General features: G+C 50.4%; 2 protein-coding genes across 2 annotated transcripts; one reads left to right on the top strand and one right to left on the bottom strand.

Annotated features, from left to right (window-relative positions):
* Window positions 1-37,693: 37,693 nt before the first annotated feature.
* Window positions 37,694-44,128, bottom strand: LOC308072965 (uncharacterized protein; the record flags this gene model as incomplete). Its single annotated transcript, XM_080410608.1, has 4 exons — window positions 37,694-37,855; window positions 41,964-42,109; window positions 42,267-42,805; window positions 44,088-44,128. The coding sequence occupies 4 exons, from the start codon at window positions 44,126-44,128 to the stop codon at window positions 37,694-37,696; spliced, it is 888 nt and encodes a 295-aa protein (XP_080266734.1).
* A 9,126-nt stretch (window positions 44,129-53,254) lies between these two features.
* LOC308072962 (MAD2L1-binding protein-like) lies at window positions 53,255-59,918 on the top strand (the record flags this gene model as incomplete). The annotated part of the gene is made up of 2 exons (XM_080410605.1): window positions 53,255-53,338; window positions 59,388-59,918. 2 exons carry the CDS (start codon window positions 53,255-53,257, stop codon window positions 59,916-59,918), a joined length of 615 nt encoding a protein of 204 aa, XP_080266731.1.
* Between the last annotated feature and the right edge of the window lie 10,115 nt (window positions 59,919-70,033).

The following is a 70,033-nucleotide window of genomic DNA, read 5'->3' as shown; positions in this document are numbered from 1 at the left end:
TTATTTCAGCTTTGTCTAACGTTTTTCAGTTATTGACATATTCACGGAGAATGGTTGATGCTCACTCAGAGGAGCTTATTGTTTTGGATAACAGTTTCTAGGAAGAGTGACTGAAATATCAGCTAGGGAAGCACAAAAAAGTGCCTTATTTGTACGCCTATACAGAATCTATAGGATAAAATTCAGAGGGCTAGAATTTCTCTGGGGCAGATGAGCAGTGACAGTGGAGATTAGGGCCGTAGGGTTTATACTTTGTGACGGAACAGAATGAGCGAATAATTAGGGCCAGGATCTTTGTGGCTTGCTTTGAAAAACTTGAGAGTCTTGTTCTTACTGAAACAGCTGGTTCCTCCATAGTCGATCTTTGCAAAAGTGATTTGTGTGGGTAGGCCACGGGGATAAACTCTCTGCCGGCTCTGAGATGGGTGTTTTCCCAGGAACACGTGCAGCTCCCTGGGAGATGAACCCAGGATTTCATTCCTGCCTGCCAGTACAATGTTGCAGTTATTTTGAAATAAACTACGAATTGCGAAGGAGAGCAAGGGGATAATGAAGGGATTATCTCTCTAGCTTTGAAGCATACAGGTAAGTGAAAGGCTGCTGAGATTAATTGCTAAAGTGAAGCAGAAATGTTTAATCAATCAGTCTTTCGAGGTGTGGTGCAGAGCTTATTGCAGGAGTAGTGCAGAGCACCAGACAGCGTTCCCTGACCTCGCGCGGCGAGCCCTGGCTAATGTGTCTGGCACCACGGCAGGCTCCCTGTGACGCGCGTACAGAAAGCAGCCAGGTTGCTCTTTCGGAGCCACCAACAGAGTGTTTATTAAGAAACAGAAGTGCTAAGAGCAAAACAGCAGTTTAAGGTGTTGGGAGGCGTTTCCCTCGCTTGGCTGTGTATCGGTACTGACTTGCTCGCAGGCAGCAGTAGTTCTCAATGGATCACACCCTTCTTAGGGTGACTTACGCAGGATCAGGTGAACATTGCTTAAATTTCTGCTGAAGCTGGGTCAGATCTGTCCCTAGCATTGCTTAAGCAAGCATGGAGCTCTTCCATGTGAACAAGTCACAATTTTTCCCTTAGCGCATGATTTGGTTGATTTAAATTGTGTGTCCTTTGGGCTGGTTAGGAGCACAGGTACTGTCCCCTGGATAGACTGTGTGTGTGGTGGCAGTTCTGTTGCTACAAATTTATGGATGAGCGTGGAGAAAATGTTTGCTGCTATGAGCGTAATGATTTACAATGAAAACTTGTCCTTCAGTGCTTTACGTGCCTAAACTCCTCCTTTTCGCCTGTGTACATGCGTCTGGGTGTGAAAAATCCCAGCTCGTACTGAAATGAGGGTGACTTGGGATGTTCAGGGTTCCAGCGTATCCCTGTCCAGCACCTTAACATCAGATTATGGTACTTGAAAGGGTTTCTGAAACCTGCGTGCGAAGCACTCGTACAAGTTTGGAAAAGGTTTCAATACCACTGAAAGTCCTGTCGGTCAGCTGGCCTTTCCCAGATGACGTTCAGCCCACCCTGTGTGGACCGTGTGGATGTGGGGAAATAAGTTTATGGAGGTAAGTCCTAGTCTCAACCAAGCCAGTATTCATAAAGTTTCGATATTCTTTCAGCTGTCAAGTCCTGCTCAAGTGAGATGATGCCCAAGCTGCTTGCCCTGAGTGCTGCTGATTGTACACCAAACCCAGTCTGCTGCAGTAACAACATTTATTGCAACCTGGCAGCGTAGCACCAGCTTGGTGTGGGAAGGTGAGCTTTGCTCAGGGACACGTGGCTGAGGAGATGCATGACGGGTTTCCAGAGGTGTGCCAGAGGTGCAAAGCAAATCCACCAGTCCAATGCCATCCAGAAACAATAACGTCTACGGCAGGTGCTCCATGCAGGTGGAGAAGGCTGCCAGAGACAGGAGGTGCCGGAGAGATGCTTGGAGTTGTGGAAGGAGAATTGCTTCTCTACTCAGAGCTCCCTAAATGCTGACTCACATTAGGCTCCTGTCTCCAACGAGTACTAGTATAGTATGATGGGTGGTCTTCAAGGTGTAGGACCAGATCCTGTGCCTGTATGTGGGTGCCTCCAGTGCCCACTGGCCCTTGTGGCAAGGCGCTACAGCACGCTTCTAGCCCAGGGGATCTGTGGTGCGGTATTGAAATTCCTCTGTGCAGTTTTTCCCCATCGGTTGCTGCATCCCTTGGCATCTCTTTGTCAGCACAGAAAACTTCAGTAATTAGCAAAGCACCACTGAGCTTGTGCATGGCTGAGAGGCGCTATATATTGAGATGCTTTTATTGCTGTCAGTAATAAAAGTAACGATGCAGATGGCTCTCTTTCAGTAGCTCTGTGAGCCTAACGCAGAAGCAAAAGCCTGGGGGCAGGATCTCACCCTCTTTGAGGGGAGGATCAGAACCCATACCCATAGGAGTATTTTAGGAGACAGCATACCCAAGAGGAGGCAGCCCTCAAGCAGAACTGCCTATTCCATTACTCTTCTCTCTCCCCTTGGTTCGGAGCCCCAAAAAGAAGTTTCCCCAGAAGAGAGGTAACGTGTGTGGCTCAGGAGTAGTTCTCGGTGGTTTTAGTCCTGCTGGAAGCCTCCAGCCTTGTGCTAAAAGCCTGGTGAGGAACCATCTAGGTGTTTGGCAGATGAATACCCTGTTTTCCCTCAACTTCCCACACAGCTTGCAGGAGGGCTGACAGCTTCTGAGCAGGAGCTGTGCTAAAGCAAATCTTGGCTTGTTTGCTGTGGATGGCAGACCCAGGCTCAGAGCATCCTTTGTGGTTCTGCACGCCCAGGGCACAGTTGGGGGAGTTCAGCCTTGGCTCCTCAATTGCTTACTTCAAGGGCAGGTAGAAGGTGCGAGCAGGGTCTGATTCTGGCTCCGTGGTTGTTAATCAGGGTGAGTTTTCCTGCGCTGGCTCAGTTCCTGTCCCCATAGGAAGTGGGTGAAGTCATGTCTCCCCTCCTGAGCCCTGGGCGGCAAGACTTGCTCTGTGCCAGATTCAGGTTATTCCTGTATGGCAGGAGAGAGCAGCTAAATAGGCTTCTTCAGTGCAGCACGCTGGGAGCTGGAGATGATGTGGAGCAGAGCTTGCCTTGCCCTGGGTCAGGGAGGGCTCTGGCTGCCTTGTTCCCCCGCCGCTGAGCTTTGCTGCCTGGCCCTGGAAGCAGGGGGTCCGCAGCACCGTTTCCTCCCCATTGCTGCTTGCTAGGCGTGGGGCAAATGCCATCAGCCTCGTAGAATCATAGAATGATGGAGGTTGGAAAAGACCTTGAAGATGACCAAGTCCAACTTAACCCCGGATTGCCAAGCCCACCACTAAACCGTGTCCCGAAGCACCGCATCTGTGTGTTTGTCGAACACGTCAGGGGTGGTGATTCCAGCCTGCAGCGTGGAGAAGCAAGCCCTGCCGGAGCCGTCTCCTCCCTGGCAGGGTCCCGCCAGCCCCCCAGTCCCAAAGGCTGGCCGGCAGCTACTGCTTAGGCTGCCCGCACGCGGGGGGCTGCTTCAGGGGGGTTTGGTACTGAGCACCGGAGAGCTACTGGGATGTGTGGTTTGGGTTGGTCAGTAAGCGTGATGAGCTGGCCTCAGATCTTCCCCTTCCTCTAAGCCAGCACCAACACTTGCACGATAGACAAGATCTCCTTAGGGCAACGTAAGCATAAAAAATAACAACAAAAGAATTTCTTGGGTAGATCTGGGAGAACTGGCTGGGGATCACTGTATTTAGTGCGGCAGCAGTGCTCAGGGTGGCAGGAGATGTCAGAATAGGATCTGGGTCTTCTGCCCTACGCAGGATGGCCTGAGCCACTGCCCTGAGGTGCCTCTGCCCTTCTCGGTCTAACCACAGGCAGCTTCTCTGTGCTGCAGCAGCCTCTGGAGCTGTGAGTGATAACCGCCAGCTTGAGAAAACACCGAGGTTTCATCACAAATGGGGGAAAAGGAGGCATGAGATCACAGGAAAAATCAAGGCATATGAAACACGATGAATTAGGGAGCTGATGTGGAGCTCTTCAGTCACCTGTGGCACGACAGAGAGTTTGATGTGGTGTGTTAGAGCCATTTGGGTTTGGTGAAGATGACGGTAACTACAGAACCAGGTGTGCTCGGCTGGCAGCAGGGCAAGCGCAGCCTCTGCATCTCGGCCGCGGTGGGAAACTGTGGTAGGGGCTGCATCGCGTTGCGTATGGGCCGAGGGGAATTGTCAGGGGCGTTACTGACTGCTCAGCTCCTGCACAGAGCAGCATGGGGTTCCCAGCCGGGAATGTCGATGTGTTGGGGTGCTGAATCCCTTTCTTCAGCTGAAATTGATGCTGGGCTTAGCTGAATCGGCTTACTTTGGTAAATGAGGCCACCTCTGCAAGGGCTTGGCGGTGTGTTAGTGGCCACTGTACACATGCAGGAAGCTCATTAAATCCCAGCCCTACGTGTTTGTTGATGTTTGAGGTGAACAAGTAACGGCAGCACGGGTGTGCCATCACCTCTGGGCATCTCAGCTACTCGCAAGAGTAAAACAGTACCTCGCTGTGATATTAGTCTGTGGTTTTGTGCAGACTTTGGAGAAGACAACCACCTCTGCATGCCTCTCTTCTCTTTCCTTTAAGAGCCCCCTTTCTACCGAAGGTCCTGTCTTCTTGCCAGGCTGGCACTGCCATCGGTAGCTTCCAGGAACTTGTTTGAAAACAAAATGAAAATCCTATTGACTTAGCCTCTAGATCAAGCCTTTTTCTTTGTCTTTTTTCTCTGCAAACCCACTGATGGATGTGGATAGGCAGCAGGGTTTAACTGAGGTTCAGCCCTCGCTGTGTTGTGTTTCACATTCCTGAGATCACTCAGGTTGCTGAGCCCTCGCGGTTTGTACTGACTCCAGCCGGAGCGGAGGAGGCTCAGGACTTGCCTGAGCAAACCCTCTGCCTCGCTGCATCTTGACCTGAGCTGTGCCTGTGTCGTGCGGGATACCAGGGTGGGAATGCCAAAACCATTTCTGGTTTTAACCTTAGTCTGGTGTGAGCGTTCACAGGGGCTCTGATGTCGCAATGTGTTCGGTTGCTATCGCGCTATATTCACGGCAACAGCCCCATAGCTTCTGGTGGCCACCGCTGTGTGCCACTGCTGGTCAGGTCTGTAGCTCTTCATCGCCGCGCAATTCTCCGACCCTTCAACACCAGGCAGGCTGGTAGTGGCTTCTTACCAGTGCTGAGAGGTGGGGAAACCTTCTGCTTCCCTAAGCAGCAGCCTCTCTTGGCTCCAGAGCTTTACTGTAGTGCGTGAACTGATGTAATTATTTCCGTTTGTGTTTAGTGCTAGCAGATGCAGACAAACTTGTTTTGTTTGGTGAGTTTTTAAAGATCTTGTTTCCCGTGTTATCCAAAGGTGTAAGCCAGGCTCTGACGCCGTGGTTATTACAAGAGGCTGCTCTAGCTTTTCCTTGGACAGCCAGGCATTTAAGAACTTTGCAAAGGGATTTTCCTTTCTGCTTGCCTCAGGTCATGAGTGCATGTTGTGCTTTTCTTCCTTCACTTGTGAGAATTCCCAGCAGGATTGGCTAGTTTCTGTTGGACTTTTATGTTCTTGTACGTCTGCTTCAAAGCGAGTGCAGGGTGGCATATACTGTAGGCAAAAAGAGGCGTAAATAGGAGTTTGTGCGATTATATGTTGACTTTGCATCTGAATCGTAGCAGCGCTGCAACGGACTGAGGATTGGTAACTAAGACTTTATACAAATAATTGGTTATATAGGCTTTTATAGTTCAAATCAATTAGATTGATGGGTGAGTATAATTGGTCTCCAAAGTGTTCCTTTATGTCAGATCAGCTAACAGTTAACAACCGTTTCCTGTCTTTGTTCCCCTTTTCCACAACTGCTTGTAACAATGATTTTTCTTTATATATGCTGTTTTAGATAAGGTTGTTAAATTTCTTGCAAACAGAGTATGGCCTTCGCCCCTCTCTAGGGCCTTGTGTTTCAAAGCCGATGGTCTGTCGCTTTGAGGGTAGAAGAAAAGAAATTAAGTTTGTGCTTCATTTGCTTGATCTTTTTTTTTTTGTTATTCATGGCTTTATATCTCCAAAACTATGTGACACCCCTTCTGACAAAAATGCTGCTAAAGCAACTCGTGGAGTTGACTGCATGAGCATGGCTGGGGGGTGGGTGCTAGGAGGGTTATTTGGAGTTAAAAGTCTCCTTTTGGCTGTTTTGTTCACCCCCAGAAGCAGACTTCCATGTGATGCCGCCTATCCCGTTCTTAGCCTGTGAAGGATTTCTGGCAGAATGTAGTTTTCAGCTCTTTGCAGGGCATCCTGGACTGCAGCTTGTCTCTTCTATCATCAGTGGAAATCACTAGTATGTTCTTAGGTGCCATGAACCCTGGATGCATTTCGGGGCAGAACTGACCATTCATTAGTCTCCTTTCCTCGTGGATCAATCAACGTTTGCTGAGAAGCAGAGGAGTAGCTTGAAGGGTGATTGATTTATGAAGTGGCGTATTGAGCATGCCTTTGCCAGGCAATCAGAATGAAGGTTCCTGCCCTGTTTTTCCCCGTGGGCCAAAAGCAGTGTTTCAGCTGATCAGGGACCGCAGCGTATCATGGCTGTAGTGGCAATAATGATTAAAAATAGCCCACGGCATCCTGGATATGCGGCAGCGCTGTCTTGCATTATCCAACAGTTTCATTGTCCTTTCAATCCATTCTGCGAGGGTCCTTCACGCTGGGCAGCACAAAGCCTCTGTGCTGGCTGCCAGATATTCCTGCGCTGGAGTATTTCATCCTGTAACAAAGCCAACAGCCCTTCCTAAGCACGGTGCGGAGGAGGTAATGGGGAATACTTTGGGTGCTCCATTACAGGAGGATGCACAGCAAGGAGCCTGGTGGAAAGCAAGGTGACTCCTAAGTGCAGGAGAGCCGTCTGAAGAGCCTGCGACCTGTCCCGTAGACGCTGTGGCTGGTCATTGCTCTCCATCTCCCTTTTCCTGCCCATCTGTTGTCTCACGGTGGCTTGCAGTGCTCTGGGGTAGCAGATCCTTTCCTTGTGATGGGCTGCATGGGCTCAGAGGGGGCTTTGCTGGGGACTTTAGCTGTTGACAGCATCAGCTGTGGCAGCAGTGATGATTAGGGTGCCCTGAGCTTTGTTGTAGCCTGGGCAATGGTCCTGTAGAAACCCCTGTGTTGGCAGCAGTTATTTAATGGTGAGGTTTATAAACAAGCTGCTCCTAGGGCTGGAGTAACCAGCACGATGGTTTTAATGATGTCTGAAGGTAGCTCATGAACACTGCCTCAGAGAAACACTTAAAAATGACTGTCACTGCCCTGCGTTTTGCTCTAGTGCTGGAAATACGAGCGTGGGGACTGACAGGTGGCCTTTGTCAGAGACCCAGCACACTTTGTAGGTGATGCCATTAGCTTCCTGACAGCAAAACAGCTCAGAGCAGCGCTCCTGACTCTGACCGAGGTAGCTCTGTGGGAGGCGCAGCAAAAAGCATATGGTGGGGAGGGCTGGATCCAGCCGCAGGGGACTCCTCTTGCTTTCCAGAGATCGTTAGCCTGGTGAAGTGACTCCCTTCTCCGGTGGTGAAGTGGTGCCAGCAGACCTTTGCACGCTGTTTGAAAAACCAGAATATGCTGGTGATGGTGAGGCAGTTGGGTATCGTGATAGCAGCAGGAGCAAAAGAACTGCTCAGAGGATCGATGTGGAGGTACAATGACACTCTTCTGAGTGAAGAGCTCGGCTTTCGTTGCTTGCTTGTATTTTCAGTGAAAAAGCAGCAGGACCTGTCTCTTTTAGAAGAGGTGAGAGCCAGGCACAGTTTTCTGACAAACTGGGCAAATTAATTTAAACTTGCTTTCCCTGTTACCCAAATATTCTGAACCGGACTGTCATGCAGTCCTAAAAAGGTTTAAAATCCAAATGCAGCGAGGCGGGAGTTACAGGGATAGAGGGAGAATATTACGGTGAGGACGAAAGGCAGCAGAGTGCTGTTTTGTTTCTCTTCAGTCTAATCCATCTGGCTACCAGCTTCCTAATATTTAGAGCAGTAATCGATGGAGGAAGGTACTGGCTGTTGAATGCTGGGAACGCATTCTTCATAAAACCTGAAATTGTTTTGAAATCTTGTTCAAGGGCTTGCTTAATATTCGGAAAGATATTTTAGCTCTTCTGTAAATTCCCTCTCCTCCTGCACAACAGGCCCCACAGAGGATGGCCCAGTGCTGGGTTTCTTACTTTCAGATAGTTAAAAGTTACCGTGATGTGCTAAGATACCGGTGGCCATAGCCATGCAGATGGATGCTGGAATAAAACACGGTGGTGTTCCTGTTGTCTCAGAGAGCATCGTTCAGGAGTGCACAGCCCAAAGCATCTGCTCTACTGCTGTATAAGAAGCCTCTCTTTTAATTTCAAGTTCAGGTGTTGCTTTGTTCAGGTTGCAGAGTGAGCTGTGTCCTGCTGTCTCTGGGAAATACGTCAAAAGCATGTAAGAATGAGAGAGCTGACAGCCTGTAATAAGGTCATCGTGTTGTGTAAGTAACGATAGGGCAGGTACGTCTGGATTCAGTAAATGTGCTTTCATGGCAGCAAAGCGTCCCAAAGCACAGACCCACGGACATCACCCCATCAAGTGAAATACCTAGGGCTACATTGCTGTTACAGTACAGAGATTGTTTTGTGGTTGGGTTGGTTTTTTTTCCTCCAGACTTATATATTAAATAACCAAGAGTCTTAAATAAATGTCACATCTAATTTGGCACGCAGGCATGAAGCCTGCAGCTGCCCTGGGCCAACCCTGACAGCTCTGCTCTGTGCCAGTTTATCTGCCTGGCAGAAAGACCTGCTGCTCCCTCCTGACTCGCTGGCATCCGCACGCTCTCGTCTGTACCGGGAGGTTTGTGGGTTTACACAGTCAGCAGGATGCCAGATCCTTCTCTCTGTGGTAGAAGGTGCTCCGGCAAAGCCCTCCAGCCTTCAGAAGCGTCCTCGGTGCCTGCAGCCGGGAGTGTTAAGTGCTCTCCAGGAGAGCAGCAGTAGGGGATGCTCAGCAAAGCGTGTAGAAGCAGGCAGTGCATATGCTTTCTCCCTCGTGGGCCTTGGAGGCAGCATTTTTCTGTGCTGGAGGCTTTATTCACGTCTTTGTTTAGTCGCTTCTGATGGTTTTACCTGCCAAGCCTTTGTCCAGTTGCTTTGTGGATTTATAGCGATGAGCGTCTGTAGGCACCTATGGCAGTACGTTCCAAAGGAAGGAATATTCCTTGGAAAAGTACTAGTACTACTTTTCTCTAATTTGGCTAATACTATTTCAGGCCCTCGGGTTCCTGTTTTACAACAAATTGTGACATTTTTTTCCGCGTTAAGTTTTTCCCAGGCCATTCATATTTCTACAAACCTACCTATCTCCTATGTGGTTTCTAGGTTGAGGAATCCTGTTCAGTCTTCGTATAGAAGCTGCTCTGTACTTCGGAGAAGGGCAGAAAGAAAGATTAAATTTCAAAGGCTTCAGCTTGGTTTTTAAGATCAGAAGTATACCCATTATTTCAAGACCCACCTGGCCATGGGTTTAGACAGCGAGATCATGATAGTTTTCGTGGAGTTTATTTTGCAGTAGTTTGTTGTCTCGCAGAGCATTTTTCATGTCATGTTTCCATGAACCGGAGTTGTACATGCTCAAAGCACTGTGCATGTCTCCCATTTCTTGGGTCCTGCTTCCTCTGCTTGCCAACGTACGCCGAGGATTCAGCGGAGGGGGAAGGCAGTGCTTATAAAGCACGCCTGCCTCTGTAACGCTTCTGAACCTCAGTTATTTTTCTACGCTAAGTTGTCCATTCCAGAAAGCAGGCTGTCCAGTCATTGGAGACGTTGCTGTTTCTCTCGCAACATAACTCATCTCTGGCCACGAATCCCTCTCGCTCCTCCTGGGATCCCTTAAGAGCAGAGAGGTTGAGGTTATACAGGCACGAAGGCCGAACTCTCCACGTGTGGAGGTGAGGCAATGGCTGCAGAGATCTGTTTGAAGGGTGATTCATTCCCAACCTCCCTCCAAGAGAGGGGCTCTCTTTCTCCTGGCACGGCTGTGATTCGCCGCATTGTGTCCGGCTTAGGGTTTAAGGAGTCCGTGCAGGACACCGCCAGCTCTCCCCCGTGCTGTTGTGTGGCAGCCTTGGAAAGGCAGGTCCATCCCCTGCTGCCTTGCTGTAACCCGTGCAGCGAGGAGAAGGCTCTGCCTCGGCAGGGGGATGCTCTCCAGGGATGGCCGGGTCGCTGCCCTTCTCAGCTGGGGCTGGCTCTGAGGCTTTAAACACGCTCCACAGAAGTGCCATTTCGACGGAGAATGTCTCGTGTTTGTGGTTTGCTTCTCACCTGGAAACTCTCACCTGCAACAGGCATGTAGGCTCAGTGCTCAAGTTTGAGATGGTTGACTCCCAGGAGTTGCTTGGTTGGGAAGAATGAAAGTTTGGAAGCTCTGGCAGTGAGGGACGCTTTGGTGGGGGTCTCTTCTGGAGGGTGAAGGGCTGGCAGGTGCTCCAGCAAGACTCCAGGCGTTCATCGGCTGCTGTGCGCAGCCAGGGGCTCTCTCCTCTTCGGTCTGAGGTGGAAGGCAAAGGTGTGCTCGCTCGGGTTGTGGGACAGCTTGGGAATGCTCGGTGCAGGCTTGCACGCTCGGGCACAGGCACCGACAGGCTCCAGGCAGAAGAAATGGGCTTGCAGGGCTGTGATGGGCCGGTTGGCGTGGGCCGTGCCCCACCAGTCTCGTTCCGACCTGTCTGCACAGACACACAGCAAGTGAGGGCCCTGCTGCTCCAACACGGTGAAGTTCTCATCTGTGTCCCATCCTGCCGGGGGCTGTCACTTTGCTTGCCTCCCTCTTCTGCCTGCATGCCCCAGGCACCTTCGCTTGTTGGCAACAAGGGATCAGGAGAGACACAACCCCGGTGGCGTGCTTGCAGGAGACTCTGGGCGAGCCGTGACCGAGGTGCGACTCCTGAGAGTCACCTGAACGACTCAGATGCAGAATTCCCTGTGACCCGAGTGGGATGGCAACCCAAAGGCCACCTGGGCACATCTGAAAAAGTCCCCCTGTAGACAGGGTCACCTTGGGGTTAAATCTTTACAAGCCCACCCAGAAATAAGGTGCTTAAGGTGGTGTCCAGGACATCCTCGTGCTGTACACATGCAGCTATCAGGATGTGACAAAGGTATTGATCTGTGGAACTGCTAATACAGCTAAAGGCTGTGACACTTCTGTTCCCTGTGGCTTCCTCCATTCCTTGTACTCCCATCAGCAAGGGCAATGAGCAAAGTCTCCCTTTTGCTTTGTTCCAGGTGAAGATATTCACACAAGACTTCATGGAGCCGCTGAAGATGTCAACATCAGGCTAGGCAGGAACTCCTTGACAGCTGGGAAGACCTACATCACGCTGTCAAACCACAGATCCATCGTCATCCACAATCGGAGTAAAGTCATAGCCCACTCCAGTGGAAGGCTTTTGTTAGTCAAGAAGAGGAGGATCAGGAGAAGCTGAGGTTCACTGGGAAGAATCATTTCAGTAAGATACGCTGCCCAAGGGTAAAACTAATGTACGGCCTCAGAGGGATGTTGGTGCTTTTTTGAGTGGCATAGGACAAGTAAACCATCCACGACACCAGGGTGTCCCCCCCTGGGCTTCAGGGTAATGGAGCTCAGTGCTTCCCATTCCGGTTCCATCCATGTTCCAGCTGATGTTTTGGGGGGGAAAGCTTGCATTTCCCCGGAGAGCATTTCCCATCTGTGGGAGCCCTAAGTCAGTGAGGCCAGGTCCCTGGGCTCGCAGAGGGTCTGTGAGGCTGAGGAAGGTGTCGGCACTCCTTACCTGGGACGGCGTTGAGCGGTAGCACCTAACAGCTGCAGGCAGCGTACCTGCTGTGATATTCACTGCAGTTACTTCCACTCCACCTTTGATAAGACGGCAACCTTCTTCAGCCTTCCTGTCCAGTAGTGCACAGGGCAGGGTGCTTTGCTGGCCCCGAACGTTGAGGCCATCTGTGCAAGATCAGTGTGTTAACAGAAAAAGTCTCATGACCTTCTCTTAGTACGTCCCTGCACCATTCTTTTAGCATCTCTTCCCACCTGCCTATCTCAGATGGGACCCTGAGTGATCCTCTCTCCCCTCAGAAGCAACCAGGTTTCCCCACAGTTAACTTCAACCCAATTTTTTTCCAATGGCTCTTGATCTTATGCCAGCTCGTGTTCTATACTCTGAGCAGAGTGCTTTGTTCTTCCTTACTTGCAGTCTTAGAGGTGGTCATAGCTCCGAGGCCACTGTGCTGCTGTAGCAGAAGCTTTTGAGATGTCAGAGCAGAGAGGACCTTTCCAATGGGAGGAGGCAGTTCAGCACCCTGCGCTTGGCTGTCACCCCAAAAGACCTGGATCATCACAAGGTCTACCCAGGGGTTTGCTCTGTCTCCCTCCTGCAGGACTTTCTGGGATTCAACAATGGAATTATTGTCTGTTGATGAAGGCTTAGTTGAGGGTTGCTCATCTCGGTGCCTGGAAGCCCCCCTCATGCACAACGCTGTAGGTCAGCCGTGGAAAAACATTTCTCATGACACTCCACAGGGAGCAAGCCAAAGAAAGTATTTTTGGCACTGGTGACAGCATTTGCCCGAGGCTCTGTCTGCGTGCTGCTAGTAATGCCCATGGCTGTGTTTCCTTTCTAAATGTATTGGAATTTAGCTGGGTGGTGATTGCGGTCCTGTTTATACCACGTTGCCCTGATGTGCCGTGTATGGAGCCTTCCCCTCATCCCCCTCGAGTAGTCACCTGCTGGTCCTTGCTGGCCAGGGGACTGGAGCGTGAAGGGGGCACATCCACGTGCCAGCTGGGAAGCAAGTGCTCTGCAGCAGTGCTCCCTTCTCACCTCTCGGTTGCGAGCAGCTTTAAACACTAGAATGATTGCTGCTACAACTACCGAGCAAGGGAGAGGTGACCTGTGTCAAAGCTCTGTGGAGAAGGCCAAAAAGAGAAAAATGTTGAAGTGGTTCAAGGCTGGATGTAAGGGTTGGGATTCAGAGATGCTGGTCCTGCCTTCGTTATTGGGTGATGCTAGGCAAAGTCCCTTCACCTCTCGGGGCCTCTGTCTTCATGCATATAAACCCGTTAATTTCACTGAAGTGATGCAATGCCTGAAAGTCCGTGAGTTTGCTTATCAAATGCTCTGGGATCCTCTGCTGGATGGCAGTGTAGGCAGTGGAGCAGATCTAGTTTGCTTATCCCTGCCAGTCCAAAAGGGAAGGTAAAAAAGAGTGGTGCTGGTAACCTGCAGCTGAATCCCAGCTGCTCTCCCCTTGCCAGCGAAGCACTGCAGTGTGTGCTCCTTCATCTTCATCCATCTCCCCCGAGCACCTCTACGGGAGGAAAAGCCATCTGAGGGTGTTGGTGGGTTGTCCATTAGTCGTGGCAGTAGCTTTGAGCCAGGAGGCTCTCCGGAGGGCTGCTAGCTTTCAAAAACCTCCTCTTAGCTCGTGAGTGTGGCGTAAAACTACCTGCCATGCCAGCGAACAAGTGATAACCTGATCTGCTTGGGACCCCGTGGCGTGGGGTCAGCCCCTTGCTGAGCTGCTCCTGCTGTTCCTCCCCCAGGGCGTTGCTGCTCCTGCGCTTACGCAACAGTCTCTGCAAATGTTATTAAATGATCTGCTTGGTTTGTGTCTCTCCATGGCTGCAGGCGCTGTCGCAGGCTGCAGAAGCAGGAGGAGAATGAGAGGAATTCTTTTCTCAAGCAGTGTGCAATGGACCCCACGCTCCAAGAACGCCTTTCCCTTCTCTCCTGTGCCTTCCAGAACCAGAGGGCAAAGGTGCAAGAAGACTCTGTGCTTTTCTCCAGTGATATTTTTGCCGTTGAGCCGGTGGTAAGTGATAGCTGAGAACCTCTCTTCCTCCTCCTCCTCCTCCCTGGATGAGGTCACTTGGCAGATACCCGCATCAGCATCTTGATGTGCCGAGAGGGAAGACATGAGGTTTCTAGTGAGGCTGGGAGAGGTTGTTGCAAAAAAGCGTTTCTAAACAGTGAGCTCCTGGCAGGCGGCGAGAGCCTGCCTAAAGCTGAGCTCTGCTGCAAGGGCTGTAAATTAAGGGCACTTCATAAGTGTCCTTACAGTGTTCAGGGGTACTGATTATTATATATAAGGGCAGGCCTTACACGTAGCGTATGGGGATTAACCATGGGCATTAGTTCACCTATTGAAGAATGAAAAGGTCCTCTATGGAAAGGAGGCCAAGTTCAGCCCAAGTTTAATCACGGAAAGACCAATCCCTTCTTATAATCTGGATTTATACCATGTGTGACTCTCCCTCCCAGCATCGTCTGTGAGCCTGCACGCAAGGCTGGCAGGTTTAAACGGACTTTTTGAGTTTCATTGCAGACTTGGAGAAAACTTTTTGCTTTTGTGTTTGCGCAATCAAAACCTCATGTCCTTCAATGAAACAGAGCCCTGACTCTGAGTATTTGCGTGGTCTGAGATGAAGAATGCCTGCTGCCTGAGCAATGCAAAATCCCTTCTCATCTTGGAGCAAACCCTAGAATAATCCGAGCCTCTTCTTTCTTTTATAGTAGGTGAAACTATTTTTTTTTTTTTAAGGAAGGCGATCTTGTTCTCTTCTATAGCCGGAATGAGGCTGAGAGCCCCCCGTGTCAGCACAGCTGCAGTTTCACACCACTGCAGCTGAGAGCAGCATGATGGGACCAAGAGCCTGTGTCAGAGCAGCAGGGGTATTGCAGAGAGATCACCTGAGCTGTGCCAGCTGGTTTTGGAGCATGTCCCAGGGCTCCTGCTTCATTACAACTGGGCTAGGTCTCCATAACGAGCTTAACCTGCTCTTGGGCTCCTGAAGTGCATTAGGGTGAGGTCCAGCAGCCTGGCTGCCCGTTGAGTCCTGGTGCTCCGTGTGGCGCTGTACGGACCCAGAGTGTAGCCTGGCCTCAAGTCTTGAGTGGAAACCTTTCCTGAATGGCTGTGTTGATGTTACAGTTTGCTTAGGACTGGGTGTAAGTGGGATACTACAGGAGTTGTTCCCCTCCTGTCCTGTTCAGCATTATCAGTCTTTAGATTTCCATTAATTCCATGATTTATGGAACAATGGGTTTCACATTCATAGTTTTGCTGATGTCTGTCTTCCCCCCTGGCGTACGGGTGTCTTCACATCAAATGTTAGTCTTTTTTCCTATCAAATGTAAAATCTAAAAATCCACTGCTGCTGACTTCCACAACCTTCTCCCCGGTGAGAGTCCCGTAACTTCTAGCGTGGACAGAGACCCTTCTTGCAGCGCCGTGTAAATCTGCTGGAGGGGCCCCACCAGAGCTGGGACCTTGCTGCCTCGGACCTCCTGGCCAAAAGCGGCGGCTGCTCTTCCCACCTATCACCTGTGGTGCCTGGGAGCACCCTACAGAAAGAATCAAACCCTTGGAACAAGTGGCTGGAGGTTTCCAGAGGTTAGGAGGCTGCTGGAGGGATGATAGCCTTGGAAAGGCTCTCTGGGCAGGGTGGCTTTGCAGGGTTTGTGCAGCAGCTTTGCTGTGTAAGCGGGCTGTTAGCTGCCAGGTGTTGCTCTCAGTGGAAGCTGCAGCAGGCTGTTTCAGCCTGTATAAGGTTAACTTGCTGATGAAAATAATAAGAAAAAAGAGGAGGAGTGGTTTTGCAGTCAGCCTGTGACCATGAACATTTTGAGCAGCCGTCCAAGCCTGTGGGAAACAAGCTGTTTCTCTGACTTTCTGAGTGCGTCTCAGATTTGATTTATTTTTGCAAAGACGCATGGTATGTCAGCAGAAGCATCTGTGGTAGAAGCCCAGGTGGCTCTCAAAGGACAAAGTCCTTTGCTGCACCTTCCCCACCACAGCTTAGCTGTAAGTCACAGTACAGACACATGGGAGCTGACTCCTTGGAAATGGAAACCAGAGGAAAGGGAGGAAAAGGATTTGTAATCATTGCTCTTACCTTGACAAGTCATCACTGTCTTGTCATTGCCTGGTAGCGACTCCTCAGTGCCACGTGTCAGCTCTGAGCCGATGGAGGTGGTCTTCAAGATGTGCAGGTTACGCAAGTGCTACTGCTGGTGGTGCAGAGGTTGGGCCAGGAGATAACAGCGATATTTGTTCTGCAAACCTCCACCTCAGCTGAGGTGCCCAGCTGGTCCCCATCCAAATGAGAGGGGACTGCAGAGCACTTTGGGTTTTGGCAGAAGGCGCCATCTCCAGTGGGAGCAATGGTCCATCCCACCGCTCGCTGTGGGTTCGGTTATTTACGGGAAGGGGCAGATACTGGCTTTGGCGTTGCCTTTTCCCTGAGTGCCCTGAACTAACAGGATGCACTTTATTTTGGGGAGTCACTTGGGGAGTCACTTCAGTACTTGTGTTGCCAGCTCTGTCTTTGGGGGGTTTGGTGTGCTTTGAGCAGTGATTTCCTTTCCATGGATCACCTTCTCCCTCCACCAAACAAAGCAGGCCGACAGTTGGTGGTGCCCCACTTTCCAAGACCAGCTTTTTCCTTTTCAGGCTGGTGGAGATGGAGGAGATTCTCATTATTATAGGGGCTGAGGGAGGGGAAATAGGATCTGCATCTGTTTACGGTTGGTCTCCTTATTGAGATCACTTCTGTAGTGGTGAGTCATGGTGAGCCGTCCCCTCGGGTATCACGTTGCCGTATGCTGTAGCAAAGCCAGGGCGCAACAGCAGGAGTTTTTGTGCTGGATCATCATACATCCACCGTCTGTATTTTATGCCACCTGCCAGCTGCAGCCTGCCTGAGGCTGACATTAAGCCAGAAGTGTTGCAATATCGTGTTCACAGCAGTGCATAGTTGCATTTCTGTCCTGGCAAGCATCCACGGTAGTTTTCCATGATCTGACTCAACTGCCATCTTATGGAGAATATGCCAGCCGCGGCAGACCGCTGGCTCCTGCCGTGTCCCAGGGCTGGTACGCCTATGTAGCAGTAGCCCCAAGGGTGAGTAGTGAAGTGTATCCTTTTAACCAGCAATTCTTTCTTCCCATGGGGTAGCAGGAATGTGAGGAACCTTTCCAACAGCCTATTTTCATTTCCCAGGAGAAATAACTCGCAATATTTTCCAGTTGTATGGTCTGACATACAGCAGTAATGCAGGGAGAAATGACAAAGGTTTCCCAAAATAGTCATGTCCTTAACAATTTTTTTTTAGCCGCAGAATAGTAGAATAATGTGTAACTGATGATTTCTTCTTGCCCTCTCCCTTTGAGTCAGTCTGGCGTGTAGCTTCACTGACAATACAGGGAAGCTGATTGTGGATGTACTGACCAAAGTTTCTGTCCAAATACATTGAATCCTGGAGAACGGTGATTTCATGTCAGAGATCTGAGTCTATTAACTGCTGGTGCAGGTTTTCTTGGGAGCGAGGATATGAGTGCAAGGCTCCATCAATAATGCTGCGTTAGGATTGTCGCAGAGAGCTGTGCGGATGCATGTGAATGGATGGGTTGTGTTGCTCGTCCGTAGGCTCGTTTCCTCTGATGCCTTAGAGCAGTCTCCTCTGACTGTGCCTTGGGATCCAGCAGCACCCTGGATGTAGGGAGATATGTCCCTTGCCAGGATCTTATTGCATCACTGACTGGCTTCCTGGAGCATGGCAGGACATCTGGTGAATTATACAGCGTACAGAGAGACCCCAGCAACACTGCAGCAATCACCGTGGTCTCGGTGGTGTTGGGCAAATCATCCCGCTGGGGCCTCGGCCGCTGGGAATAACACCTGCCGGGACCCATCGCCACTCCCTCGCTGTTTGAAGATTTACGCTTGCAGGGTTCTCCCAGGTTCTTGCTGAAGCTGGATTTTTTTTGTGTAGTGGAAGTTCACCATTTTGGTGTTCGGTTTGGGTTATTTTGAGCCAGGATCACATTCTAGTGTCAGAGAAATGCCACGTGGGCACTGACCCAGCTCCAGTTCTGCTTCCGACAGCAGCGGTGATGCAGGAACGGGAGGAGGCCAGGGCAACTAGGGCTTTGTGTCATGGGCGATGTCTCATACCCCCTGTGGAGACCCGCAGGCAGCCGGAGCAGATTGCAAAGCCCTGATATTCCTCTTCTGCCAGTTGTTGCCTGCAAGCAGAGGGAGGCTTGGACAGTGAGCCCTGGCCGGGGTAGCCAGCTCTGACGGGACCTTGCCTTTGTTTGTGAGCTGCTTTACAGATCTCTTCTGCAATGATGAAGGCAGGCTTGGTTTTCTTTCTTTCTGTCTTTGTAACTAAGAATGGAGAAATCCATTTGACTTGCTAAATCTCTTCTGATCTGAGAAAAGGTGTTCACATGGCTGTAGTGACACAGGGGTATAAGGGAAGGTTTGGAGGGAAACCGTATCTTTTCTTTAGGTCAGCTGGCACTTCTGAAGAGAGCCTTGATATGCTGAAGCCAGCCAGTTTAGGTCCTTTATTATAGCCCTAATTAAAAAAAAAAAAACCCCAAAAAAACCCCCAAAAACCAAGCCTTTACCAGGTGCTAGTAAAGGTAAGGGACTTAATTTTTTTCACAGCTGCTTCCAAAGTCTTACACATTTTGTAAGTGTTGTTTGCTCCTTGCTCGTCATTGATGCTCTAAATAAAGGCTTACAGGGCTGTGGTTGAAAACAAGAAATGTAACGTTTGAAGATAAATGGTTTGTTGTCTCCTGTCTTAGGAGGGAGATGTCTGGCCAAATTCTTCAGTTGAAATTTACGTGATCTTCAAACCCCGAGAAGCCAGAGTGTATCAACAGTCTACTGCGACATCTCAGGTACAGCTCCTTTCTCCTCCTCCTGCTACCCACAGCGAAGGCGAGGCACAAATACTCTTCCAGCCCAGTTGGTTCCCACGGAATTTCTAGTCAGGGCCGGTGGTCAGCAGGGCAGTGCCGGCACCTTCCTGCTGTCCCTGTGGCTCCCAGCTGGTCTGTGCAGAGCCAGGGCTTAGCGCGCCTGGCTCCGACCGCTGATCCCAGAGCAGCCAAAGCAGCGAGCTTTCATACCATGCATTCGTTGTGCTGCAAGGTGTTTGTAAAGGCAGAGAGGTACACAGCAGAAGAGCTTTGGTGGGCGAGCACTAAGCCCCTACAGACCTCCAGGAGGAGCCTTTATTATGTGGATGCACCACTGGGCTCCTGAGGCGGTAGGAGCTGAGTGAATCGTGCTCCCTGCCCCTGGGTCACCTCCCGCTCTCCAGGCACTGCCAGACCGTAGGTGGCTGAGCCCTGCTGAGCGCAGGGTGTCTGTGAAAGTGCCACACGTGTGCTGCTGTCCCTGCGTGGGAATCGTCACCTCGTGGCTCAAGTCTATGCTTCGTCTGGGTCGCGTGTTACAGGGCTCGCTGTCCTCAGCAGGGTGAGCACCCTCCCCAGAAGTCAGAGTGCGAGCAGTCTGCTAGACAAGCTTTATGCTCCTCCCGACTTACAGGAGTGCTGTCAGGTCTTTTGCTGGCAGCGGTTATCACTGACCCACCGAGTTACGCCGCCTTTGCCCTTACAGAGGTGATGGCCTTGCTGTGCTGGCACGGGGCAGGGAATGCTTGCAGCAAGCTCCGTGGTTCAGGTTACCTTGTCCTTCCTCTCCGTCTGTGTGGTGCTGCTTGAGGTGTTTTTCAAGAGTGGGAGGTCCCTGTCAGAATTCCATCCAGGGAACACTCTGGGTTTCCCCATCTAAGAGGAAGGAGGTGCGAGGCCCGTGGTCCCCAGCAGCCAGGCTCCCGTTCTGGAGGGTGCTGAGATCACTAACCCAGCTGCTTCGAGCCATTCCTTACTGCTCCAAGCTGACAGATACAAAGGCCATGAAACAGCTTTTTATTTATACGGTAACTGCGCAGGGTTTACTTGGCAAATGCCACCTACAGTAATTAACCAGGGCTCGTGTTAACAAACCGCCTTCCTGGCCGCCAGCTGCAGTTGTTAGAGCTGTGGAAGGAAAGGATTGATTTAAAAAGTTGCTCCCAAGGGAATCCTGGCTCAGCGCTGTGCTCCTGGCCCTGGGATTTTTGCTCTGGTGGTGGGGCTGTCCATCACTTTGCTGTAGGGATCTCCAAGGGTTGTGCCTGGAGAGCTTTTGTTGTTGTTGTGGCAGAGAAATAGGAAAATTACTTACATGCGACCTGGGAGTTACAGGAAACAGAGCTGGGCAAGCGATCGGTGTTTAGAAAGAGGAGCCTGCTCTGGAAAAACCCTCGTGGTCCCTCAGGAGATCTGAACTCTTCCATGGGCCCCTTGGGAGAGGACCTCAAGGAGGTCACCTACCCCCCATCCCTCACAAAACAGAGCTGAGCCGCTGTATCGTCAGGGTGGAAACTGTCCCAGGGTGCAAAAAGAGTTTAAAGAAGAAACCAGTGATCTTTAACTAGGGAGTCATTAATTTTGCTTCTTGACGACTCTGAGCAGTGTGACTGCCTTCCTCGTGCATTTGCATGCCAGTCACAGATCCCTTTGGAGGACGATTTGCAGACAGTGTGTGCCCCTTGCAGGGAATATTTAGAAGCTTTGCCCTAGTGCAGCACTGTGAAATGTGCAGTTGGATCTCAAGCCCCATGGGGAAGTGGCTGGCCTCCACGTTTTTTTGCAGTTGCCTCCATAAATTGCTTAGCCGAACACTTCTGGATCAGGTGATTTACAGAACTCATCAGCACTGTGCAACTTGCAAAGCCAGCAGTTAAGAAGTGGTTTGAAATTTGTTTTGTTTAAGCTCAAAATGAACTTTCTTAGTTATTCATGCAAATAAAGCCATGGCTCTTGAGTGCTGGAAGGAAGCACATGGTGGGGGGGCTCAGTCACCTAAAATTCTTTTTTTTGTTGTTTTTTTCTGGATATGGAAATGTACTGGGTTTCGTCTGATTTCTTCCAAAACCCATTTCTAAGCCACTTTTGCAGGGAGAAGCAAAATCCTAAATGCTGATCACTCCTTCACCTTGCCGTGTCCTACATCGTGTAAAACTGGATCTCTGTGTTGATGTGGTTGGATGAGAATCACATTCAAAACCAATCTCAAAACCTGGGGACGTTCTGTGGGCAAAAAAATGAGTGCCAGAAAGCAGCAGAAGTTAGGGACCTGGGAAACAGTTCTGTGCTGTTGGGCCACCCACACCCCTATTTCTTTGAATGCCGAGTTGTAATCCCTCCATGACGTGCCAAGGTGTTAACCCGACTGAGATCCGAATTCTCACTCCACAGAACCAGGTGTGGCTTTGGGACTGAGGACAAGGAGGCTGCGGCCCCTCCATGCCCTGGTCCATGTGCTCTGGGACATGCTGCGGTGGGAGCATCACACGGTCCCAGCCCGGGGTACCCAGGCCTTGGGCAGCGGCTGGGTGCTCCTGGAAGCCCCAGCTGCTAGCGAGGAGCAGGACATACTCTCTTTTTTCTTTCTTTTTCTCTCGGCTGTCCTGAATGGTCTGTGTTTTACTCTGCTCCTCCTCCTTTCAGGAGAGCGCTCTCTGAGGTTCACCTGGAAGGAGAGAGCGTAAAACTCCCAGGGTTTCCTAAAGTTCCAGCATCAGTGTAGGGGCAGAAGAAAGGATAGCTTCCGCAGACCTTCCAGGAGAGGCTGAGGGCCTGCTGCAGAAGGGAAAGAATGGCCCCTAATCTTTTTTTGATGATAGTGGCCATGGGACATGCCTCACCCATGATTATGGACAAAACTTGTCCCTTGGAAATCTTTGTCATTTCCTAAGAGCTCTGATGGTTTAGAATGTCAAGTTTTTAATGAAAATTAAGCCACATATGATGCAAGATGGAAAAATCTTCTGGACAGCGAGCACCCAGTACTGCCTCTTTTCGGGTGTCTGTGCAATAGAAGTACACAGCCCTCTGATGCGTGCCTGAGCTGTGAAGTGTAACTCATCTCTGCTGTCAGCTGGGCTTCGGCTGAAGCCCAGTTAAAACCCACTGAATTCAGCAAAAGCTCCCTAGCTCTTCCTTTCTGGCTTTGGACGTGATCAAACATCCCCGTGCCACGGTTGCAAGCCCAAAGTCAGCGATCACTGAAAAGGCTGTTCCAGGAGGGTTTTTTCCGAGTTGTGATCTAGTCACACGTGGGCTGCTCTTTGCAATAAGAAGTTGGTTTGGACATTCTGGAATGACTAAGCAGCAGACTTTTATAAAAAAAGAAACCAACTTTCAGTCCCTAAGCTTTAGTTGATGGTGGGTGTCACACAAAAGGAGCTCAAAGGGTAGAGGCATAGTTTTGCACAAAAGCCACAGTGACGGTTGTGTACAACTTCTGGGGCTTTCTTCTGCTCCTTGTGCTACTCGCTTTCCGTACAAGAGTAGAATGGGATGGCAGGGTGACCTAAACCAAAATCTGAGCTAGAATTCAGGCACTTTAGGCTGCTCCAGTGGTTCAGGAAAGCCTTCAGACTGAAAGATCCTGCACTATGCCATCTTAGCAGACCTAAGGAAGAAAATGAGCATCTTGGAGTTCAGCTGTAAGCCTTGTGGTCTCAGTTGCCTTTGCAGCAAGGAGTATGTGTGTTAGCAGTACACTTAGAGCTTATCTGGTTTCAGTAGCGAGGAGGCTGGTTTTCCGTAACTGCTCGGCATGCTTCAGGTGGGGCGTCTTTACAAAGCTGAGCTCTTGGTTTGATGGTGGGAACAGGTGAGTGCTGCTCTCTGGAGACCGTAAAGCCCTGTCTTAACAAGGCGCTGCTGCAGGCGGTGAGCCCTGGAGCGCCCCGGTACGGAGCCCTGCGTTAGGCGCAGGTGGTGGCTGAGATGCTCTGCCTGCTTGAGGCAGCGCTCGGGTGCGCGCGTCGCTGTCAGCAGGCTGCTGGGGTATCGCTGTCAGCAGGCTGCTTTGCCTTGCTTGGGCTCATACTTCTCAGCTCCTGTGCGGTCGTCTCCGATTGCAGCGATACAGACAGCAGGTTTTTCTCTCCGGCTCTGTTTTGTGAGCTTTGTGCCTTCTCTGAATGGATTTCAAAGCTCGTTTAAGTGCATGGGAAGGAATTCAGAAATCATGTTTTATACACAGCATCACTTTCTGAGGGTGCAAACTGATTGCTAAGTTACAAACCAGCCCAAGGGCTCCGTCAGAAGTTAGAAACCAGCCGCAAAGTTTATCTTCTCGCAGAGCACCTAGTGCTGGTGCCACCCAGCCCGGAGTCAGGGACTAGCACTGAGGCTGCCTGGAAAATCCAGGCGAAAAAAAGGAATTCTGTACTGACATGGCAACCTCTCCCCAGGCCGTGAGACCAGGCTGCCCCTGCACATCAAAGGGAGCGGCATAGGGCCCCAGCTCCGCTTCAGCTTTGACCAGCTGGACATCGGGAAGGTTTCTGTTGGATCAGCCCACAGCTATGAGGTGAGCAGTGGGGCTTGCTGGGGTTGGGGTGGATCCTGATGGCCCCTGGCAGCAGTGAGCTTTGTGGACCTGCTGGATTTCTGGCAACACAGGCAGTTATGTGCATGGATTATTTGATGTAAGTTAAATGTGGGAGTTTTTTGCAGAATCTGGATAGTTTTGATGGGGTCTGAAAGGTGCGTATGTTGTCCACAAAGCCCCGATCCCTGCGTTTTGGCAACCTCCCTTTGAGATCAGCTGGGAGGCTTCGTGCAGAAAATCCAGCCCTTGACACATGAAAGCAACACCGGGTCAAAAAGGTCAGGGGCTTTTGTTTCAGCCCTAGATGATGCACCCAGGTTTCAGCACCCTGGTACCCTGGCGGTTAAAAAGCAGCTGGAACAAACGTGTTGTGTTCCGACTCGAGTCCGTTGCAAACACCTTTCAGTGAAGCGCATCCAGCTGGTTCCTGGCGCCGGAGGGAAGCCGGGCAGCCTCCCCGCGCAGAGCTGCCCGCGCAGGCACCGGGAGCGCTGTCCCTGCTGAGCAGCCTCCTGCCACCCTTCAGACCTGGTGCCCCTCTGGCTCTATGAACAGAGCAGGGCAGTTCTGGAAATAAAGCAAAGGAGCTTTCTGTGTATTTGCCTCCCCCCGCCGATTGTGGCAAGTTTTCTCAAAATAAAAACCGCAAACAAAAAGATACAGCGACTGAAAGAGGTAGAAAATGAGGCAATACATCATGCCAGACACTTTCAAAAGCTTGACTTTTACAGGGAAGGACATGTTAAGGTGTTTTCTTACCAAAATACTGTGCGCTGTATGCATTTTTGAATGCTGATTCTTTATTGATTCTATATATATCCATTTATTGGTTTCATTACTGGAGAAAATGTGCATAAGTAGATGATACTGTAAGTGCTGTATTAGTAGCCAGACTGGAGGTAAACCTCAGTGTAGGATCCCTAAGTGCAATTTGTAATGAAGGTGTAAAACATATGAGTAGTTTCCAAGTTACCAGTGCAGAATTTGAATACATGAATGTTTTCAACAGCGGCTACAAAATTTTTTAAAAAAAGGGCTGTACCTCTGCTTCTGTCTCAGTTTTTCTGACAGGTTTTGCTAGGACAAAACTTAGGGAAGATAACTGCCAAGCAGGTAGATAAGTCCACAGAAATGGCAGGATTTCACCTGCAGCCTTCGGAAACTGTAGAGCTTTGCTTTGGGTAGGTTTGGTGACCACCAGTGTGCTGATACTCACAGGCAGGTGTGGGCATTTCTTGCTGAATCTCAGCAAATGCTGCAGGATTGTGTAGCTTGTTGGAACAGTAAATAACAGTAAATTAGTAGATGATGGCTGTGAATATTTATGAAAGAGATTCTTTAGAGCAGGTGGAGCTGCTATGCCCCTCACTCTCATCCTTTCTTGACATGTCTGGTTGAGCAGAGACAAAGAGACTCTCAGATGAAAGAAAAGAATAAAATGCGCCTCACTGACGTACCCTAGCAGAGTCGGGGAGTGCTGCTGAAGCTGGTTATAGGGCTGTCCTGAGGTATTTTCTACATCCAGTAAACTTGCTGGCTGTAATGGGAGCTGAATGTGTTTTGCCCTTGGCAGGACTGGGCTCGTCTGGAGCGGGAGCAGTTAGGTGACGATTCGCTAGTAATGCTGCGACCGCCCTTTGCTGCTCTTTGGGGCAGGTCTGCATCGCCTTGGTGATGCTGAGCACATCCTCAGCCCTGCAAGTCCAAGCGGACTGCTCTGTGCCGGTGGAATAAACCCAGAGTGACTCTGTTTATGTGAAGTCATCACTGGGTTTTTTTGCATGCAAACCCCCAAAGGCAGAAACTGTCCTGTTGTGTTTTCTTCGGCTTCAGCCAAGCAGCAGCACACAGCATCTTCTGCCTTTTGTAGAAGTCTAATTAGAAAACAAATCAGCCTTCTGTAAGGAAAGAAAATTCCTCATGTATTTCCATTTTGTTTTCTTTCTGCTGCAGGTGGTCCTGTTTAACAAAGGAGTCATCGATGCCCCCTTCAAGTTGGTCCCTCCAGCGACCGCTCAGGGCTCCTGCTTCTCCTTTCTCCCCCAGGAGGGCATCGTTTTACCAGATGTCCTCCAAGTCATCCAGATCTCCTTCAGTTCCACCGCCCTGGGGCAGTTCACAGAAGAATTCCGGTTCAGTGTGGATGGGTCCCCTGCACCCGTGACCTTGACCGTCAGGTGAGGAGGGTTACAGGAGCCTGGGGGGTGCCTCCACAGTAATTCCCACTGCAGACTCCTCTCCTCGAGATGGCATCTGTCTCCTTGCCTTTGTTCCAAGGACCCCTGTCCAGCCCTTATCTCTCATTCTCCAGCCCCACAACTCAAGCTGTTTGTTTCAAATGCTTTTGAGATGCCCACCCACTGGGGCAAGCCGAGCCTCCCTCTTCAGGGGGGGTTGAGCACTGGATTTAGTTCTCCAGAGAGGAAAAACTCCCAGATCTTTTGAGTGGAGGTGAGCTGGTTGGTGGGACACGGGGCTGCAGAGGAAGGAACAGCGGTGGGAGTGCAGGTGGTTCCTCTCCTACCTTGTGCTCCTTCCTGCTCTGCGAGGACCCCGATCTCCCTTCAGAAGCACTATTGGCAGATGTGGCTGTTGCCATAAAGACTACCCTCTTCCCCCGTTCTCTTGCAAGCTGTGCTGTTACTGGCTGTAGCGCACAGGGCTCTGGGCTGGCTGCTTGGCCGAGCCCTCTGGGCAGTCCTTCAGGTCTGACTTCCTTGAGCACAGCTCCTGTGTGCTCAGCAGAAACGGCAGTTATTTCCCCCCTCGCTGCAAGGCTCACCCTTGGCAGTTTCCCAGTGTGAGACCCAGGTGTGGCTGGTTTGGAGGCAGTTTTCTATCGTCTTTTGGCAAGTGCTATTATGGAAAGCATGTCTGCTCCCTTTGCTCCATCCAGAGTAGGATGCTGGGGCTCGGGAGGTTAAGTCTGATTACGTGAGGTCCTTGGAGAGGGAACCTCATTGTCAGAAGGGATTTGCTACCTAACTTGTTCTCAGGAACTGATTCAGCTCCAGGAATTGAGAATTAGCATGGGATTGAAACTCCTGAAAGTCAGATTTTGAGTGCTTTTTGATTGTGCAGTCAGAAGATGCCCAAACCATAGGTGATCACTCTTTACTTGGAAACAGACCTGACGAGGTCCTGAACACTTGTTCTTTTGCTCTTTAGAAAGGGATGCTGGAACTGGGACACCACGGGTGAGTGCAGGTCCCTCCTGCGGGAGGCTGGGGTCTGTTCATGTGTACGAGAGACCCGGTGGCAGTCCTGTGAATAAAACTAGGAGGCACGGGTCACTGTGGTCCTTGATCTGTATTTGTTTTTTTCACCAAGAGGCAGAGCTGGCATTGATTGGCATCAACCATGAAATTAATGAATGTTGTGCAGCTTCAAGTGCTGATTTCAGTGGATGTTGGTGAGTTTTGGAGTTTGGAACCTCTCTGAATTTAGGGATGGGCGAGCTGGTGTGGTGGCTTCAGGACACTCGTGTTCGGTGGTGCAAACAGTCTTGCTCTTGGATGTGTCAGCCGGTGCACTGGTGACAAGCTGATACTTTCCTCCAAGATTCAGCCACCCGCTGTGTAGAACTTGTGCTGCGTTTCTCAGTAGATGTCTGGGGCTCCTGTGGATTCGTGCCTCAAATTCCTGCACGCGTAATGATAGTGTTGAATAAGGTCTGAGGAAGATGTCCATATAGCCCGTGGAAAGGCCAGTTCCAGCAAAGAGATACCAAAGCAGGGAACCTGTGGCTGAGAGGGCTAGTTACAATGAACCTGCTTCTGCATGGACAGCTCTGCCCGTCACATGACAGATGGGGAAACTGAGGCACAGAGCCATCACTTGTTCAGGGTCCTTCACTGGGCCAGCAGCAACCTGGGGGTGTACCCTGCCTGCCCTGGTGCCCTGAGCCACCTCAGCAGCTGCCACCTGCTGACCACATTGCTTTGGCTGCCTCCTGTGCACAGGGATGCTGTGCCGAGCGCAGGGGTGACGGGTTGATTTGAAGCCCACTGTGCTGCTGAGACCAGCTTCTATCCGTCCCGGTGGTAACGAAAGCCGAACGCTTTGCAGTTCTTTTTGACCAAGCCAGTTCCTCCTCTGCCTTTGTCCTTACAGGGGCTGTGCCATCGGACCGACTTTCCCTTTGAATGCACCTTCCCTCCATTCGGCGACGTCTCCTTTGGTGAGTGTGCCCTGGGCTTGGACCGCCGGTGGGGAGGTCTGTGCCTTACTGAAATGAAGCGCTTTGGGAGCGTCTGTCGCTTGTGTTCCTCCACAGCAGCCTTCAGGGTGTTAGAACCAGGGCTGCCGCTTGCTCAGGTGGTGTTTTGCTGCCGTGAGATCCAACAGGACCAAAGGAATAGAAAGTCAGTATTTTTCTGGTGCCCTCAGAGCCTGCTCAGCCCCAACCTCCCAATCCTTGGCGGCAGAATGATGGTGAAAGCCCTTGTCCCAGAAGGGCCCAGGGGATGGGGCTGCAGGAGAAGGGAGTTGGAGCCACACGCTAGCCTGTGGCTGCTCAGGGTGAACGTTCCTGTTGCAAGGCGAGGACACCACTTACCCACTTGACCTTTAGTGTGAGCTGTTAATTTGTGCTGTGAGGGCTCCTCGTTATCACCTGCCTGGTAATAAGCCCAGGCAGTAGCTCGGCATTGGATTGGGCAGTGATGTCTCCAGAGATGTGGGCTCCTCCTCCTTGCCCAGCCGAAGCACTGCTCCACTGACGGAGCCGGTGGCTGAGCACCCAGAGCATCTCCACTGAAACGCAGAGTCTGATTCTCCATCTCGAGTCTCAGAGAAAAGGCTTTGTACTGAGATGATATAAAGTTTACATGTGGAATCAATTGTGGATTGATTGAAGGGCCATGGTCATTCTGTGCCCAGGATGCCTCTGTGGTTTCATGCTGTTCATGGACTTTCTAGGAAAACTCGATACTTTCCCTGAGCCACTTCCCCCTCTCCCTGCATCACCACTCGGCCACTTCTCTGCTTCCTTTTGAATAAATAAACCCACAAGAAACACACCGGCAGAAATGCGGTTGTGTAATGGGAGATTCATCCTACTTAATCTGATTTCATTAACAAGGCCTTTTCAGCTGAAGGCAGCTATTGTATTTTTGCTTCTTGTCACTGTGCTGCTGGCTGTTGTCTGCATCTGGTGACTTCGGTCCCATTTGGGGCTGTGCAGTGGGTCAGTCGGTGCATGTCTTTTCTGTGCCCCACCCCCGCCTCCCTGCCGGAGTAATTGCTGGCGGTGGGCAATGGTCACTGCTGCTGGGCACAGAGAAACTATCTGCTGTGTCTGCAGGTGGTTTTCCTCCCTGTCTTTATTCAAATAGCACTCGGTAAGCAGGGCATGGGAGGTGTCTTCTGGCAGAGCTGGTGTCCGCTCCAGACCAAGCTGCGGGCTGGTGTCCTGCCTCTGCAGAACAGCCACCCCCTCACCCAGTGTGGTTGTACCACTGGTTTTCCGTTGTGGAAAGCAAGTGTCAGAGCTGAAGTGATGTCAGGCTTTGTGGGCAGTAATCAAAGGCAGTGTGGATGTGATGTCCCCGTGTGTTAGGTAAGGTGAGACACAGTTCCTGCTCATTTCTAAGGAAGCATCAGGTTTGCCTGCAGTGAGGTGGGCTGAGTTGTCATGTGCTCAGTCTGGTTGCCCCAAAACAGGAGATGCCTTAAGGGTCCTGCCTAGAGAAACTGCATTAGAGTGCAATGCATCATGTTGTAGTGCCCAGTTTCATCCTTTCTTTTCCTTACATGACAATGCCCTACTTTCATATATTGAAAACTGGGGGAATGTTCATGGAGTTAATGGGAGATTTTACAGGCTGAATTTTCAGAATAAATGCTCTGTCTGGATGCCCACTGATCAGTGAGAAAGAGTTGGGGCTGGTTTGGGGGCAGGTGAGCGGGCTCCTCACAGGTAGAGACAGCTCTTCAGCACCAACGGCACTGCCCATTGCCAAGGAAGCAAGCTGTGCCATCCATGGAAAAAGCAACTCCAGTCACAACTCACTCCTCCCTGAGCTTCTCCATTACCTCTCATTCACACTGAAAAGAGATAAACAACAAGCACCGGTCTGTCCTAACCGAGAGTCACACCAGGAATCACGGGATAACTGGGGACTTAACTGGTATTTGTCTCACCTTCCCAGGCTTTCCTCGCACCCTGCCGTGTCGCCTCACTAACACCTCCTTGGTTCCCATGACTTTCAACCTTCGCATCCCTGGCGATGGCTCAGGACAGCGCAGCGTCACCAGTTTTGCTCAGATATCAGACAACACTTGCCCGTCCTGGAGAAAGGGAGCCCAACATCACATCAAGCCAACTGAATTCACCATAATGCCCTGCAAGGGGACCATCCGCTCCCAAGGAGCCCTGGGTATCCAGGTATGGCACGAGCCCGGCCAAACGTGCTTCAACAGGTGGAGCTGAAGCTTCACTGGTGCGCAGGAGGGCTGTAGTGCTGCTGGCTTTGGGCATAACGCAAGTAAGAGATCGGTGTTCGTGTTAGGTTTTTGTGAGCTGGGGTACTCTGGGGCGGAGCACCGTTTTGTTTCCAAAGTTGTAAGCCAAGGATCATGTACCCTCCGGTCAAGCACAGAAGCCATGCGTGTGTGTCTGAGCTGCTTAGAGCGATTTGATTTAAAGCGGGCCGAGGAAGGATGAGGGCAGAAGGTGGCTGTTAAAAGAAAGATGTCATTGCATAAAGCAGTTTGCTATTCTTCCCGCTCTTATCTTTCCTCTCGTATTGAGCAGAATGGTTGCATCCACTGCAGCGAGGACTGGAAAAGCTCCAGCAGCCGTGAGCTGCACAGCTGCTGCTGGGCCACGTTTTGCCCTCAGCTTCCCACTGTAAAGCTGGATTCATTCTGTGAAAGTCAACAGATTTCCTCTGGATTTATGCTGTTGTAGTCGAGAGTAAAAATTGGTCCCAGTGGCAAGTAGAACATTAATTGTGCTTTAATTTAGCTTACATATGCCCTGGTATGCAAGGCGTACTTAATAAATCGGATATCGCCAGAAGAGTTTTGTTACTCGGAAAGACAGTGGTCTACACGTGGACCAGCAGAAGAACTAAGGCAAAATATCGCTCCCTTTCCTGACCGTGGGTGAGAGCCAGAGGACACCACGCGTGGCTGATGGCTTCTGGCAGTGATTAAGTATTTGACGCTCTTCTCCTCTACCAGGTCACCCTGTGTTCCAGCACGGTGAGGCGATACGAGCTGGCGCTGGTGCTGGACGTGGATGGTGTTGGCCAGGAGGTGTTGGCGCTGCCTCTCACAGCCAGGTACCGGCGCTTTCCTTGCAGCTGGCCACCTTTCCCCGCGTACCCATGCCCAGCGCGCTGCCCGGTGTGGGGTGTCCTGGCTTCAGCTCCAAATGAGAAATGTTGCTTAACGAGCTAGTTCTGCCCAGCTCGCTGTGAGCACAGCCGTGCTTTGAAAGCAGCCCATGATGAGATGTGCTCAGTGCTCAGGGCCATGTCTCTGTCTTATTTTTATTTTATATTTTTTTAAGGGAGCAGTGATTATATTCACTATTGGCCTGTTGTCTGGGACTTGAGGAGTAACGAATCTCCAAAGGGCTGCCCCTGCTTCTCCCTGCAAGCGGTGGGCTTGTGCTGGGTTGGCCCAAAATGCAGCATTTGTTTGGAAGGCGGCGAGCAGCCTGCTGAAAGCTGGGGTCTGGCTCAGTTAGTGAAGGCGTGTGCAAATGGGAAAGGGGCTTACGGCAGGAGTGGTGAGGGGAAACTAGTCCTTGGTGTGGCAGGTGAGCTCAGGTTTCTCTGGTTCTCTTGAGCATGAACGTTCCCAGACTTAAGCCAAAAGCTGCTCTTGCTGCAGCCACGTTCAATGCCGTTGCGCCGCAGCGGGTGCCAGTTTAATGACGAGAGGGACGCAGTTCGCTGGCGCTGTTCCCTCTGCCCGGCAGAGTCACCCACTGGGTGCCTGGGCTGCAATTTTGTAAAACAAGTGGGAATGGGAAGAGTCAGCGTGTGGGCTGGTGGGTGGAGGACCCAGGCAGCTGCAGGAGCTGGGAGAGGCTGGTCACCCAGTGCGAGAGGCAGGCGGTGCTGGTGCCCTCCATCGCGGGGGCAAGCGGCTGAGGTTTCAGGCAGGGCGAGAGCGGTACGGGAGAGGAGGGAGTTGCTTTTACTGAGATGCTGGAGTCTTGTTTTCCTTGAGCTTTGGGGAGCGCTGGTCCCCAGCGGGAAGGCTCCCGCAGAGCTCGTGCCTTGCTGGGACTGTGGGAGGGTCCTTGCCGGCCTCCTGGGGCAAAGGAGGGGCAGAGCTTGATGAGAGAGCACTGGGGCAGGGCACTGGGCAGCCTCTGCCACGGGAGTCTGGGGCTGCCCCTCCTTTACAAGAGGCTGTTGAGTAAGAAGAAGTTAGAGGTGATCGATTGCCGTAGAGGTAGGAAATGTCTGTCTGGCAGAGACAAATGCGTTGTGTCTGTTTCATGCTGTTTGGGGAGTAAACAACTTCTACATTCTCTCAGTGTCTCTAATTCCCTTTGGTCATCTCTTCACCCGGATGTGTCGTTCCTCTGCTGCACGTGCTCAGCCCTGTTCTGACATTTGGATGGTGCTGTCTGAAGTTCCCTTACGAGTGGATGCTGACCCTTGTGAACGACAGCGATCTTCCAGGCTGCTGTGGAGTCCTTCCTCAGGCTTGGCGTCGTGTTCGCCTCCTGCCCTCAAATGTCGTTATTGAGGAGTTTATTAGGAAAAAAACGGGGTTTGGATAAGACCTTGCTGTTTTATATTCAAACCTGAAGTTTTGGAGAGAACGGGAAGCTACCTGAATATGAACTTCAGGAGCGGTTTGAACTCTTCAGGAAGCAGTTTCGGTTCTAGTCTTTGGGGTGCTTTCATGCAGGAGAACTTTGAGGGTTGTGAAAAGCTGCTGCAAGGAGGCCACCAGCACCGGAGTGGGTGTTTGTGGGTGCAGCAGCTTTTGGACCCTGCGAGGATGCTAATTAGGCCCATATAAATCTTGCACCTTGTGTTGCGCCTTTCTGCTTTCTCTTAGGGATTTTTAAAAATGTGGGTGAATTGCCGTTGTGGTAGATGTTAAGGAGCTTGAAGTTTCCTCAGAGGTCACTCTGAAGTTGTCTTTGATTCTGTCCCTTATAGAGCACAAGGAAGATGCTGCTGTGTGGTACTCCAGCCCTGTGCCGTGTGGGATTATCCAGCCTCACAGCTCGATGGAGATCCCGTTTACGCTGGAAGCCCAGGCGATAGGAAGGCAGGACACTATGGCTAGTGTCTCAGTGTTTGGGAATGAAAGATCCCCGCTGGTGAGTGCTAGGCGAGATGCGTGCCTTTGTGTGACTCATCTTGGTGGGCATAAAGTGTACAGGGGTTCTGCCAGGGAAAAGGAGAATGTCATAATATGTGGCTGGTGCGGACACGGAAAGAAGGGATTCATGGCATAAGTAGCAGCTAATGCCTAGAGAAGGGTGGTGTCCTCTTAGGTAGAAATCTAAGTGTCTGAGATGGTGTTTAATTACGGACGTGTGAGGCGGGATAACAAGCCCAGTCTGAAACTCAGAGCAATTCCTGGGTCTCTCTCTCTCGTGCGTTACGAGATGAGCAGCAACTGCTGCTTCATTAGAACTCTTGTTCAGGAGCTCACGGGGACATCGCTGAATGCCGCTAAAAGCAGGAGTGGTGTAAGAGACCGTGCTGAAATGATGATTTCTGTAAAGCTGGATTTAAGCTTTCCTGAAAGTCAAGTCCATCCCGCCTGAGAAATATCCATCGTATCTCTTTGCCAAAAGCCCCAGCCAAAGACGCATGAGACTCCACACTGCTTGCATCTGGGGCACAGGCTTTTTTCTCTTTTTTTTTTTTTTTTTTTTTTTCCCTACCAAGCTTGAAAAGGGGTGAGGCAAAGCATTCCTGGACTAAAGGCTCCTAGAAGACATTGGCATTCAGGCATATACAGCAGCAACAACAAAGTGTAGGCAAGAGAATGTTGTATGTGGTGTCCTGGCTTCCACTGGCTGAAATCGAGAACAAATATAGTTAATTAAACTTTAATTTAAAAGGATACTAACTTTTGAAGCAGCTGTTTTAAAATGTCTTGTCCTCTCTCTGAGCACGAAAGGGGATATCAGAGGATTCCCGAGAACCTGAAGCTTTCTGTAACAGAAAGGAAGGCTGACATTTTGAAAACAATTGCAGGGATATAAACTTTTTATAAACCGAATTGAAACGATGATGCCAAATCCCTTGGATGCCACTGATCATCTCAACCCTGGCTGCTGGGGATGTGCATGTAAACCAGTCAACAGCAAGGCCAGGCAATGCAGGCTTTGCAGGGAAGTCTCAAGTCTGACAAAACAGTTGCTTGCAAACAGAAGGCATGCTTCCCCGAAAGAGGAGGGTTTCTCCCCACTGGAATAACCAGTTGTTTAAATGTCAGCTGGATTTTGAACTACAGGTTCCTTGAAAAGCTTTTACCCTTGGGCTAACAATTTATAAATTGAAAGTTGACCTTACCTTAATGTTTTCTATTTGGACGTGAGCGTGTCAATGTTTTGCCCAAAGGGCGAGCATTTCAGCTGGAGAAGCGTAGCTGTCCCTAAAGAAAGGACTAGATGCGTTGCATTTTCTATAGGTCTGTCTTCTGGTTGCAGTGCAGTTCCAGCAGTTCCCTTGTAGCTGACGCACCCAAAGCTTTCTGGGCTGGCAGAAGAGCTGGCTGTCTTGTTACGTGTCCTGCGCTGGTGGCAGATCCTACCCGTACGGCTGCAAGTCTGACCTTGGGAATGGCTGCGTGTTCCAATAGAACTTCAAAGCTCGTTCTTGCCTTAGGCTGCGGTGCCCAGTGTCGATGCCTGGTCTTTACCACCGTTTCAGGCGGAACGTGGTACAGATCTTTCATCCAGGTTGTTCAGAGTCCCTCCACAGCTCTGTTGTCGGGTATTTTGTTTGCAGGTGACCGCGTGCCAGCCCCAGTCTGGCATGTGTCATCTGCATGAAGGAGCTGGTAAATCCCAGTGCTGGCGTTACTGGTGGCAGAGCTGCCATCGCTTCTTGCTGCCTTCCCTGTGCCATGTTGCCTGTCAGGCTGTTGAATGGCATTTTCCTTGTCCCTTTTAGAACCCTGTAGATGAAGGGGTTGGGGTTTTTGAAGCCCTCTCCTTGGTGGTGAGGATGCGTGGTGTTAGTACACAGGCTGACAGAAGGCAGCTCTCCTGGGCATCCTCCAGATGTTGTTGCGCTCATCTCCAAAGGGCTCTGCCCTGCCTTTGCTGCTGCTGTCCCGCTGTCACCGGGAAGCTGAGCTGGCTGGCGAGGCGCAGCTCTTCCCTGCAGCTCCTCCTTCCCGGGAGCTTTGGGCAGCATCGCCCAGACATGCATCATCGTGCATGGCTTCAGTTCCTTATTTTGGAGGCCCCAGCCTTGGTAGGTGAGTTTTTTGGCTCTTAGTTGCACGCAGCAGTGCCCTGTCAAGGGATGAGCATTTCTGGATGCTGCTGCTTCTGGCTGAGTTGGGCTGGTGATTCTGACAGCTGTCAATACCACTTCCTTGAGCCAGACATCATTAAAGGTTTTTCATCGTGGAAGCTGGTTTCTTTTTCAGTTAAATCGTACTCTGTGCCCTCCAGTGAATCTTACGGCATCTGGTCAGTGTTGGGAGTTCTATGCATTCAGATCCAGTTGAAGTGTTGAGGTGTTTGGAACCAGCGAAATCCACCGCAAGAGTGGACAAATTCTCGTTGTTTTTAATGATGTGGGAAGGTGGTTTAGCAGAGGGATCTGTGTTCCTCCTCCAGTAGTCTGTGCCAGTTCTGCAAGGAGAAAGCTTTTGGGTCTGACTGTCAAGAGAAAAAACACCGCTTGAATGATGTAATGAATAATTAATGCCTGTTATTCATGTCATACCAGGAATACACATCAGAGGCCATAACTTGCACGATCTCTGCTCTGAAGAGCCTGCTTCGCTTCTGGCTTGTGCTGGTTTGCAGAGGTGCATTTTTGGGAATGTCAGAGAAGTAACTGTCCAAGTGTCGCTGTGCAGCAGCAGCGGTCAGGGAGGTTTGGGACAAGGCTGAGCGGCAGAAGGAGCGGGAGCAGGCACAAGGCAGAGAAAGGAGAGCTAACTGTGGAGGAGGTCTGGAAAGGAAAGCGTGGGACCCAGGGTTTCTCTGTCCCCTGAGAACGGGAGCTTGAGGCTTTCAGATAGGATCGCTCCCGAGCCTGCACTTGCCCCAGGCCTTCTGTTTCAGCCTTGCAACACTGAAAACTTCCAACAGCCGTACTTATCACCCCGTCGAGGAGGACACTTAGAGCTGTCACATATTTTTTAACTTCCCCTGCTTTTCTTTTTTCTTTCCTACCTGCTTCCTGGAGCAGAATATCTGTTTAGTGAGTGTTGGAGAAGGACGAGTTGTCTACGTGCATCTGAGTGAGATTAATTCTGACAGTATTGAAGTTCTACAAGATGCGTCCAAAACTCTCCACCTCTCCAATCAGGCTGTCATCCCTGCATCCTTCTGTGTAGAGATGGTAAGTATCTGTGGGGCTATTTCCCAATGAAAATTGACTGGTCTGTAGCAGCCCGTGGCCTGATTTTTACATGCAACGTTTCCGTATTGCTGTCTCGGAGAGAAAGCAAGATATTCCGTCCCAACGCAGCGAGAGGAGCCTGGCTTTGGGGGCAGTTTTAGCTGGGGCACCCCTCAGTAAAATAGACAGCTTGCATAGTCGTTTGTGCAGAAATGAGTCTGGATCATCTTTACAAGTTTTCCCTTTGTTTTCTGGACGGTATTTAACGGAGAGTCGTGTCTTTGGAGCTCTGAGATCAAGAGGCCCCTGTGGCCCTTTGCTCCTGGAAGGGCATGGATTTCCCGACGCTTTCCCCATTAGGTCTGCGTTTGCTTTGTGTCAGACTGCTGTTTGTGACAGAGTCTGGGGTGTGAAGTTTGTCCTCAACCTGCCTGTGGTGAGGTGAGTTTCACACCTGCTGGGGGCCCAACCAGCTGTGGTGTTGCACAAAAATATAACGGTAAGGGTTGTGTAGCTACAGAGTCTGTGGGCTCCGTCGCGTTGCAGAGCATCTCCGGGGGCCAGCCGCAGGGAAAGGCCGTTGAACCGATGGAGGCTGCAGCTGACAAGCTGCGTGGCAGGTGGCAGGAGGAGGTTGGGTCGCTGCCCTGGCAGGGGGGGCAGGGCTGGTGCAGCCAGGGAGGGCTCCGTGCGGAGGCTGGGTGGGATGTGCCGCTCACTGGAGGTGGAATCTGTGAGGGGCTTAAAAACAGGGTTGGGAGGAGGTTTGTTCTGCTCCACGCTAGGTGGGTTGGGTTTGTGGAGCTGGTTCACCCAGGCCTGGCTCTGTGGGCTTGGCTGGGTCTGCGGGTAAAGCATCAGGCAGCGTGTGAGAGGCCAGGCTCAGCCTCCTGGGCCAAGGAGGAGGGGGACGAATTTCCTCCTTGCTGCTTTTCCAGCTGTTTGGGGGACAACGGTAACCTCCAAGTGGGGGAGGGATTCCCAGGGCAGCTTTCTTTGAATCCACCATGAAAACCCGCTTGCCATCTGTGGCGAGAGCAAGCCACCAGGGATGGCTGGTACTGGTGTTGAAATGATGGGTTTGCATGCCTGTCGCAGGCAGTGACCCGCAGAGCTGTTGGGGTCCTGCTGCCCCGGTGCAATGCCTTCCCTCCTCCCCGGGCAGCTCGCGGTGTCGCCGGGGGGCTTGCAGGGTACATCTGCCCCTCCGTTGCCTCAGGGCCCTAACCCATGGGACTGGGCAATAAAGCCTGTCGTGCTTCACCGCCATCCCTGCCAATCCTGGGGCTGATCGATCACTAGAGCAGTAATACGAGGCGGCTCAGGGACGGTTTCTTTGCCTGCAATAAAGAAACTTGAGCAGTGGCTGGGGCCAGATGATCTCCAGAGGTCTCGCCAGCCCCAGCCGCCCTGTGACTGTGTGTGTGGTGATCCCCCCTGCTGACTCCACGGGGCCGAGTTCCCCCATGGTGAGCATCTCTGCTTTTCAGGGCAGCTGCTGCTCTCACGGAGACGTGCCAGGAGGCAGGTCCTGGGAACCTGCTCCATCAGCCGCTTCACCAAGGGCTCTTCAGACAGACTGTGGGCACGGTGCTGCTGAGGCTGCCTGATGGGAGCAGCGCGGGCGTGGGCGAGATGTGCCCGAGCTGCGCCCTGGCCCTCAGCAGCTGCCTGCTCTGCTGCTCTTTTGCTGCCCCAGTTGAAGTTTTGCCCTTGGCTGCCTTACGCTGCCTGGCAGCTCCTTGACGGGAAGCAGAGGGGACTGAATAATTGTGGAGATAAAGCCTGGGATGCAGTCGGGTGTCAGGGTGACGTGCACGTGTCCGTCTGAGAGCGGAGCAGGCTGGGCTGTGCCTTAGCCCAGCTGATGGGTGACACGGGCATCCTTCATTCCCCCGTGTCCCTGAACCCAAGCCTTGTGTCCTCTAAAGCGCCAAAGCCGCTGCTCTGATTCCTGCTTGGAGGTTGCTGCAGGGTGGTGAGCCGTCATTTCCCTGTCTCCCATTTGTTGGCCAATCTGCAAACGGTGGCTGTGAGGCTCAGAGATCACGGTCTCCACTCGAAGGAGCGAGTTATTGGCTGAAATTTTCACAGGAGCGTTGCATCGGGAATGTTATGCAGACTGACGGGCAGCTTGACAAACTGAATGAGGTTAACTGAAGGGGCAGCCACAGGGCAAATGAAAGGCTGGTGTCTTGTTTGAAACAGAAAAGGAAAATGCTGTAATGATGGTGGCCGTGCTGCCACCTCGATGGTACTCTTAACCGTCGAGTGAAAATTGCTCTTCCTGTTAAGGCAAGCTTGCTGCTCGCTTTGGGGGAGACAAGATCATTACTTGAGCAAGCCAGGATGATTTGTGGTGAACTTCACTTTGGGATAGTGACTTCAGGAATTACTTGCAGTACCCCTCAGGCACCAGCTTCCCTGTACCCCTCTCCTCTCTGCTGGGTGAGTTGTGTCTGTTCTGTTCTCAGTTGCAGGGAGCAGCAGGGAGCATCTCTGCCACCCAATGAAGATAAATAAAACCCCGCCAAATCTGTGCGTTGAGATGGGGCTTTTTGGGTGGGAAGAGGGGTGTAGGGACTGCATACCTGCGTCCTCGGTTGGCTTATCCCTGCTTGCCAGGGTGTCTGCAGATCTGCGACCCTTGGGACCAGTGTGTCGTCCTGTGCTCACCCAGCGAATCCTGTGTCTGTCGGGTGTGCTTTTCCCTGTCAGATTGCTTTCCCAGCTGCCAGGCAGCCCAGCCTGCTAGGGAATCCTCTGGATCCAGCGAGGGGAGGATTTGTGTCTGTCTTGGGTAAAAAAAGACTGGAGGAATGGGTCAACATGATGGAGCTGTTGCAGCTTAGCGGGGGGCTGATGTAACCTGCTGACAAAAGTGGCTGTTTCTCCTCCTTGCTCCACTGTCATCTTCTTTTCCTGCCTCCCTAAGTGCCTGATTTCTGCCATATTGACAAGTGCCAAAGGCTTGTTATGGACTGATGGAAGTGTTTGCTCTCCCTGCAGAAAGGAAAAAGCATCATTCTTAGATCATTTCCTACTTGTTCTTTGTCATGCTGTCTTCTCAGGGATCTTTTGTGTGGCTGCTAAGGCTGACATCTCTTGGCATCACAGAAGGCAGCTGCATGTCACGTCTCTGTGATCAGGAAAGAAAAGATAGGCCTAGGGTGTAAGGTTTCTTAGTCAGTGGCAGCTTTTTTCTGCCTGCATAACCCCCGTGCTGGGTCTGTTATGTGCTGCCACAGGGCACAAATGGTTTCCCAGCGCCTTGTAACGAGGGAGGAGGCAGAAGACCTTCCTTGGGATTTCCTCTTCTCATGACAGTCGTAATGCGGGGTCCTGTCTCCTTCAGCCTGGTCCCTGACCTCCCTGATCCAGAGCCCTGTGCTCCAGGTGAAGCTCGCTGCTGCCTGGTTTCCAGCAGCGGTCGTACAGCCAGCTGCGTCGTCTTCAGGAGGGTGCCTGGTGGCTCAATGCAGATCCCCTTCGGCGTTCCCAGGGATGCGCTGCTGTCACATTCAACTGGAGCTGACCTTGCAGAAGAGACCAAGTTTTGTGTGTTTTTTTAGAAAAGAAAAAAAGCCGTAACTATTTGTCTTGTCACTGGGATTCACTGCAGATAAACTGATTTTTCAGGCAATGTATAAAGGCTCTTGGTCAGGTGTGATGTAAGCAAGGGCAGAACACGCAGTTCCCATTCCCATACTGGCTTCTCCCCTCTAGCACACAATTTTTTTCATTTACTAATTTAATTGTTTATTACCTCAATCCTTTGGCGACACTGCCTTTATTAACAAAACGGCCATATGGAGAGACAGCAAAACACGGAGGAGATAAACTTAAAAACGGTGCCGATGAGGGGATGCTGCTTTAGTGATTCTGTTCCCTGTTCTGGCTGACGGGCGATTCTGCTGCTCTCTGAGCAAACCGTGCAGGCTGCGGGCAGTGAAGGCTTTGAAGAGCCTGTCAGCATTGACTGCAGTTCTCCCCAGCTGCTCTCACTGAACTCGTAGCAGACTTGAATTGGCAAGAGGGTGGTTTTTAAATCTACTGCAAATTACCACCACCACCCCCCGCACCCCCAAAGCAGCTGAATAATTAGCCAGCGGGTCAGTGTTTGCTCATAGTGAGACAGAGGCAGACAGTGCTGTGCCCTTCAAATGGTATCTGCAGTGCTATTTAGAAATTAGGGTTAAATTAACCTTCTAGGGTACGGGCAGCGCTAGCCCTGCATATGTGGCCTCTTCCAAGGTGAGCAGAACTTCTGAAGATGCGTAGGCTTAACTCTTTCCAGAGCTGTCCCACCAGAGCCTCATGGTGCTCCAACAGCTGACCTTTAGAATGAAACCCTTGGTTTGGGTTTAAAGGCTGTGCTGCTTACACAGCAGTACCGGTTTCTGATTTCCACCCAGTTTGGTTTTGCCAGAGCTGTAGGGAGCTGGTCATGTCATGGCTGTTCTGGAATGTGGTACAGTGAAAGGAGAGAGAGAAATGGCAAATTTTCCCCCTCGGGGCGGTCAAATGCTGGCAGAGGTTGTCCAAGGAGGTTGTGGAGTCTCTGTCCTTGGAGATCTTCAAAGGCCAAGGGCACACAGTTCTCTGCGACCTGCTCGAGGTGAGCGTGCTGGAGCAGAGGGCTTGGCCCAGAGGACCTCCACGGGTCCCTTCCAACCCCACCCTCCCGTGTGGCTCTGTGCTTTGCTTTTCCTCCTAAAGCCCCTCAGCTCAGCCCCGATGCCCGCTGGAAAGGGTGCTGGGGCAAGGGACGATCCCAAACTCCTCCCCTTCCCAGGGTCCTTCCCAGCACAAGAGCTCCCCACTCCACGAGACCCTATGGCAGACACAGTCAGGAGAGGGAAAAGATTCTTTTATTGTCAACAGCAGCTGCAGGGGCCCAGGAGTCACAGCTGTTCAGACGGTGAAAATCAGTCAGCACCTGCAACGACAGAGTCAGAAAGCTCTGATAAGCCCCCAGAGGCAGGAAGAGGCAGGATTTGGTTCCCCCCTCTTTGGGGGACGCTGTTTCCGAGGAATTCCTCATGGCCCAGAAGGGACAGCTCTTGCTGGCCTCCACTCGAGGCCGGCTCCGGTGCCTTCTCCCCAGGGGTGATGTCCCTAGGGAGCTGTGCGTGCGCAGGGATGCTGACAGTGCCCCTGTGCCACACAGCAGGGCTCGACGGGGAGCCCCCGGGGAGCTGCCGTGGGGCTCATCCCAAACCCTGCTCAGCACCAGCCCTCGCCGGCCCTTGCCAGCCAGCTGGGCTGACTTAGGGCCGTGTTCAGAGCTGGGAAAGATGGGCAGCAGTGCCTGGTACGCACCTGGCCTTCCTGACGTGCTGCAGCTTCCTGCATTGTCTCAGGTTTGGGTCCACAAAATCATTTCCTCTCTTCTCCTTTTTATTTGTGCTTGGCTGTCCCTCTCCTCTGCCCAGGCTTCTTTTCTCTTCCTTTTCCTTGACTTTTCCTTCTCCTGGTGGGAGCCTGCAAACCTTTCCATCCCACAGCGTGATGAGATGGGGAAAGCCCCAGGCCCCTGCAGTGAGCTCTCAGGTCAGGCAAGGGGAGCTCTTCCTACCTGGTTTCCTGGGGCAGGCTGGTCAGTTGTGGCAGGTGTGCCAGGGACTCTGCCGTGCCCTCAGGGGTGCCTGGAGGCAAATCTGGAGGTGCCTAAACCAGAAATTTGGGAGGTAGCAGGTGGCAAGTGACAGCCTGGGGTAGTGAGGGCTTGACTGCCAAATTGCCATCTTAGCTCTACAGAGGAGATGCTGGTTTGCATCATGCACATTTTGCACAGCCCAGCCAACGCAGCCTAGACTTGATGAAGCTGCGACGGAGTAGGATTTGAGCAAAAGCCCTCTCAAGGTGGCAGCTACTCCTTTCTGTCCTTCTGTGGGTATTTTGTAGGTATGTTTTGTTTGATGAAGCAGATCATACTTAATGAAGTGCATTCCAGAAACAGCCTTTCCAGTTTTCCTTAACACGCACCACTCTGGGGGGAGAGGAGGAGCCCCAAAGGCACAAGAGAGCGGCTGCCAGGAGGAGGCCCAGCAGCTGCTTGGCCTCCTGGGAAATTACTGTCCCACTTGAGACATGTTGCCCCAGTGTCTGTGGAGCTGCCGTACCTCTGCCGCTTTGGGCCCTGCCCGTGTGTCTCCCTCAGCTCCTCTTTCGATGTCCAGCAGAGAGGCGGCTGCATCCAGAAAGGCTTTTGCTGGACGCTGGGTGTCTGCTGTGCCTGCAGGGCCACTTTGCTCTTCGCACCGCAGCTCTGGAAAGCAAAAGCACGTGCAGCAGCGTGACTTCTTGGAAGTCAAGAACACCTAAGCAAAGCCCAGCCGAGCCCTACACCACTTGTCTCCTCAACGTTGAGGTTTCTGGCATCCCAAGCCCCAGTGTCTGTGACAAGCCTCAGCCCCTCCTCCTACCTGTGCGCCTGTCCATGGGTGCTGGCACCTCCTCGGCTGATGGAGGGGAGAGGCCGGCCACCTCCCCCCCAAAGATGTCCCCGCAGTTTTCAATCAGGAACTCCACCAGCACGTTCACCTGCAGACATGAAAGCCTTGGTCTCAAGCCAGGTGCCTGCAGACGTGTCAAGCAGCCTTTCCCGCTGCTGACCCTTTGTCTGCGCAGGTGGCTGCGGCTGGGGGTTGCTCTTCCAGGCACCCAGCCCACCAGCCCTGGCTCAAGGGAGGAGGCAGCCAGGGACCTCTCAACAGCCAAGCTCCGATGGGCCGGGAAGGCAGCAGCCGGCTGCTGGGTAGGGCGTACCTTCTCGGTCACCGCCAGCATGGCCTGCAGCGGGAGCAGGTCCTCGTTGGGTGGGCTCAGCAGGTTGGGCCCGATGCAGATGGCCAGGTTGCTGCAGCTCATTCTGCTGGTGGCTGCGTTGTTGCCGATGTGCTGCAGCAGGGCCATCAGCCGCTTCAGGAGGAGGAGATTGGCCACAGGCAACTTGTCGGCCACCCTGAGGGAAGAGGAAGACAAGGCTGATGAAGCAGAGGGTGCCCACAGCCGTCCCCGCAGCTGGCCCCAGGCGGGTGGGAGCCAGCAGCTGTGTTGCACAGCTTTGCAGCTGCCCGAAAAGACAGCTTTCTGAGGAACCCATGCTTTGCAGGCAGGTCCCAGAACTCTCCTGGTCCCTGCTCACCAGGCAGGCTGCTGCCCACACTTACGCTTTCAGCTCCTCCACCTTGGCCTGCTTGCTGGCCCTCTCCATGGCTGCCATCCAGTCCTCGTAGAGGTCGATGACGAGGAGCTTGGTGGGGATGCTTCGCAGGAATTCCTGCAATGCCAAGGGCTGCAGGTGAGCCTTTGAACGCTGCAGGCCAGCCAGCAGCTCCTCCAGCTGCAGCTCAGAAGCGCTCACCTTCAAGATGACGGCCAGCAGCAGTGCAGGCTGGCTTCCCACATCGACTTCCGTGCCGCGGTCCAGGGCCTCGCGTAGCTGCCGAAGTTCCGTGCCGCTGGCAGCTCTGCGGAATATCCCCTCCGTCGTCGGTCCTTCCTGGTGCAGGACAGCCAGCAGCTCCTGCAAGAGATGCAGGACAGTGGCTTGGCTGAGGAGCTGCCCTGCAGCAGCGGTGGCCGTGGCCAGAGCTCTTCCCCAGACTGGGCTCTGTCCTCCTGCAAAGGGGCTGGGAGCAGAGAAGCGTGAGCCATGGGCAGAGAGCCCAATTCCCCAGTACCTGGAGCCAGGGGACACTGCCTGTGGACTGAGTGGGGGGCTGGGGACCCCGTGTGCAGGCTGGCTTACCTGGATGGGCCGGGGCAGCGTGTTGTCCTCCCCACAGAGGGCTGCCAGGGGCTGCCCAAAGAGCGCCCTGCTGCAGCCGGAGCCCGCCTGCCCTGGCGCCTGGGCAGCGGCCGGGGTGCGCCGTAGAGCAAAGGGCCAGGGCAGCCCCATCCTCCTGCTGCTGCTGCTGCTGCTCCCTCCTGCTGCAAAGGAAAACAGAGTAAGACGCCATCAACGGAGAACCCCAGGCCAGCGGTCCCAGACCCTGCCCTGCCCTGCTCTGTCCTGCCCGCAGCGCGATGCTGTGTAGTGCGGCAGGACAGGCAGGGAGCCAGCAGCTGGAACCGTGGCTTTGGCTCAGGAGCTGTGGCTTGGAGGCTGCCGAGAGCTGGTGTGCCACCAGGACAGCCTGTCCCAGCCCTTGCCCTGCCCTCCTGCAAGCTGTGGGCAGCCGCAGAGGCTCTGTGTCCTGCAGAAGCTCATGCAGCGGCCGCTCTCCAGCAGGTGTCCTTGCCAGTCCAGGTGTTGTCCTCCCGTGCGGTGCCCAACCTGCATGGCGACACTCAGGGGACAAGTGAGCACAGTTCAGTCCATTGCAGGAGGTTGCCTTGCTTTCCCAAACTCACCTGGCTCGTGGCAAAGTCCCCCTGCGTTTGCAGATGGGGCCGTCGCAGGCCCTTGCTTGGGATGAGCCTGCAAGAACCAAGAATGAGGCTGCGCTTGGACAGCAGCCCCGCAGCAGAAAGGGCCAGTGGCGAGCTGCCCCCCGGAGCCAGCAGCCTGAGCATGGCAGAGCTGGGACCCTCTGCCCTCCCAGGCTCTCTGCCCCGTGCGGCAGGTTTCGTCCCAGCTCCGCCAGCCAGCCAGTACGTACCAGCGTTCCTGGTGTCTCCCCAACCCCCTCTGCTGCGGAGCGGTACTGTGGGAACCCCCGCCCTCCTGCACATGGTCACCCCACTCGCTGCACATCCCAGCACAGCCAGAGGCAGGTGCAAGGCAGCCATTCTCACCTCTGCCTGTGCCTCCATCAGCCTCTCCAGGCTCCTGGCGTGCAGTGTCCTCCACTGGGCGGGAGAGAAGGAGGGGAAGAAGGTGAGCAGCCATGGGTCTGCTGCTCGGCTGCAGGAGCAGTGCTCGGGGACAGGGCCCAGAGCAGAGAGACACTCACGGCGTGGCGGCGGCTCAGCTCCTTCTCCAGGAGCTTGATGGATGTTAGGCGGGTGACGCGGGCTCCCGTGCGTCTTTCTGGTGTCCTGTGCACCGGGAAGGGAGAGGGAGAGAGCTGGGTGAGCCCCAAGCTGTCTCTTGTCTCTCGTCAGGCAGCTGCGCCCGAGAGCTGCCTGCAGCCACGGGGGCACCTTCCCCAGCTGGGGGCTGTGTTCCCCCGTGGGCCCAGCTTCTCCTGGAGCACCCCCCCGGCTTACCCCAGCAGCGTGGCCACCCACAGCTCCTTCAGTGCCTGGGAGCTGCAGAAAGAGAGGGGAGACAGCGTCAGGCCCTGCTGCCCCCAGCCCTGGGCAAAGGTGGGTGCCTGCACAGCCCTGCCCCGTGGGGCAGGACAGAGGTGCTGTCCAAGCCCTGGGTCGCTCTGTCCTGCCCGAGCAGCTGTATTTGCCCTTCCCTTCTGGGGACCAAAAGGTGACCAGGGGATGCAGGATGGGGAAACATCCCCCATCCCTCCCTCCCTGCCACCGAGCTGCCTGCTCCCTGCCCAGCTCTGCACGCAAGGCAGAGGCCTGTGTTCATGGGATGGCGTGGGCATGGCTGGGAACCTCTGCTGCCCGACCACGACTCACCCAAAAGTGGCGATGCAGGAGCCGGTGGGCCAGGCGAGGATGACAGAGGTGCTGTCCTCATCGGTGCTTTCCTCCTCCTCCTGTCCATCCTGCCCCGCAGCCTCCTTCCCGCTGCTGAGCACCCACAGCTGGTCCAGGGCCAGGCAGAGCTGTGGGCGCAGGCTGGTGCCATGTCTGCAGAGAGCAGAGGCGGGCACTGAGCTGGAGGGGGGCTCCTTGGGCTGGGTCCCCACGCGCAGAGCCCTGTCCCCCACCTGCCCTTGGGACGGACATGGGTGCCTCCAGCACCGAGGGGCCGGGGCCTGGGGCTGGTGCCAGGGTGTCCCTGGGCCGGGGCTGGGGGCAAGGATCTGGGCTCTGAGGGTCTTACTGCAACTTGGCGACCACCAGTTCCTCGTGGAGGAGCAGAAGGCGCCTCTCGCTCCTCTTGCGGCCCCGGGTCAGCCGCACGTCCGCGCTCAGCACCGGCTCGGCGTCGCTGAGAGCCTCCCTGCAGAGCAGAGCGCGGCGGGCATGAGCAACGCCAGTGCTGCGTGGCCCAGCTGTGCCCGCGTGTCCCCGAGCCCGGGGGGAGCCCACCTGGAGCCGCAGCAGCAGCAGGCCTGGCCCATCCTGCCCGGGAGAGGAGGGCCCTGGCCGTGCACCGAGGAGGGGGCCCAGCCGGCGACGGGGAGGCTGGGGAGCGGGGTGCTGGTGCTGTGGCAGCGCTCCTGGGCCAGAGGCTGCCTCCTGCCAGCGCCGCTGCGTGCCAGCACAGCTCTGCCCTGCTGCCTGTGGTGGCCGTGGGCTCCCCGTGACCAACGGTCTGAGCCCAACGGAAAGTGGGCGGGGCCTGGGGGGGCGGGGCCGGGGCCCTCTCCAGTATGGCCGGGCCTGCCCCGCCCGGGGGAGCCCCGAGCAGGACAGGGCAGGGGGCGAGGGCCACCTCCCTGCGCCTGCGGCCAGCGCTTTGACCTGGGGTTTTGACAGGGTCCTGGTCGATAAAAGAAGCTGTTTTTCCTAGAGATGGCCGTTGTGGCCTGAGGCAGACTCCTCTTGGTGGAGGCCGGCCTAGCGGTCGGAAGGCCTCTGGCACACAGGCCGCGCCAGGCCTCAGGCCCCAAGGCGCTGGATCTGGAGCAGGCCCACCGGGAGGAAAAACTTCCATTTTTACCAAGAGACGGGGGGACTAGCAGCAGTCAAGAGCCGCTCGTGTCCTGCCAGGCGCCACAGGGAAATGAAATGTGTGGTGAGCTTCGGCAGGGATTGTGGTGCCCCTGGAGCACCACCCTTGCTTGGGAAGGCCTTATCCCACCTGGGTGCTAAGGCTTCCCCCTTGGCAATCAGGGCTGGATGAGCAGCACCCAGGAGCCCCTGCCCTGTTAGCCATGACCTTCACCCAGCCGGTGGCCAACACGGCCAGGGGCGAGTCTGTGGGGTAGGCCATGACCATGGCAAAGAAGGGACCCGTAGTCGGCTTTTGATGGCCCGTGTCTCGTTTCACTGTTGACCCTAAGCAATGCCTTGCTTCAAATAGAAGCCATTCAGAGAGTTACACACCCGCCCTTTTCAGGAAAAATGCAGGAAATCAGAGACATGTAGCAAGTTCTCTGTTGGCTGTTGTACACTGCAGCAAGAAGCAGCGTGGGTCCAGTGGCTAATGCTGGAAGGGGAATTCAGCACTTCTGGGAAAGGGAGATAAAGGCACTCTTGTGGGCCAGGCTGGGATTGGAGAGCCTGGGTGGGTGTCTGGGGTCCCAGCTTTCCCGCAGTGCTGACTGTGGTGCCTGCTGCTTGTTCTTCCCTGCATCGCCGGCTGCATCCACCTGCTGGGGCTGTGCTTGGGAAGGGCTCCGGGGGTGAGCAAGCCCACGGGAGAGGGCTGCGGAGAAGCTCTTCTCCAGAGATCTACCAGAAACTGTGCAGAGGATGCTCTGTGTGACAAGGGAAGGTGCCCGTTGGTCCAATGTATGGAGCCTGCAGGGCTACCCATCCTCCAGCCAGCAATCCAGGTGCTGGGGGGTCCCATGTAGGTCTCCTGAGGTACCCTTTAGCCCCGGTGAAGGTGTCATGCCTCAGTGTGTGCTTGCAGGGCATGTTTCCTTCCTGCTGACAAGGGTGGAATTGCAGTTAAATGCCCCTGGGCGATCCCGAGCCAAAAGCATTTTTTTTTCTATGGGCCACACTGCTTTGCAGTCCATGTGTGTGGTTCAGCTCCTGTATGGGAGCTGAGGACACGAGGTGACCTAGCTCTGAAGCTGGCCACTCTTGCTCCAGGCAACTCCAGTTGCTTGCGTTTTCCTTCAGCTTCCCCAGCCTGATCATCTCCACTGTCACCTCCTCCCTGTCCTACAAGAAGTATCCCTCTCCCAGCCATTAGGACAGTGGCGCAGCACTCAGAATCCAGATCACTGGCAGAGAAGTAGGACAGAGGAAAAGAGAAGTTCTCCTTTGAAAGAAATCCTTCTTTGTCCTCCTTTAGCTACCAGTGGATGAAAAATAGGGGGACAGAATTTCAGGCCAGCCACAGCACTGGCTTTCAAGCCTGAGCTTGTCATGTCATGGCTGTTCTGGAATGCGGTACAGTGAAATTAGAAATAGAAATGGCAAATTTTCCCCCTCAGAGCGGTCAAATGCTGGCAGAGGTTGTCCAAGGAGGTTGTGCAGCCTCTGTCCTTGGAGATCTTCAAAGGCCAAGGGCACACAGCTCTCTGCAACCTGCTCGAGGTGAGCGTGCTGGAGCAGAGGGCTTTGCCCAGAGGACACCCTCCCGTGTGGCTCTGTGCTTTGCTTTTGCCCTGGCAGAGATCTTCAGGGACTTTGTGTTCCATTTTCTGTTACCTTAGGGCTACAATGTGCTGGGGTTTGGGGGCAACAAGGTTATGGTATGCCAGAGGCCAGGCGAGTTAGTGTCAAAGTGTGTTATTGTTATGGACAGAACCTGTGTTTGTTGGCCCTGTGTTCCTGGGGTTATGGCATTTTTATCATGTGTTCTGTGTGGTTGGTTTTTTTTGTGGAGAGTGCCTTTTTTCAGCTATTTTGCCTTTGTGGGGTTTGGATGGGGGCCTTTGGTTTGTGTATGATGTTTCTTCTGGTTGTTTTTCTGCTGGGCTGGTGGATGGTGGTGGTTTTTTCTGTCTTGAAACCATCGTTACAGGCCTAATCTATCTCCTGCAGGTCAGGCAGTGTCACTTCTGGCGTGGTCTGACTCATTTCTGGTGAGTTGGTAGGTAGGTATGGAGGACTTGTGGTCCCTCCATGGAGGATGACTGCTAGAGGACTAAGAGGCAGATCTGTGGAGGGGTGAGAGGACTGCTGGCCCATAAGCAGTGACTGTCAGAGGACTAAGTGTACTTGAATTTACATGGGCTTCCAAATTCATGGTTGTTTCTCCTGCCTTGCGGAAGAGCCATGGGAAGTCACCAGCCACACGGAAGGATAAAGGGTTTCCCACGGCTACGTGGCTTTTTGGGTTTTGCTTTTGAATAAGAAAGTCCTGTCTCTACATGAGTAGAACTATAAACGGTCAATTTTGCCAACTTTAGAAAGCAGGGAGCAGCACTTTTGTGCTGTGCCTCACATGGCGGCCAGGGCATGGTGAGAAACAGCAAGAGAGTTTCTTCCTGGAACCTTCTCCAGGGGAGCAGTGCTGCACTTGTCAAGGTGAGGGGTTTTTTGGCTCTATGCGATTGCAAATGTGAGGGGTTAATTTTCAGAACACAGATACTAGGGAGCAGAACATTTGTGCTGTGCCTCACATGGCTGCAAGGACAGAGTGAGAAACAGCAAGAGAATTCCTGCCTGGCACCTTCTCCAGGGGAATAGTGCTGCACTTTCACAAAGTGAGCTCTGGTTCAGCATGAGTGCACAAGGTTTTGGTCAATTTTCTCTCCACAGGAAGCTGGAAGCAGCACTTTTGTGCTGTGCCTCACATGGGTGCCAGGGCAGGGTGAGAAGCAGCAAGAGAATTCGTTTCTGGAACCTTCTCCAGGGGAGCTGTGCTGCACTTTCTTAAGAGATACTTTTTCTTTTAGCTCTGCATGAGTGCACAAGGTTTGTGTCAATGTTCTCAGCACAGAAAGCAGGGAGAAGAAGTTTGGTGCTCTTCCTCACATGGCTTCCAGGGCAGGGTGAGAACAACAAGAGAATTTTTTCCTGGTACCTTCTTTATGGGAGGAGTGCTGTACTTTCCCAAAGTGACTTTTTTGGGCTCTTAACGACTGCAACGCTGAAGGATTAATTTTGCTCACCACGGAAAGCAGGGAGCAGAACTTTTGTGCTGTGCCTGACATGGCTGCCAGGGCAGGGTGAGAAGCAGCCAGAGAATTCGTTCCTGGAACCTTCTCCAGGGAGCAGTGCTGCAGTTTGCCAAGGTGAGTTTTTTGGGCTCTGCGCAATTTCAAATGTGAGGGGTCCATTTTCTGACCACAGAAAGCAGGGAGCAGAACATTTGTGCTGTGCCTCACACGGCTGCCAGGGCAGGGTGAGAAGCAGCCGGAGAATTCCTTCCTGCCACCTTCTCCAGGGGAGCAGCCCTGCACTTTGTCAAGGTGAGTTATTTGGGCTGTGCATTATTGCCAGTGTAAAGGTGTCCAGTTTCTCCCCACAGAGAGCAGGGTGCACAACTTCTCTACTGTGCCTAACGTGGCTGCAAGGAAATGGTGAGAGGTAGCAATAAAATTCCTTCTGGAACCCTCTCCAGGAGAGCAGCCCTGCACTTTCCCAGGCCATGTTTTTTGGTTCTGTGTGAGTTCAAAAGTGCTGTGTCAATGTTCTCACCAGAGAAAGCAGGGAGCAGAACTCTTGTGCTGTGCCTCACATGCACGGTGGGAAGCAGCGAGAGAATTCCTTCCTGGTACCTTCTCCAGGGGAATTTCCCAGTTCCCGAGAGACTCCTGGCACTGGCTGCAAGGGGGCTCCCAGCTGAAGGGTGGGCCTGGGTGTTGTTGGGGTGGGAATTGGTGATGTCTCCTTTCCTTAGTCACGTTAACACTTTGGGATAACAAATGGATGCTTCGCTCCTATTGCTCTTTTATCATATCGCTCACAGTAACTGCTACTGGTTCCTTTTATCATATTGCATGCTATTTTCTTTTATTGCAATACAAGAAACTGCATTTGATATATTCCATTATTTGATATACTTGATAGATTTGATTATATTTGATGTGGAGTTCAGCTTTGCTGTGTATCCAGTCAGCCAGCAAAACATAATTCGGCGTAGTCGGCAGCGTACGAAGTAAAACTCTCTCTATTTAAGAAAAAAAAATGTTCCTCGACTTGCTATTGTCAGGTGGGAACCATTGCCTTATGGTGTTTGGGCCAGAGTGGTCTGGTGGTGCTGGGCAGTTGGGCCATGCCAGGGACAGAGGGACGGGGGCAGGGGAGGGGGCGGGGGGAAGGGGTTTAGGGAGGGACGGGTGGGAATGGATGAAGGTGTTTAGGGATGGAGCGGGGTGTGTGGGGGTGGGGGGTGGGGCAAGGATGTGTGTTTGTGGGAGTGGGTGTATGGGGGGTGGGGGAGGTTTGAGGAGGCGGGTGTGTGTGTATTGGTAAACCTGGGTATGGGGGTGGGGGGGGTGGGGGTGGGGGAGGGTGGAGGGTGTGTGTGTTATTTAGGGAACAGAGTGGGGAGCCTGGGGGAAGGGTTTTAGGGACGGACGGGGGGTTAATGGAGGCCTTTAGGGAAGGACCGGGGAGCTGGGGGAAGGATTTTAGGGACGGACCGAGGGTGGGGGAGGGCTGCACCAGGGTCTGGGGGAACAGGTTTTAGGGCCAGGACGGGGAGGTGGAGGTGGAGGATGATTTCAGGAACAGCCAGGATGGAGGAGGGTGTCAAGGGAAGTCTTTCAGGGTTGTTTGGGGGGAAGGATTTTGGGGACGGATGTGGTGTCTGGCGGGACGTTTGATGCCACTGTTTAGATTCCACTATATATACATTTATGTCCAGGGATTCTGCTAAGGGGAAGCTGCTGGCTCGGCAAAGGGACAAGATGTCTGAGCTCCCCAGTTGCCACGCTCTGATTTGCTGTGTAGCTCTACGTTAAACACACCTGCGCACAAAGGTTAGGCCAAGCTGACTCTCTAAAGCTGTTAGAAGTGACGAATTAAGGGACCTCTCATCCAGGGAGTCAGCCTTGGGAAGGATGGGGAAGAAAGAATGGATGGGGAAAAGATCTGCGTTCTCTTCGGTGATGCAGAAAGAGCCTCCGGGTGAGGACGTTGTGGTCGCAGGAGGAGACAAGCCGATAGAGTGCTGCGATCCGCAGAATGTTGGTTGGAATTCGGACAAAGGTAATTGTTGTGGGGGGAGATCGTGACCTCTGACTCAGATAGCCCCCCGAGAGAGGGCAAGGCCCCGCTTGGGGAGCACGGGGAGCTAGCAAAAAACCTCAGCAGTGCTGTCTGAGGGCGTGTGCTCGTTTGCATTAAAGCAAGCAACTTGTAACCCATCCCGTGCCTGACTGAAAATGCATGTGTAATGCGCTATGAGTGTGCAAGTGCTCTGCTGTCCGTAGTGCGTACCCTCGAGGAACTGGGTGAGCACGCTCAGAGGAAACATTCCCCCGTGCTCCCAGCACTGCCATAAAGAATGCCGGCCTTCTGAAACTTGCAAGCAAGTCTTAGAGGGTTTTTCTCCCTGACCGACTTTATGGCATCATTCCCACCATACTGGAGAGAGCAAATCTTTTTCTCTTTGGTGGTGAAAGCAGCTTGGGGAGCGTCACTGAAGTGCAGCACTTTTTTAACCTCAGGTCTAAAGTGCCACCGGTCCTACCGTGGAATACATCCTTCCTCAGGCTTTCAGCAAACGGAAAGGATGCATCAAACCCACCCCACAAACATGTCCTGCACTTTTTTTATCTTTCCTGGAACGTGGGGACATGACCCTGCTGGGCCATCAGTGCCACCTGCCTGGGAGCCAAGATGGTGCCTTTACATTCCAGGCTAAGGACTTACCTTCTTTTTTTCCTTTTCAGCGACTTTAGAGCCATCCTTAGGGAGGCTGGTTAAGCTGGTTTACTGCACAGCTGGTCGCCAGTGGAGGGAAACGGTAAGCTCTGCTATTGCCTTTGGTGTTTACTTGTTACCTTGTCGCTCGTTTGAGTGATCTTACCATGCCCCGGCAAGCAGAAGCTATCACGGCACTTTAGGCCTTGGTCTAATAGTCATGCAAAGCAATATTGAAAGTCATTCGGAGATCTGGAACAGGCCCCAGTGTGCATTTTATAAAAGTGCATCTTGGCTGCTCTTTATCTTTGTATGGTTTTTTTTCCCGTTTCTCCAGACTGTTGAAGCTCTGAAAGGTGCCAATGAGCTGCTCTCCCTCAGTTTGCTCCTTTGCCTTTGGGGAGTGCGTTTCATGTTTTCTTCATGGCTTTGCAGAGGACAAAATCCATGAATACACCACCTTGGTTTTTTCACCTAAGCTAATTTCAGAAACTGCCTCCTTTAACTTAGACATGAAACTCTTCTTAACCTCTTTGTGCACTTGTAGAAAAGCAGGGTGGGGTGGGGGGTGGGGGATGGGGGTGTCTTCAGGAAGTGCCCGCAAAAGAGCCTTTAGGAGACCCTGTCCCTTGACTCACATGTGGGGTAGTGAAGAGTCTGAGAAAGTCACGGGTTTTTGGTGTTCACCTAGGCAGGTTTTCGTTTTGGTTTTTTTTTTTTTTTCTTATTTTCTTTTTTAACTTATGTAGCTTATGTCACCAGGTAGTGACAGCCTGGGGATGACAGGAGGGGACAGCAGGCAGTGGCAGTGTGGAGGGTGACCAGAGGGGACAGTAGGTGGGGACAGGCCTGGGGGGTACAGGAGAGGACAGCTGTTGGGGACAGCCTGGGGGGTGACAGGAGGGGAGAGCAGGTATTGAAAGCCCGGTGGTGACAGGACCTCAGGCGCCAGATCATGGGCCGCGAGAGGCTGAAGGTGACTCACTGCAACCTGCAGGTCACCAACGCCCAGACCATGGAAGGTGCATGGGGGCGGCAGGCGCGGGGACCGGGGACCGGCCGGCTGGCGGCGGCGCAGGCGCCCAGTGAGGCGGTTGGGCCGCGGCCGGCAGCGGTGACTTGTGCTGGGGCCTCAGAGCTGCTCTTCCGTGGTTGTGCGCTGGCAGCTGGCATCAGGGCTGTGTGCGCAGCCAGGCACAGCAGCGTACGGGGTCCGTGTGCGACACCGCGCGTGGAAGAGGTTTGGTTTCTGGGAACCCTTCTAGGTAAAACGATAAGGAAATGTGGGACAATGCCTTGTCATCACAAACCTGCCAGATTTCTTTGAAAGCCGGCAGAGAAGGCTGAACGTGATAGAAAAGGAGTGGGTGGCTAATTTGAAGGGGAAAAAAGTGGGTTTGGTGACTGAAAGTTGTCTTCAGCTACTTTTACTCCACCGCATTGGAAAAGTGGTGCTTGGCTGCTGCAGAAACTGCTCAGTAGCAACGTTTGGGATCAAGAGTGTATCTGTGAGTGAGAATCTATGCAGACCCTGGAAAGCCATCTTGTAGACGAGCGTTCCGTCTAAAGTATACTTGGCATTTCTTGCCAATACAGCTTCTTTGCTACACCAAAGACATTTTCATTCAGATGCTATTGAGCATCATTTCTTCGTTTCTTTCAAACGGTGCATTTTTTTCCTGGTACTGTGTGTTTAAACGGTGTCAGGGCAATACTGAAGTTTTATGGCAGATCACTTATGGTGAATATACCTAAAAATGTTCTTCAAGAAGCCCTAAGTTCTTTTGAATCTGAGAAATGGTGCTTGATTCTCAGAGACGGTAATGGTTTCGTATTACTTAGCGTGCTGTTTCAGTTTGGTAATCTACCGTCTGGCAAAGCTTGCATGTGATTAAAGACTTTGGAATATGACTTGTCAGAAATAAAAAGACTTGGAAACCGTCTCCATTCTTAAACATTCAAATTTTATCGGTTGGGGTTTTTTTTCTTTTTTCCTGTGGTTCTGTGACATTCTCACAACAGTCTTTTCTTTACAATGTGTACTCATAGGTTTTTTCCCTCTTCCTGTTTGTTGTGTAAAACTTAAACAGAATGACATGCCTGCTGCGGTAACTGTAACTTTGGCCCCAGCCTTTCCAGTGGTTGGACCTAAACACGCTGTTTACCTACAGATAGGTAAAGTATGTTCAGGAGAGTATCTGTGAGGAGACTTAACAGCACGGTGTTAGGGGTCTTGGGGGTGTTACGGGGTCGCGTGTCATACGGCGGTAGAGATAGACATGCAGGTAGAGGCAGATGTACAGGTTGTGACACAGATACTTACTGGAACTTCTGTAAGGGTGTCTTCCCTGTGGAAATGCAAAAATCCCCCAGTGGTTGTCAGAGCAAAGCTAAGGAATACATTTCAGTGTCATACACGTGTATGCCAGATTTTGGGGTTTTATACATAACCGTGAATTTCCGTTTTTGTTGAACAGCATCTGCGTGCCTAAAGTCACCTTCAGAAGATGAAGGAAAGAACTCGGCCAGGATGTCCTGCCTAAAGGGGGTTCTTGGAGATCTTCCCTGTGGAGATACGGTCGTGGGTTTTATAACTTGGTGCAGGAGTCCTGACTAAATGTTGACATGATCTTGGAAAGACCCTTCAGTGAACCTTGTGTGAAGATGGCCAATTGTTCAGATTTTTCTGAGCTGCGTGATCACGGAAATCTCGTAATAGAAGCAATGCTAATAGAAGCTGAAAGTAAACAGGATTTTAAACATCACTGGGGGGAAAAAAAAAGAGATGGTGGACTCTTTTTGAAGATGGTGGGAAGGCAAAATGGATGGTTGGGATGTGTTTTAAAAGGTGGGAGGCAGGGTGGGGGTGTCCTCTTCTGTGCTCGCTATTATAGAGACATGTTCTAGGGTTTTGTAAGCTAACAGGAGCAAAAGCAATGAAAGTTAGATCAGGAAAGAGCCTCATGTTGTAGCAGACTCTGCTTTAGTGACTTTAGAGACCATTTTGCTGTTGGCATTGAAATGATTCAAAACAAATGGAAAAGATTTTGCTGCTTGTGTTTGACTATCAGACCTGAAGATTTCTGGAAAGGTACCGTGAGATGATGTAAGCATGACGCTGTGTGTAAAAAGTTGCTTTTCTATCTGTAAAGGGATTCCCTGAAGTGCTACGTCACGACATGTTAATATCACTCTTACAAACTGACTGATGCTTTCTCTGTATTGATGTTGTTTCCAGAATACACAGATGACAATGCCCTGATTCCGGGGAACTCATCGGTAACTGTTAGGAGAGTCCCTGTTAGAGGAGTTAAAGCTACCGGCAAGACAGACCTTGGGTAAGTAGCCATAACGCGTTGTGTCCTGTGGGAGGGGTTTCAGTGTGTTCACCTTCTTTGAGGCTGTTAGTTTACGGAGGCATTCAGGTTGTATCTTTCTTGTTAAAGCTGCTGTTAAATTGTGTTGTGACAGGGCAGATTTGAATGTATCTGTCCCAAAGCAGACTTAGATTTTTCAGCCCGCTGGGACGTGGCATTCAAGCTCCAACAGTGGTAACTGTTCAGATGTTTGAATTGGGTTTGTTCTTGGGCTTGGTTTTTCTGAGAGTCAAGTTCTCCATCCTGTTTCCTCTATGCAGAGAGATCCCTTATTGTATGCTTTTGCTTGTATTGCTTTTAGAGTAAACGGAGAGACACATTGCAGTGTGAACTGGTGATTTGTTCCCATCTGCCAGCAGTCCGAGTCTCCGTGTTTGACTGCTTCCTTTGTTTGGGGGAGGGGGGCAGGGTATTCTTACACCCCAAAGGGGGGTGTGTGTGTGGGCTGCATACTGTCTCCAGAGGAAAGACTGAGAGTGGCCAGCTGGCAAACCGTGCAAACAAGAAGTTTCATTCTTAAGTGCTTCCTATTAGATTCCTAACGACAATGTCTATGTCGGGCAAGAGAAAAAGAACAACGTCCTAAAGCGTATTGCCTTTTGTGCCAGGACGGTGAAGGAACAGTTGATCTTTTCCAAACCTGAAGCTCAGAAAGCAGTTTAGCACATTCCCAGATGTTGGTAGTTACCTTTCTAAGTCTGATTTCACCCTAAGCTGCTCTCTGTGCTCCAGGTATTACTGCTGTATTCCTCAGATTTATGGAGGACAGAGAATCTGATTACAATTGCAGATACTCAAATGTAAGCCTGACTACAGCATTGTCGCTGTCATCGATGTATTCGTACAGTCCAGTTCTGTATCAGCTGCATCAGCATGGTTTGAATGGTCATGTTTTCCAGCCTTCTTCAAGACAGACCTCTCCTCCACCATGAGTAGGTATTATTAACTTGTGGTTTTGCCGTGTCTTTCTAATGTTAGTTCTCAATAAATAGAGTGTACTGGCGCGTTACAGCGTGTCTCAAACAAACAGTCCAGCAGCATCCTAGTACCCATGAAGCATCTGCAAGCAAAACCCCCTGAATTTATGTGGCTCCCCTGTAAGCTTTGGGCATATTACTGCAGTAGGTGTTGCAGTGCTTTCAGGCGCTACCAAGACTTTCTGGATGCCACAGCACTGTGCTTCTAAACATGGCCTGGTTTGGGGGGTTAATTTAGATCGGGATGCTTAGTGCTGTCTTGGCAATATAGCCTCCGTTTCTGGTTGGATGGCACCCTCTCCTGGTGTTGGCATGCTGCCCTAAAATGAGAGGCTAGGTGCCACTAGCATCAAAGATCCAGGAAATACCTGCACGTGGGGATAAGGGATGAATGCCGCTGCTCTCCTAAAGTTGCCAATGGATTGGGCAGGTTAGCTTTCTATTCCTTCAGCTGGAAACCTTGTGGAAACAACTGGTAGAGTCGTTAGTGTTTGGGAATGATGAACGCTTGGTGTCACGGTGGAGAGGCCTTCAGAAATGCGTTAGTCACCTTGTAGTATCTTCCTCAAGGCAAGTGGATGGAGAAACCACGGTGCGGTAATCTAAAGCACTTCCTCATGTTCAGGAGGTACGTGGCTGTACTTGCGAGCCTGGTGGTGGTGTAGCAGTGGCAGGAAGAATGAGCCTTTCTATTTGTGCAGGACCTGCACAGCAGCCTTTGGGTTGCCTCTGCTCGTGGGACGCTTTGGATGAGGTATGAATTGTTTGTTAACTGATGGACGGTTGCATGTTTGATTCATGAGTAGCATGCAGGTACAGACCAATGAGTATGTGGAATCTCGGCAAGGGCTTGTGTGTCATAAGTGTTTCCTAAAATATTGTAGCATGTTCAAGATGATCCTAAAGCAAATTCTGGTAATCCAGGCTTTTTTTCGTATTTTTTTAACACAGGCCTCCTCGACCACAGAAAATCCTTGGAACTGCTTTCAGGTGATGTTTCTACTGCTATTGGTAGTCACTTTAGGCTAGAGGATGGTAGGTACCTGAACACAGTGCTTGGGCTTCCACAAAGAAAACTTTTCTACAGACAACTGTTCTTGTTTTGTCAGAGGAGTGTAGAAACCAAAGTGCTCTGTCTGGTACCTGTTTGTGATAGTGGGGCTATACAGATTGCCTGAAGGTGCCTTCATATTTGGATGGCTGACTATTTAAGAACAGAAAACTGTAGCACAGTCTTCATAGTTTTGAGACTTAGAGAGCAGAAAGAAAATACGTGAGGACTTCTTCTTGCACTGCTGTATTCTGTATCTTAGAGTAACTGGGGACAAAGAAGGAATGGGATTTGGGGTTTTATTTCAGTTGCACTGAATGTACCAGGAGAGCACACTTTATGTATAGAAATAAATTTCCATATTCATAAGACTATCAGAACACAGTGTTTTGGTGTTCAGGTTTTATAAACTGTTTTCACGGCTTTATGTTGGTTACGAGTGCTTTATATTAAGTTCTGATCATCTTTTTTTCTTCTTCTAGAAGTCAAACTGAGCCAGCGAGTAGAACATCAAAAGAGGTATGTAAAGACACAAGCTGAAACTTTTTTCTACATGCTGCACCTAAGTCTAAGAAATGTAGCCTTGTACTAATTCTTTTATATATGTAAAATATAAATGTTGTTATAAATTGAGACCACAACGGATCATAATCCAATTAAAATTTTATTAATTATAGCAAGTAGAATATGAGCAAAACCAGCGCTGGACGGCAGGGGAGTCTGCGCTCCACCAACTGCCGTGCTGAGCAGTTCAAACAGTCCCTTTTTATACATCTTTACTTCCGTGTTCATGATGTAGTGGAGGTACTCTGCGCATGCTTCAGTTGTTGTTAGGGGGTCGTTTTCTGCCTCCTGGTGGTCGTTGAGGCCGAAGTAAGAAGTCTTCCTCCTTCATCCCATAGTTGACCCCTCACTCATATGTCCTTATATGGGGTTGTTTGTCCTGTTTCTGTCGGTTCCTGGACATCTGGTGGTTATCTTATCTTGCACAAGCGGTATCTGGTTTAGTTTGTGTAAGCGATTGCGGTTATCCTACCTTACACAAGCGGTGTCTGTTGGCTGTTTTCATAAGCGATTTCATATCTTTTGCTGTCTGACCTTTACATTGGGCTTAACATAAATCTTAATAAACAATACCCTAGTCCATAGTTTCTCACATGTGCCAAACACTTGTAAAGTGAAGTGCAGTTGTAGCTGTATCCTTAAGTGTTACCACAACTTCATTAAAAAAAACCAAACAAAAACAACCCACAAACAACTAAAAAAACCTTTAGGTTAGGTGGCTAAAGGTCTCAAAAAGTTGCTGTTTATCTCTTGTTGTTCCACTTTGTGCTCAAAGCATGCCACTGCTTTGTTTGTTACTCAAACAACTTGAAGAAAAAAGGCTGGTAGGTGTTTTTTGGAGTGATAGCTGATCTTTAAAAGATGGAGTTTGTAATTCTCGTGGACATTCCTCAGTAGTGGGATTCAGATTTAAACTGAGTAGCTATAGGGCAGCCATTTGTGTTCATCTTGGGTCTCCTGATTCCGTACGTGGGTACCTGTATCTCTTAAAAGGCACATAAACCCTTGAACCTTCCTTAACTTTCAGGGATGGGATGGGCCACACTTTCTGAAGGGTGTGTTGGTACTAATGTTTCCTAATAATGAAACGTGGTGATCTTTCTTTGCTTTGTTTTCCAGGATGGAGATGTGATTAAGAAGCCACCCTCCATGGACCTGGCAAGCAAGAAGTGCCAGCAGGTGCTGACAGAACTGGAGGAAATGTTCCAGCGCTTGGAAATAATGTTTAGTTTGACACTGGTTCCTCGGGTTCTTATTCTACTTGGAGGCAATGTCATGAGCCCCAAGGAGCTCTGTGAGCTCAGCTTGGAGGGTATCTGTGAGGGCGGTGTTGAGGAGAGCCTGAGAACTGCATCCTGCGTTCGCAAGCTCTTTCACTCGCTCTTTGTTGCGGATGTCTTCAGTGAGCTGAAGGCTCTCCCTGTCATGGGCACTGTTGTTATGCTCCAAGGACACCGTGATTGTGGTGTTGATTGGTTCCGGCCCAAGCTCAACTATAAAGTGCCGACTCGAGGGAGGAAACTAGCTGTTAACTTGTCCTGCGATGGAGACATCAACAGAAGTGCCTCGGCTTCTCAGCATGTGACCTCTACTTGGGAGGACTATGTCTGGTTTCAAGCACCAGCGGCGCTCAAAGGCTTTCACGAATGACCCACGCTCTGTAGAACTTTAATGGAATATCGAATAACCTTTGGTGCCGCTTTAAGCGATAACTTTATCAAATACAACTGTGTATTCTTGTCTGTCTGGATCCTTTATTCAGGGCGTCTACTACCTTCCTGTAGTTGAACCGTGTCCATCTGTTTTCATCTCCTGAATGGCTGTTGAAAGCAATTACCCTTTAAGGCACAGCTGCACAAAGATACAGTGATTCTTTGGGGACCTGAGTTATGGTACAGGAGACTAATTGGCGTGTTGGGAGTAAAACTTTCCTGCTGTGTACTTGCTGAACTGGCAAATACTGGATAAACCTTTTCCCTCCCGAGTTTTAATGCGGCCATTACTAAATTAGCTGATTGCTTGGGACTCTCTCTGGGTAATGTACATGACTATTAATACACTTGGCCTTTACTAAAAAGGCTATAGCCATTCTTACCCGTAAAAGGAGACCTTTGTAGTCTGATCAGGCTTGAGTGAGTACTCGAGTGTTTGCCTATCTATTTGATAAAATTAGACTTCTCTATAACTCAATTTCAGTTACTTAATAATCCAAACAAAGAGTGGGACTTCTGAGTAATTGGAAGGTCTTGTACTGGTGACAAAAAGAGATTGATTGGCCCTGTGGAACTGGGGAAGCACGTCTTCCTATTTTTTTACTAACTTTTAGCCCAACAGCCTTGACGGTCAGTTAGATATACAGTTAGAACTAAAAGCAAGCAGTTTCTGCTCTAACCCTCTTCAGAGGAAGTTAGGACGGCAGCGAATGAAGAGACGGGACGCAGCTTGATGCAAGCAAATGTCAACTTATTGTACAGAAGCACGAGTTTCTATACACTTTCAGAAGCTGCGCGTTTGAAACAGATTGGTTCTTGAAGCTAAGCCTTGCATACTAGGCAATCCCCGATTGGTGGTTAGCTGCCATCAATTAACAGCAAGGTGTTACTTTTCCTTGGCGCCATCCGTCCCCCACTCCCCTGTGCTCTGTAAACATCTCATCATGTTAATTGTTGTCCAGACAAGCTCGAGCACATTCCCCTCAGCAAACTGACCGCCACGCATGGTCCTAGTTTCCAGCTCGCTCCTGCATCTCCCCCTTCCTGTTGCACAAAAAGAACCTTTGAAACCGAACGAGTAAAAACAAGGTATAAGTAATAGAACAAATAAAAAAGCAACTAAGACATATTATCAACGTCAGAATAACCCACTGTCTCTGTTCCGTACAATTTTACAATTTCCCCTTTTTGTTTTTGAACAGCTAGTACCAGGTTTGCCATGTTCTGCAGGGCCCTTGCAAACATGACAGCAACCAAGGTAATAGCAAACAAACAATACTGCCAATTGAGTGAATGGATGCCCCAAAAGGCTGACATCTTCTCAGATTTTGATAACATGTTGCTGCAATGGGGCGCCTAAAATCCACACAGCACATACCATCAAAATCCTCACAGCCATGTCCCTGAACCAACAACAAAAAGCAGTGGCAATTTTGACTCACATGCTTAACTGCCTACCAAACAAGGTGATTTAACTCTTTAATGCTTTCCCTGCTGTTACTCCGGATAAGAGAAGAACCGCTGCGACACGTTCCCATCACAGCCTCCTACTACATTAGCATCTACAGAAAGACAATGATCGACATTCAAAGTGTAAACAGTATCATCTTCTTTTGGATTAACATTATACATAGGTGGAAGGGCACACCAAACAAGAACTGGTTCAGTCAAAAAGTTCGAAACATAGCATGCCTTCTCTGAACATACCTCTGGGGTCATTCCCTTCATTCCCTCTTTTTTTATGCAAAGAGAAACACTTCCACCAAAACAGAGAAGCCCCTATTTACATCTCTGAGCCCGGACACAAACCGCAGCTGTATGCACCACCAGGCTCAGGGCAGGAATCATTCATGCCGTTACACAGCTATATATCTCTACAAGCATGCAGACACCTATTAAACACTAGATAACCATGTTTATCTTTCCTATTCTCCTTCACAATACCTAGCTGTTTCTCCCATTAGTTTCCAGCCCGCTCCTGCATAGGACTCCTGCCCCAATATGCTAGCTTGTTCTCACTTAAGACAACAACAATAAAAGTTAGTTTCTTGCTTGCTTTTACTTCTAAGTCTTAGACTCTTCAATGTTTATGAAATGTGAAGAGGCGGTGAGGCGAGTGTGATCAAGTTCAGCACTATCTTTACTTGTCAAACTCCTGTTCAAAGTCAGAAGGTATTACTTGGGAGCAGAACTCGAGCCCTTTCTTCTGGCCTGGTGTCTAGTGCAGAATGGGAGGAGGGAGGGTGAGAAACACTTGAGAGCTTTGAACAGTGTGTCAAAACTAGGTGTCTGCTGGACTTAACCTTCAGTCAGCTACTTAGAAGTGTCTGTAATGTAGTGAGCTTAACAGCTCCCAACAGCTCTATCCCATTTGAAGAGAAACTCGAGCCTACTGGTAGCAAGGTTGCTTGCAGCTTCTTGCTAGCAAAAATTGCACGATGGTGTGATAAGAATCGTTTGAAATGAGGGTAAAGGTTGAAGTAACCTGCTACGCTTGGTGCATATTTTAACTTTACCATTTGGAATGGAATGATAAAGAACAAAGAGGAAATTAAGTTGGTATTTTTGAGCTTGGAGCACACTAGGAACGCTGTCTCTGCCTTGTTATCCATTAAACATCTGTTTACATAGTGTAGTAGCTGCTAAAGCTAGCTGTAGGGGGAAAACCTGTTAGAATGAAGAAAGCTGCCTTGTGTGCAGCTGCCCACTTGAATATGTAATTCCTGGTCTCTTGAATGAAACATAACTTGAACGTAGGAGTGTTTGTGCTCAGGAGATCAAAACCCTTTACACTTCCACCAAAGCTGCTTGTAATGCATATTTCAGACGCTAGCACTCGAGTGTTTAAAGAAGCTTTTAAACAGAAGCCTTCGTTCTAAGGATCAAGGGGCTGGTTTCTTTCTACTCTCTTCCCCAGATGAGTGCAGTGTTACTGCAGTAAACCGTTCATGTATTCTGTTACACTTGAACTATGAGTGCAGCAATGATACGGTGCCAGGAGTGAAAGAAGACAAGTTGCTTACTTTGGGGTTTTTTCTTTTATTCTTTAGAAAAGCTTTAGAGCTTCATTAACAATTTTAGTACTGTAATGATTATCAGAATGAAATGTTGTTTTCTCTATGTGATTACATTGGATTTATTTGATCCCTCAAAGTAAAGGTTCTGCTGGTGGCAGAACAACTTGCTTCTGTTCTATATATGTATCTAAAGTGCATGTTCACAGCTGTTCCACCTTTCTGACAAAGTGCATGGTGTCTTGTGCCAGAAGCTTTGGTTCCTCAAAGGCAGCAAAATGCCCTCCACGTGGCATGTAAGAGTAAGTGATGATGTTCTTGAAGACCTCCTTTGCCCAGACCCGTGGTGTATGTACTAGCTCCTGAGGAAAAAGCTGCAGTCCCTGTGGGAACATACACTGCAAACCTAGAGGACATTAACTAAGTGCCTTTTTGAAAAAAGTCCTGGGGAAATTCTATAAAAACCTCCTGACTCTAGTAATTGCCACAGTCAGCTGGCAGAGCTTCACCGCAGCGACACATTTTGTGGTTTGTACTCTGCTGAAAAGCTTTGCTTGTATTTGAGTCTCCTTGAGTATGAGAATATTATACCCAAAAACGTAAAGTAGAGCCAACTTCGCACACGGTTCAATCTTGAAACGTTTCCTATTTTTAAACTTACCTTGTTTTACAGTTTTGTGATAAATGGCAAGACGCATCACCTCTTTGTGACAGTCAGAAATGAGCCTGCTCAAGTTTACTTTAGAATTTATAGTACCAGCGTAACGAATGAGTTGAGGAAAGGTAAGCTGGCTCAGTCTACAAAGGAAAAGACTCTTCTATTTGTTTGTGTGATCAATCACATGGAATTCCGTTCTGCAGCATTTTCTGGTCAGCCTCTCTTATAGTCATCGTAAAGTCAGTGGCTGTTAGAAGGTGCTTGGTTTGTTAGAAGGTACTGCTCTCCAAATTGCTTCCCCAAGTTTGTGCTTAACACTTGTAGTCGTTAGTTTTATCCACCACTAAGCCGTATGCTTCCTAATTCAGTTTAAACGTCTCTCTTGGAAATGCTCCTGATTTTCTGTTTTGTTTTAACTGAACTGAGCCAGAGATCACATTTGTTTGGTGACTAAGTATATAGACCTGTAGTTTGAACACAAGACTGAATATAGTTTGATATGTCCGCTGCATTGTCTTGGCTACAAGCTACTTTGTGTGAATTACAGGTTCAAAAGAAAAATGACTCAACTATTTTTATCAAAAGAAAATAAGAACTTAGATATTTTTTTTAAGAAGTTAAGTTTGCTGTTTTAAGTAATCTAAATGTTTATACAGGCAAACGTGTTTCAATCTCATTTGCAAATCTTTCTTACACCTACCACTTCATTACCTGGCATCATCTGTTAGACCAGGGTTCTTGGAGATGTTCTCCTTGTAGAATCGCTTTGAGGACACAATGGAGGATGTCACACAATAAATCATCACATTGGCCAAAAGCTCATCAAGAGTGTATTTGCTGTTGATAGAAAAAGATGAAGACGTTTCATTGGAAGCTGTTTCTCAATACGCTATATTGGGCTCATGCCCTGAAGAACAGTTGTTCTTGTTCTCCACTTGTTTTCAAGCAGCAAATTAATTGGCACCCATGTGCCCAGAGCAAAACTACCTGGTGCTGAAGCAGTAGTTTGCAGGCAGTCTGCTGTAAGTTTACACTACTACTTGTCATGTGTAACCTTTCATGCTCAAAATTCAGCTTTGGCCAGTCTTTTACCTATCTCCTCATTAGTTACCATTGCTCATTCTTTTAATGAGTCCTCTCATGGAAGAGCACCTGTTTTCTTACCTTTCCAAGCCTCCATCATCTTTATGCAGAAATGATTTATCTCTCCAGGTAAGAGAATTTTTCCAATATATATGCAGCAAGCTCCACAGGGGAGTCATTCAGTCCACAACCTAATTCAAGAGAAGAAGAGAACCATTGCAGTTGCCTGGCATTGCAAATTCAGTGGGAGTTAAACTGGACTTACATCAATTCTTCAGAGTTTTCTATGAGAATTCAGTAAAGAGTGCGTTTTACTAGCCCTGGTAGTACTTTATTCTTGAAAAGTTCACCCCAATGGAATTTTGGCTATAACTGACAGCACTATAAAGTTGAGCAATTCCTATACAAAAGAAAATAGGAGTTAAGAAAATCCTCTGGGCTTCTTGGTAATGTGTGGCAGAAAGAGCAAATTCAGATGTAAAGGGATTACACTCTGAAAAGAAATTTCAGATAAACTGTTTGGGAGCACTGTCCTGCTTAGGATGGCTAACTGGGACCCTGAGTGCTGTTCACTTTCTATGTAATTTAAACAGTGGAGTGTTGTGTATCTGCTATCTGCTCCTGCCTTTGGGGAATGCTAACAAACATTATAAACACAGCATATTATATCTGTGTTTTAACCTGTAAAACGGGTGGGGATTACTTCAGCAGTGGTAGAGCTTGCCTTGGGAAAATTCCTGTACCACACTCTAGGCTGTAGTTTTACAGTATCCTTAGAATTGCCTACTCTCAAGTGTATTTTAGTGTGACTTTAGCACTGAATGACTGCGTAGAAGATGATGCACAATGTGATTTCAATTTAATAGTGGACATAGTTAATGCAAAGTAAGTTTGTGCATTGGCACAACAGTTTCCCTGTGCTGTCAGGCCTAAAGTGATTTGCTACACATCAAAGTCATGTAAATGCTTTGACCAGCAAAGGTAGGGCAGGCTAAAATGTGCCAGCTAACATGTGACCCGTCTGGAGGTGAGCATTTTCTGAGCTGAAAGCTGTCTCCGAATCACTGTATTCAACTTTCATGGACTGGATGCTCAGAAATACCAGTCTTGTTTGCAGCTTACTAATGATTCAACCTGTACACATCTTAGGTACCACAGCTTCTGGTGAGTGAAAATACTGTAGCTTTGCTTTAAACCTGCCTAATGAGAACTAAACTGATAATATAGATATTTTTTGAGACTAAGCAGGGAATATGTATTTTTTCCCCCTATTTATTTTCTACCTTTCACAATTTTAGTGTGCTACAAAATCCCTGCTCTTCTTTCTTTCCAGGCTAAAGAGTCCTAGACTATGTACAGTGCTTGTAGGGAAGCTGCTTGGTCACTTTAGGGTTCTTTTTCTCCCCTTCTTGTATTCTTTTGATTATAAAATATATTAATGAAACAGGGGTGGAACAGATTCTAAATATCATGGATTTAGTGTTTTGTCTTACTCTCTTTTTGCTTTCTTTAAGAGTTTGTAAGATTCTCTTAAAGTCTGAGCTGGCTGATGTTTCAAAGCACTGTCCTTGACTCTTGGATTCTCTCACATAGCAGCAACCAAACTAGAGCCCATTGTGATTTTCTTCCTCTGCTTAAATTGCTTTGGACTTTGTTGACATCAGTTTTTATTGGCCAGTTTAATCAACCAGTCACTTAACTGCAGAGAGTTACAAAACCATTTATCTTTAGATTAAACCAAACCCTGGATAGGTGTCAGATTTTCACTTAACCATTAACTTTTATCTGTAGAGAAATTAAGATCATATTGAAAGGTACGGGTGCCAGCACAGATTTTTGTGATACTCTCTCTCCCCTGGAACTTGCTTACTTATTTATATTCATGAATTCTCATGTTAACTAGTTATTAACCCATGAACTTAATCTTTTTCTTAAGGCAGTTTAATGTCTTTAAGAACACTGGGGGAAGGAACCTCAACAAAACTTTTTTTGGAAATTAAATATGTTCCATTACTAGATCCACAGCTTCTTGATCCTGCCAGAGCTCTGATATTTGAAGCATGATTTCCCTGTGATATTATCACCTGTAAATGAATTCTCCTTTTAAAAACATTTCTGCTAGTTTTCTGATCAGACACTAGACACACTGGTCTTTGTTTTTCTGGGGGCTGTCTTCATTGTTTGGCTTTTGAAAAGAAAACCCCAAAAACCCCAACCTGGTATCTGGTTTGTCTCCTTTTATTTCTCTGATATTGCAATCAGTTCAAGCAACAGACTAGGCATTAGCTGACGTTTCACTTTGAGTTTCCTCTTTTCCAGTTAAATGCCAGGATGGGGTGCTATTCCTTCTATGATCTCCGTACCTGATGCCAGTCTGAGACAGCTCTGCTGTCTTTCCTGATGAGGGTTTATTTCAATAAAGGAATACCCCATAATCTTTGATAATATTATACAAATAAATCATGTAACTTTTCTGAGATGGCCATACCTTTCTTCAGACTCCTTATCTACTGGTCCCACTACATCATGCTTCTGGCTTCAGGTATTATGGCTGTGTCTACCTTTCTGCAAGATTCACATTGCACTTGCTTATGGTATTTTTCTTGTTTTCACCCACATTTATTTCTAGGAGCTTCAATTTCAAGGTCCTGTGCTTTACTTTAAGAGGCTTTTTGCAAAGGGTTTCTTTGCCATAGAGAAGTGGTATGCCATTTAACAGACCTTGAAAAGTGATATTTGTAGTCTCCGTCTTTTTTTAAGCGGTTCCTTTTCACTTCCTTTTACACAGCTCTTGTCCCCATGTCTTGCATTCAGTCACCAGAATTCATTGCTTCTCAAACATGGTTGGCTTTTGTTCAACTATGTGTTTATACGCCTTAAGCAGTCAGTATACAAAGTTCATAGTGATATAGAGAAGGTTCATTACCTGCAGTGTCTGGTTTGGTGGCTTGGATGTGTAAGTATCCAGACTCTCGCAATAGTTCATGTATATTCTTCTGGATGAAAGGATACATACGTTGAACATCTTCCCTAGTAAAGCCTATGAGCCATGGTATATAAGCCCCAAGCATCATGGAAATCATCCTTCTCAAACCTTCTCTGCCAGCGAAGATAAGATTCACAGATCTGAAATCAAGTTAATGAATAGAAGGTTAAATCAAGCAAATTTCTGTTTCCAAATTTTCTAGAAAGTAAGTCTGACGGGAGCTGTAATAGAAGCATTTCACTAAGCCAAATACATAAGCCCTTCACATTTATCGTGATTTCCAAAAAAATTTGGGAGAGTTAAAAATGGTACAGCTGGTGCCATCTCCATCCAGGAAAGTCCTATACTTCGTGGTACTGATCAGCTGCTGAAAGGCTGAGCTCCTTCCTTTTCTCCCTGCCAATTTTAAATTTATCTCCTTCCTGATTTAGAATGATGATCCTTGAGGTCTCAAATCAAAATGCAGCAGAGCTTACTTCCATGCCTAGTGAAAGAGAAGCCAAACAGCACTCCATTTTTCTCTGTACAACTCTTCCCTAGATAAGGGAGGCCAACAGCATCCTGGCTTGTGTCAGAAATTGCGTGGCCAGCAGGACAAGGGCAGTGATGCTGTACCCAGCACTGGTGTGGCTGCACCTCAAATACTGTGTTCGGTTTTGGGCCTCTCACTACAAGAAAGATGTGTCCAAAGAAGAGCAACGGAGCTGGTGAAGGGTCTAGAGAACAAGTCCTATGAGAAACAGCTGAGGCAACTGGGCTTGTTTAGTCTGGAGGAAAGGGGGCTTGGGGGAGACCTTCTTGCTCTCTAAAACTACAGGAAAGGAGGTTGTAACAAGGCGGGTGTTGGTCACTTTTTCCCAGGTAACAAGTGATAGGATGAGAGGAAATGGCCTCAAGTCGTGCCAGGGGAGGTTCAGATGGGATATTAGGAAAAATTTCTTCACTAAAAGGGTTGTCAAGCATTGGAACAGGCTGCCCAGGGAAGTGGTAGAGGTATTTAAACGGTGTGTAGATGTGGCACTTAGGGACCTGGTTTAGCAGTGGACTTGGCAGTGTTAGGTTTATGATCTTAAAGGTCTTTTCCAACCTAAATGCTTCTATGATTCTATGAAATTTAGAAAGCGTGAGAATGCAAATACCACTGTCAATGCAAAGCACGTGAATATGACTGAATGCACAGGGGTGGGGATACCCCTGGAGAAAACAAAGCAGAAGGCGATGAGAGGCAGGGCAAACAGAAGGCAGGACCCGGACCGTGGAGCCAGAAGGTAGGGTAAGAACTGGAGAAACCTTCTCTGCACTGATTCCCTTTGCTACTCACTGTGGCAGCATCTGGGCCATGTTTGTGGTAATAAGAGATCCCCAGTCTTCTCCCTGTAGGTAGTATTCTTTGGAGCCCAATCTATTCATCAGCTTATGAAATTTCCGAGCAGTTGCTTTGCTGTCAAAGCCTGTAGGTAAAGAGAAACAGAGGAAACCTGTTTGTCTTGGTGTATCATCCCCTGGCCAAAGATCATGGTCTGACAGAGGCACATGTTTATGCTGCTGTGTAAAGGCACAGTGTGCTATGCTGCTCTGCCTTGCTCCTTGGCAATACAGTGAACACAAGATGGAAATTCAGTGGAAAGTGGATAAAGTGGAAAGCAGACCTGGTTTCCAGCTACCATTACCTTCCAGATCTCCACAGCCAGCCCCAGAGCCTCAGCCACATGGGTGTTAGTGCAGAGCCAAGCATCTGCATTCACAAACTGCATTCCCTGGTGAGGGCCAGGGATGACTGAGGCTCCAAGAACCTGGCAATTCCAACAGCGCCTTTTCATCGCTCACCTTTCTGGTGTGGTGCCTCAGAGAAGCCATATCCTGGGATGGATGGGCAGATGACCTCAAACACCATGTCACCCTCATTCAGGCCATGCTCAGCTGGCTCTGTGAGTAGAGCGATAGTCTTGTAGAACTCGTAGAAGGAGCCAGGCCAGCCGTGGACCATCAGCAGAGGTTGAACAGCTCAACTGTGAGGGACATAGGAGGGCTTCACGCGGATAAAATGGATATCAATCCCTGCCACACATCCAGACAGATAAATTAAAGCCTTAGTTCCATCACAGTTTCTGTTCCGAACTCTGAAGAAGGAGGGTGGCAAAACTGATTAGCATTCACAGCAGAAGGTACACAATCAACCCATGGCAAGAAGATGCCTAGCTGAAAGGACATGCCTGGTATTGTACCTGTGTCTCATCTTTTACTTACAGACAGAGGTATTGATCCCAGTCCCAGTTACTGGGGTCACAGGAGACTGAGCATCCACCTCCTGA

This window comes from Falco punctatus, assembly GCF_963210335.1.
Source record: "Falco punctatus genome assembly, chromosome: 14".
NCBI lineage: Eukaryota > Metazoa > Chordata > Aves > Falconiformes > Falconidae > Falco > Falco punctatus.
This window is presented reverse-complemented; position numbering and strand designations above follow the sequence as displayed.